This window comes from Megalops cyprinoides, chromosome 16 (assembly GCF_013368585.1).
Source record: "Megalops cyprinoides isolate fMegCyp1 chromosome 16, fMegCyp1.pri, whole genome shotgun sequence".
Lineage (NCBI taxonomy): Eukaryota > Metazoa > Chordata > Actinopteri > Elopiformes > Megalopidae > Megalops > Megalops cyprinoides.
Genome location: NC_050598.1, coordinates 31407505 through 31477674, shown reverse-complemented (window position 1 = coordinate 31477674; position 70170 = coordinate 31407505). Strand labels below are relative to the sequence as shown.

The window sequence follows — 70170 nt, the reverse complement described above, 5'->3', positions numbered from 1 at the left end:
CGTGTGTGTGTCTGTGCACGCATGTGCGTGTGTGGGTGTGCGTGTATGTGTGTGTCTGTGCACGCATGTGCGTGTGTGGGTGTGGGTGTGCATGGGTGGGTGGGTAGGTGCATATATACTCATATGAATCCATTTTGTCCAGTCTTTTATTAAACTGCAGCATATGAAGAAATGGACATTTTTTCCCTCAAAATGTCTCCATAAAGCATATACAGAGAGTCAAACAGAAGAATATTAATGGAAGGAGCACAGAACTACAGTAAATAACTGCTTTCAAACACCCCCCACACTCATCTATACCATCCTATGCAGGAGGAGTGTGGCATTAAATACTGCAAGGGAAGCTGGGTAATCTGTGGGCCGCTCAGAAGTACTTGGTGGGGTCCGATTTGTCGCACATCTGTACGTGGATGTGAGAGGTGATTCCTGGGTAGACCTTCTGCATGGGCAGCAGTGTCCCAATTTTCCCCCCCTTCTTTACTTTCCCTGTGACCTTATCCGGTTTCATGTAGAAGAGCTTAAAGCACAATCCTGCCAGAGAGACAGTCACTCTGTCAGTTAATCCATCTGTCTGTCCATACATCCACTGCTCCACAGATCAGTCAATCCAAATAATCAATCAGATTGATCTGATTCAATTTACCACATCCTACAATGTTTTTCCAACCAGCTTCTCACAGTCTAATAAACACATTTTAATTTACAGTAGATGGGACAAAGAAGGGTACTCCAAAGGCAAATATATCAGGAATGTTGTACTAATGTTGTGTTCAAATGAGAAAACAGAACAGTGTGATTTGGTTTGTTCAATCAATCATAGTAAAATCAATTAAGGTCCTGTCCCATTTTTTTTAGGTCCAGATTTTTCATTGATAACATACCATAAATACTTTATGTGATAGAAAATGAGAAATCTTACTTACATAATGAAGAACAATTTATAGGAAGGCCTAAGTCAAGCTTTGGTAGGTATTGCTTCATATTGTACATGGAACTGCCCTCAACACAGAAAGGACCAACATCACACAATGCTCTGGGAAGCCTCATTCATAATTCTCATCTTAAATTTGAGTTACACTGTATGTATTATAAGTTCAAGCGCAAGCAGACAGTTCAGTCAGCCATTCAGACATATTCCCCACACCACATGCAGGGTATGTAGGTATGTAGAAGTGATAGAGCTCAAAACTGCCTTTAACCCTGCGGTTATATAAACTGCTGTTGCTTCATTGGTAGATTAGTTATAAGGGTCAGAGATAACTGTAAAATCTCATTGCCAATCTCTGTGGTTTGCCTTGGCAACAAAAGAATCATTCCAATGTCCAATTTCATTCAGGTTTCAAAGTTTCCACACGGGTGAATTTTTAACAGGTGGGATATAAAAGAACAGAAAAGTTAGGCTATAAATCTCAGGCCTTAACTGGGATGAGAAATATGCGTAAGAGTGAGATGTAAGAGATACATATCAAGCAATAACAATATTCCACCATCACGATTAAATTACTGTGATATTTGCTCCTGCTCCCTGTAAGTGTTTATTTTTTTGCGTGTTTGAGTGGGAGGGACGGTGTTGATTGTGGATATTAAAGTGTGCCTCAGGCACTTGGCAGGCCTCACCTTCCCCTTTTAAGTTGAGTCCGTTGTTTATGGCGTTGTCTTTCTTGTAGGGAATGGCACGGCCGTTGAGTGTCACGTCAAAGGGGGCGTAGACCGTGGCCCCGTCGGAGCAGACAATGTCCAGGCCCATGTGTTTCCTTTTCCCCCCATCCCTGCCAGCAGAACCCCCCGCCCCAGCCCCCGCTTGTTAAAATCAGGCACCGTTTTGGGTACAGTTTCTAAACAGTAGCAATGACGTATGCTAGGTTTTCCTCGGTGTATTGTATCCAAGTGTTTCAGATAAGTTACAGTTACAGTTTTGTTAGTGTGTTTTCACAGCTCAGATTCCTTTATTAGACCACCCCATGAGTTCAAATCACTGATCATTAGTGTCCAGAGCAGTAATTAAAAGCCCACAGCCTCTCCCAAAGTAATGTTTTTCTCTCTGTGTGCTTGGAGAGTATTAGTGAAGAATATGGTGAGGGCTTTGTAGAGGATGTTGCCTCAACAGGGCATATATCACAGAAAGATGTTCCAAAAGGCACATATCTCACAGGAGGCTATCCCAAAAGGGATTATCTCACAGGAAGGTCTCTCAAACAGGGTTATTTCAATGGGTTTTTTCCTCAGGTGGGTTTTATCACAGGGAGTTTTCTCACAGGTAACTCGGCACTCTCTTACCGGCTGGCTCCATACTTCCCACAGCCGTACTTGTCGCAGCCACGCTTTGTATTGCTGGGGTTTCCACTGCAGAGGGCGCCAAACTTCACAAGCGCTGAGTCTGAGAATGCCAGCAGAACAACTCTCCTCAGTCTGTGTGTGTGTGTGTGTGCATGCGTGCGTGTGCATGGATGTGTGTGTGCGCGCATGTGCGTGTGTGTGCAGGGGCATGTGCATCTGTGTGTGTGTGTGTGTGTGTGCGTGTGCCTGCGTGCGTGCGTGTGTGCGTGTGTGTGCATGGATGTGTGTGTGCGCGCATGTGCGTGTGTGTGCAGGGGCATGTGCATCTGTGTGTGTGTGTGTGTGTGTGTGTGTGTGTGTGTGTGGTCATATGTAACCATGTGGTTTTGAATGCATTACCTGCATTGAATGGTTCCTCATGTCTGGAGAGCTGATCAGTACTCAGCACTGAGAGAAAAAGAGAGAGCTAATTATTTCAAACACAAGGATAAAAGTGTTTAAAAAGTTGCTGACCTGCTTATAATAATGTCCAAGGGTAAAAACAGAAGACACATAAATAAAACCAAACTAAGCTGGACTAGGCTAAACTGATAGCTAAGCATTATTTTATCATTTGACTTTTTGTTTTGCTTTCCAGATGCCACTGCCCCTGCTGTTTCCTGAAGAGTCACCCTGGTTCCATCATGACTCAAACTTCTGGAAGGCCTGCTCCATCCGCCCCTCTCTGCTGGCACGCATGCACACACTTAGACACAGGTAAAAAGTCCCCTATAGTATGGACTCCCTCACTGATATGTTTGACTTGTTTACTCTGGCTTTTTTTTTTCAGATATAAGGTCAATGTTTTGTACCAGCAACGCAAACCTAAATGTGTGAGACAATTTTCATCATCAGAATACCTGATCAGCTGAGCACATGGTTTAAAAATAATTTGTGTTTGATTTTTTGGCTCTCTCTGGTGCTAATTTGCCATTCCCTCTCTCTCCTGCTCCATTCTCCCCCATGCCCACCTGTAAATGCAAATTCCACCTGACCTTCATCAGACCTGGCTGGTCTGAGTACAGGATCTGTTTCAGAAAGGAGTCATTCACCCTCTCATTCCTAATTCAGTCGAGTTGTTCGTTTGCTTCCCGCACTGACCCCAGGTCAGTTATTCCATCCTGTAAAATATTACTCACGTGCAGGCTGCCTGTAAGATGTGTGAGGGTCCCTGCCCCGCCAGAACTGCAGTGTGTAACCTGTGGGTGCGTTTGGCTGAATTTTACCGTACTGTAGTGTGTAACCTGTGGGTGCGTTCGGCTGAATTTTACCGTACTGTAGTGTGTAACCTGTGGGTGCGTTCGGCCGAATCTTACCGTACTGTAGTGTGTAACCTGTGGGTGCGTTTGGCTGAATTTTACCGTACTGTAGTGTGTAACCTGTGGGTGCGTTCGGCCGAATCTTACCGTACTGTAGTGTGTAACCTGTGGGTGCGTTCGGCCGAATCTTACCAGCGGGGATCAGGGCGAGCAGAAGGATTGCAGTCTTCATGGTGAAGCCTCTGAGGTCCAGTGTGGCTCAGCTGCTTATATACAGAGGTGTGTGTGTGTGTGTGTGTGTGTGTGTGTGTGTGTGTGTGTGTGTGTGTGTGTGTGTGTGTGTGTGTGTGTGTGGTAAGGGAGGGAGAGGGAAGTTTGGAGCTTTAACCAGGACACTTCCTTTATTACACTGCTGAAAAGAGACAACCGCAGTACAGAGTGCCATCCACATTTCACACTACAGGAGAGATTTCTAATCCTGCCCCCAACTGTTAACATCTCCCAGACAAACCCCTAAGCAAGAGCAGCCTGTCCCAGCATAGCACTCCAACATCGGCCCTCATCAGTAAATCACAGCAGAGATTTTATTTCAAGGAGGCTGGTGTATTGATGCTTATGTGATGTTACAGGGTCACAAACAAACACATCCGCTTAGGAACGGCAGCTAGTTACTGTAACTATAAACAGAACCAAAGATCTGTTTTCCTCGAGAAGAGCCTGCTGGCAAACAGATTCCCTGTTTCGAAGAATGACTGAATGATTGCTGTACATGTTTGATTTTTCACTGTTTCGATGAATGAGTGAATGATTGCTGTACATGTTTGATTTTTCACTGTTTCGATGAATGAGTGAATGATTGCTGTACATGTTTGATTTTTCACTGTTGTGATGAATGAGTGAATGATTGCTGTACATGTTTGATTTTTCACTGTTTTGATGAATGAGTGAATGATTGCTGTACGTGTTTGATTTTTCACTGTTTCGATGAATGAGTGAATGATTGCTGTACGTGTTTGATTTTTCACTGTTTTGATGAATGAGTGAATGATTGCTGTACGTGTTTGATTTTTCACTGTTTTGATGAATGAGTGAATGATTGCTGTACGTGTTTGATTTTTCACTGTTTTGATGAATGAGTGAATGATTGCTGTACATGTTTGATTTTTCACTGATTTGATGAATGACTGAATGATTGCTGTACATGTTTGATTTTTCAACGGCTGCTGCAACTTTTTTACTAACATCCCAGAAAAGGATTTAGAATTTTTTTTTCCAAAAGAAAACAATCACTTACTTAAAAATGGTGGGATTTGTTTAACATCAAGAATGAAAGGAGACTCCAACAGTACGGATTTTTAAAAAATATTTTAAACCTATAACATCTGTTATTTGAATGAACCAACAAAATCAATGCAATGTACAACATAAATAAGGTGATTTATTTAAAGCACTGAATGATTACAATGATTGATGAATGCTGTTTTCACTCCATGTGTATTACAATCTCTTAATATACTTCTGTAAAACCATTCCCAAATTGCAACTGGGAAATTAAATACCTAACAAGTGGTAGTGTTGATAATTGCATAAATCAAAAACTAGTCACGATATGAATAACCCATTTTTCAAAGAAGTTAAAGACTGATACTGGGTGCTTATGCAGCTTTGTCATAGTCATTTTTTTTGGGAATGTGATATAATTGCATTCGTCTGAGAGAAAAATGTGACCAAGTACTGTATTGCAATTTGCGTTATTTATGTGTCTATTCTCATTTGAATGGAAATATGTAGCTGAGCCGATCTTCTCGAAAAGAAAAAGTCTTCACCCAACAGACATTTTTCAAAACATTTACAACACATCCTGTTTGACTCCTGAAATCAGTTTTGCTCAACACAGACAGTTACAAATTTAGTAATCACATATTTGGATTGATGATGTCTTTGTACTTATTGTTTTAAACCTAAAAACATGAAACAACAATTATCTTTAGAAGACAGAGGACAAAATTAAGTACAGGTGAGGAAATTTGAGTTTTACAACTGTGGTCAGAGGATCTATGCTGTCCACAAGTTATGGTCAACAGATCACAAACAAATTAAACCTTACTACAAATTAAACTGGGCAAATATGTGTGAACAGAGCATACATTTTCAGGTTTAAAGGTCTAAACCTCTAAAGGCTGGTAAAAAAAAAACAAGTAGAGGGCAGGAGCTGAATTCTAGAACACTGTTCATGATCTCATGTGTAGCATCTGTGGGAAACCTAAACTCAGTCACATACATATAATCTCACCTGCTAATTCATGTCAGGCCACTGTGAGTGACAGTCACTGGTTTTAAACAGAAGAGCTATGAATTAACCCTTGACATCTTTAACTACATTTATCCCTGCACATTTAGACCAATCACAGTGATGGAGGGACCCCTCTCTGCCGCTGTTTGGACCTGCTGAGGTGAACAGGGTGCGTTTCTGCTGTGTGAGTGTGTGTTGGTGTTTTGGTTGCTTTGCTTTGCTGCAGTTTAATGTTTGAGTAACTCGGTTTTTGTGGGAATTGCATGACACTCAGGCATCCACAGCCATTTCAGCCAAGAGTCAACCAACCGAACGAGTTGCTACACATCAACATTCTTTTGCAAGCACTTTTCTCCATATATGTGAAGGGTGTTGTTTATCTTCCAACTGCTGCTGGAGGTCAGAGAGGGATATCTCTGTAACGTTACCATTTTTGGATGTGATATTACAGAGAAATGCAAGGCCAGGGGTGGGGGTCACTCCTCAGGCTTGAGCAAAAGGTCATGTGACCAGAGGGGTGCTGTGCAATCCCATCAATCAGTGGTGCACTTCACAGATTGACTGAAGTCCCCGCGATGTCTTCTGATTGGAGGGAGACTGTGAGCTCCAGTGGCAGGTCCCCCAATCAGAAGACTAAAATTCAGAAAAGATCCCCTTTAAACAATTAATGATTCTGACCAAGCTCTTCATTATTATCTAGCTTGGCCATTTCTGTTAGCCACACCCATCGGCATCTGACTCCTTCCACTGATTTCTGACTTGTTAACCTGACATTGGAGCACTGCACATTGAATCACTGTGATTGCAACAGAGAGTCACAGTCCATCATTTTCATTGTACAAAAAAAGACTAAAGATGGATTTTAACTTAAATCAACTATCTTAGACATGTAACTAAAATCATTTTTGGATGGTTTATAAAGGCAGAGACCTGGTCTGTGATTGATCCACAGACACCAGCACACACCACAAGTACATATGTCTGTGGATCTACCACCAGGCAGAACATTAGCATCACTACACCCTTACCATAGTACTCCTCGATAAACACGATGCATACTGCCAGATTCCTTACTGTATGCTAATATTTCTATGAAGGACAGGCTATCCGTGAGTTTCTAAGCATGTGCTACTGTTTATAAACAAAGTAACTGCCGAATCAGGATAAAATTGTGTTTATGCTAATATTTTCCAGTAAAGGCTATTTTAAATTAAATGCATATTTTCTTAGATCATAGAAAACACTCTCTACCACAAGGTTAGATCGTATCTTCATCAACAACAAGCCAGACAAACCCTTTAGTCATTTCCAGTGATCAGGTAATTCAGTAATAAAAATACTGTAAACAAAAAACAAAAACAGCACCAATGAGTTAAAAAAAAACAGTTAAACCCATGACACCTGGTGAAACCTCGTGTCATGTGGTGACAAAGTTTGAGTTTTTTAACCAGTACTTTTTTCTTCCACATCCTCTTCCTCTTTCTCTTCTTCCTCTTTGGTATCTGCATCTCTCAGTGGCTGTGGGACAGGAAGAGGGAAAGACGAGTGTCTGTCAACATGAAGCAGAGACATTAAGGCACAGTCTGTGCTACTCTCAGAAACACATTGTAACTGATTAGTCCTTTAGGAAGTGCTCAGGGAGGTGCACTGTAATGTATACTGTGATAGAGTTGTCCTGTAGGACTTCATGGGAAGATGACTCAGAATCTTATTCTGCTGTTCCCTGGAACACACAGCACAGCTGGTGGCTGAACTTGCTGTTTACCGAGCGCCGGGGGTTCCTGGGGGAGGACTTTGGGGAGGGTTTGGGGGAGGACTTGTCATTTTTTGGTTCCTTGCCCTCATTGGGTCTCGTCGCATCTCCGGTCCCTCTCCTCCGCCGGCAGCACATCCACACGGTGGCGGCAAGCACGGCCAGAGAGGTGGCCACCACACCCACAATCACCGCCATCTCTGCGAGACAGGACCCAAATCAGCATCAGCATCATCCGCATCTGTCCTCTGACGTCACATCTGACGTCTCTGAAACCACATCCGCCTCTCTGATCTGTTATCTGTTTCAGACCTCCTCACAGTCTGACAGCAGCCCCAGACACAAAGGCCCACAGAGCTGGGGAACATAAGGGACGTGTCAGTTTCATTACATTTACATTTATTCATTTGGCAGACGCTTTTATCCAAAGCGACTTACATAGGTTATAGTTCTTTACAATGTTATCCATTTATACAGCTGGATATTTACTGAGGCAACTGCGGGTTAAGGACCTTGCCCAAGGGTACAGCAGCAGTGTCCCAGCGGGGATCGAACCGGCAACCTTTCAGTTACAAGTCCTGCTCCTTAACCACTATGCTACACTGCCCATATGAGGGGAGGCGATGTTGATGCTGCGTGGTGCAACACGTGCAGTATTAACATGAAGTAAAATACACCTGCCAATGGAACATTCCTTCCCTAAACATGAGTGAAAAACTTTGACTAACGCCACTTTAAAGCACGGGCTGCAGTCCCTTCTGCCTTTGAGGTCTACATCTTTCACAGGAGAGTGGGTGTTCCTGAAGTGTGTGGTGGAGAAGGGGTGACCCGGAAGGGCTTGCTGTTCTCTCACCGTCACTCGCGCTCGCTGTGTGGGCTTCCATGAGACCAGCAGTAGCAGAACAGGTGCGTTAGAGATCAGTGATGTCACACCGGATCAGTGATGTCACACCGGCACCTGCAAGCCAAGCCGCCCATTTCAAACATCACAGCACAACATTCAACATCATCGCTCATCGCTCCTGCCCCTGCTGATAGCAGGAAATGAAAGGTCAAATGGCAGATGTTTGGTGGAATTCCCAGATATCTGTGTTGAGGTAGCACTACTGTAAACCCAAATACAGTATGGTTGAGTTATATCGCTGCTCGATCTAGAATGATGTACGGGGGGGAGGGGGGGGGGGGGGGGTAACACCCAATTGACAATTAAACGTGTCTGTTCTGAGCTCTCTCGGAGGTGACAGAAACAAGAATACTTTCAGCATGAATTCTCCACCAGGTGGTAGTCGACACAAATACAACTTGAGAAGGGACAAGTCTTTTCTCGTTTCTAGTTCACTAATTTGACACACGTCTAGCGGCAAAGAAAACGAAAACACTTTTTGTCTCACTTTCTCGCCTCAAAACCTTTTTTTGTAAATTTATACAACGTTGTTGTGCGAAACATTACGTGCTTCTGGGGAAATACATACAATCACTTTGCCTTCGAACACTTAAATGTCTTTACAGTGAATTAAGGGAACCGACATTGATAAAGAATGACGTGTTATATTTGGGTGACTTTGGGAGGCCATACTCAATCAAATTTAGCGCCGCCAAATGGATATACAACCTTAAGATATTATCATGAATGAACTGCTGTATATTTGGCAAATTGCTTTATGATTTTAATCATTTGGAACCGTTTAGTGAAACGCTATTTCGTCGTCTGCTATTATTTGAATATTAGAATTGTTTTCTTTTTTCCTTTTTCTTTTAGTCTTCACCATACATGTTACAACGTAACTCCGTGGACAGATTGCGCCTTTGCTCAGAAACATGCAGAATTTCTCCACACAAAACACCAACAGAAGTCTCCTTTAAAGCCGAGTTTCCTCTTTCTGTGCAGTGTTTGGTGTCAGGCTGTAAGGTTAATTGCTCCTGCTTCCCATTTTTCAGACAAAAACATGTTTGTTTGATATCAATGGGGAAAATGTCTTTAAATGTCTGTCAAAGCCACAGCAGATGACATGGGCCATGAGACAGCACAGGGCGGTACCCATTAAGAAGAAAACCAATTTACAGCAATCCTTCCGTTTCACATTAACGGGCTGGGATAAACCGCGGCTAAAAGACTCAAGATCTATCGTACAAGCGCTGAGGACAAATCCATCGATCACTGCGGTTGGGTGTTTCTCTTTAGAATTCATTTGGAGTCTAGCTGGGACAATAAAAACACTTAATAGCGTTATGGCCATTAGTTGCTGGGAGCCTGTCAATTCAGGCTTTTAAAAATTGGAGCAAGTTCCTCTAATTAATGTGACTTGACTATGTATCCGCCCCACTCCAAAGCGATCAAACAGGAAAGGCTTCCAAATTACACGCCTGTCAAAAATCCATGAAATCGCGTGCGACAGATCACGTTTGAGTACTGTATCCTTCATAGTACAGCGTACAGTAATTACAGTTACAAAAAATTAAATTAAGGAACAGTAACCATTTCAATCGACTATTTAAATACAGTAATGAGTAATGAAAAACAGAACACCCAGAATAATACCCTGTTCTGTGGAATTGTAAGTTATTCAAAATGTGCTTAATTTTAAGATGCAAAATCCCATAACCTTTTAAGAATAACTTGATAACAGTGAACGTTTTGCTGCCTCTTAGACTTGCATGTATACTTACAAAAACTATAGATTTAACAAATATTTCAGCCCTTTAATTCCATGAAGTGGTGTCCAACCAGATCGGTTCCCCATTGCAAACACGTACAAACGTATGTGTCACCTACCTACGCAAAAAGTCCTTAGAAGGAGGTGTCCGTTACGATCCTGTCAGAGAGGCCCCGTGAATTTGACCCTGTACAAGCGCGAGCGACAATCAAGCAACCGCTCCGGGGCTGCTGTGTCATTGTCGCCCTTATCTAGACAGAAAACTGGGCGTAAAAGACGTTAGCGCCAGAGCTGGCAGAGGCTTGATTATTCTTACAGAGGCGCGCGTCCTCCAGCTCCCAGGAGTTTGTTTCTCTTGACATTTGTATTCGGAAATGCGTGGTATTGTGTTTTGTTGAATGTTTGTATCACTGTTTTGTCGTGTTTTATGCATTTATTCTTATCATATGTTTATTCTTGTTTATGTATTACTGTTCACCGCCTGCTTCCTGCTGCCCTTGCTGGTCATGCTGTTCTGTTACGGCTATGTTCTCTTTGCGCCTTCATAAGCGCAAAGAGTTCTCTTGCATTCACTGCTCGGGTTTATTACATAGGCTGGACTGAATAAAACTGAAAAAAGGACTGTTCCGTTATGTCCGTCAAATTCGCCGGTCTTCTCCCATCACATTATCCATCTTTTCCATCCGTTTGTTTTGGCACCTCCGGCAGCAGGGAAATTTCCGTTCCACAAGTCCGTTAAAACTGTCACCGCTAGATGCGTTAATTGGATTGGGTGTGCTGTTCGTCTGGCGCTCGGTTTGTGCTGGGCGTCTAGTTCAAATGAAGATGAAAAGTATTTTTCATCTATATTGCGGCTGGAGAAATTAATATATAAAATTTATATTAACAAACGTCTCGGGGCGGAAGCGCTGAACGATGGATGAATGTCGATTTTAGTAAGTCTTTGAGGCCAGTATGCTGCAGTAGTGGTTATCACATGCAGTGGATATTTTGCGGTATCTGGCTTCCTGGTTCATTGTTTCACGCCCTTTTGTCCTTTTCGTTCAAGCACACAGAAGTGTACTTTTGTCTGTCTACTGAGAAAAAAACTGGACGTTGGATGATTAAGATGTCGCTTTCTATTCGTACCAACTATTCTTAAAAACACTGACGATAACAGTTTACTTTTGTTTAATGTCACGAATGAATATATGGGTATATCTAGACAAGACGCGAACAGTTATGGGTGTGCTGTATACATCGCATACATTATGATGACTTAAATGTATTCTCTGTCCTGTTCCAGCTCTGTGTGCTGTCCAGACGAAAAAGAATGATATCCCAGTACTGTGGGCATTGTATTTTTATTTTATTTTTTAGTTTTGGTTGTGTTTTAACTAACATATAGCCTAGTTTTAACAGTGATATTTATTTAGCAATCCCTCCAATCTGAATATTTCTGTGTTGAACTAATTGTGTCCATGTAATCATGCAGTTGCACCTTTCTCCATAGTTTAGGACATTGTATTTTTACACTGCAATAAAAATTCAATCAAAAGTTATTTTAAAATAAAAAGTACAAGATACTTAAGCATTTCATCAAAACATACAGATCCCACTCTCATGGGACACAAGGATTTCCTTTCTATATCAAGGCATTATTTTATAAGGCTCTTCTTTTGAAAATAAAACAAGGTCTGGTGGAGGAAACAGTCAGACAACTGAAAATGTTTTGTAAAACATCACTGAGGAACCAGAGCTCAGTGTTGCCCCGACGTCCAGATTACTAAGTTTGCTGACTGCAAATGGGAATGTCCAAAAATCACATCTGAACATGTCAAGGACCACATGTCCGACCCAGTCAGAACTAGCAGGGATGGGGATGTGGGGACCGATGTGTGCGGCAGGAGACTGACTCTGAGCCCAGACCCAGCGATGGTGTTATAAAGCAGCACTCTGCTCCAGGGTGGTGTCAGACTTGGACAGCAGGGTGGTTTTGGACTTCCCAGACTTCCCTGACGATGAGTAGGACACCCGGTTGCCAGAGGAGGAGTCCCGATCTGCGATGAGCTGGCAGCACAAGGCCTTCCTGACCCTGGCTCTGAAGTCGTCAGAAACGTAGTAGAAGATGAAAGGGTCGATGCAGCTGTTGAAGGTGCTGACGGCCAGGCTGACCATGTAGGGCACGTACAGGTCCTGCTCGTCGGTGATCAGCTCCGAGTTAGTGTAGTGCAGGAGGAGGAGGATGTTGCTGGGGAGGAAGCACACGAGGAAGATCAGCAGCACCAGGACGGTGACGCGCACGGCGTGGGCGTAGCGCTGGCCCCCGGCCAGCAGAGTGCGCAGCACTGCGCCGTAGCAGAACACGATGACCAGCAGGGGGAGCAGGAAGCAGGCGGTGAACAGGGTGGCAAAGTAAGGCTGGAAGAAGGTCTCCTGGTCCACCTCTGGCAAGGCGTCGTGGCAGGTGGTGATGGGCGGGTCGCTGAGCGGGAAGGACTGGCGCGAGAGGAGGAGGGGCAGCATGGCCAGCAGAATGACCACCCAAACCACCGCGCTCATGCACAGGGAAGACCGCCAGCTGCGGAGGGTGCGGGCTCCGAAGGGGTGCACCAGGGCCACGTAGCGGTCCACGCTGACCAGCGTGAGGCACAGCACAGAGCCGTACATGTTCCCGTAGAAGAGGGCAGTGACCAGCCGGCACAGGGGCTCCCCGAACACCCAGTCATTCCCGTGGAAGTGGTAGGCGATGCGGAAGGGCAGCACGGCCAGGAGCATGAGGTCAGTGGCTGTCAGGTTGATCAGCAGCCAGGTGGCCGGTAACCTCTTGGTGCGGAACACCAGGACCCAGAGGGCGATGATGTTGGCGGGGAGTCCGATGAGGAAGGCCAGCAGGTAGAGGCAGGGGATTAGGAGCACGGTGGTCGAGGCCTGGATCTCCTGCTTCTGTTTTTCTGCCAGCACTGTGATGTTACATCTGGAGATCAGGTGGAATGACCGCAGCCCTATCAGGAGAGAAAACGCGTCTGTGAAACCACTCGCACTGACACAGATGCAATGCTGCTGTCCACAGAAGAAGCATAGAGTCTAATTTGTATTGCAAAGGGTTAGCAGAAAGTGTTAGCCTGAGTTAGCATAAAGAATCATCTTGGTTTATCACAAAGGGGTGGCATAAAGGGACAGTCTGGGGAATTCTTCCTTAATTTTTGAAGTGAAACCAGGATAGCAACAGCTGGGTGTTTTGATCTATTTTAAATCCATGTGAGAGGGTGACACTGGGTGGTGTTTAATTTTGGTTCCTGCAACTTCCTCTATGTCTAGTTCTGAGATGTGTAGTTTTAAGATACTCTGTTCCCCAGACACATATACGCATACACACACGCGCGCGTACACACACACATGTTTTCAGTTACACCAGGAATGTGTTTATTTCCACCCTCCTGCACTTAAAGAGCGAGCTAGTGTGAGATGCATAGTTTTTTGTTTTTTAAAAAAAATACTCATAATGAGCTACTGTGAGTGCTTAGTTTTCAAGTGAAAAGGCAAACAATCATTACTGCTAAGTTATTATTACATTGTTGGCATTTAGCAGATGCTCTTATATAGAGCGAATTATATAGGTTTCAATTTTTTTTTACATTACCCATTTATACAGCTGGAGGCAGTTCTGGGTTAATAGCAATGCCCCAGGGGGGAATCAAACTGGCCACTTTTTTGGTTACAAGTCCTGCTCCTTATCACTATGCACATCACTCCTTCAAACAGCACATGGAAGGCATACATGTCCACAAAAATGTAAACCATGAAAATGGTGTACAAATGCCATGGCAAAAAGCACCCAAACCCACTGTATCCACAAAAGACATACACATGTATGCACACATACCGTAAACATACATAAACTGTACATGTACACAACTAGACATGCATGTGCATATACGGAGACACATACAGACACATGTACACATGTAACTTTGCTTTCCATTTGATTCTGCCTTGCTGCCATCAATTAGTATATTACTGTAATAGTATAATACTGTAATACTATGTTGTGTACAACTATATTGTTTAATGTAACACCATATTGTGGTTTCCAATAACAGGAAAACATCTGAAACATTACTTTTTCATACACTGTGTAATTTAAAACAGACCCCTCTGCTATGCGGAGGAAAGGAGCATGAAAACGTTTGCCACTTACAACAGAAAGCACTGCGCAGCAAGCTCCACGCAACTCAGAGGGAGAAACGGCATCTTTTCAGCGCTAACGTTGTTAGCAGCGATATCCCTTTACATTACATTACCTTACATTACATCACAAAACACTGCGCAGCAAACACCATGCGAGTGTCTCTGATGTCGGTCTCGGCTGTAGCAGCTTATCAGCGCAACATCGTCAGCAGTGATTTCCCTGCACATTTCGGCTAATAGAGTGTCAATGTCTGCGTCGGCACTGTCCATGGTGTCCCATATGTAGTGCCGACCCCGCGTCCTGTAAGGCTGATCCGCTGGAGCAGACAGACAGGCGGCCCCGCAGCCCCCTCTCCCCGTCCCGGGGGGCGGGGGGGGGGGGGGGGGGGGGGCTTATCTGAGGAAAAGAAGAAGAGGTGGAAACTTACGGAAGCCCATCTGCGGACACTCCTCCGTGGGAGTGGGGGAACAGCCAGCCAGGAGGACAGCGAGGGGAAGCAGGAGCAGGACTGCCTGGGGGCAGGCTAGGAGAGCCATGGTGCTGCCGTCTGTCTCCCCCACAAGCCTCTCCTTTCCTCTCCGTCTCCTGCCCTCTGGAGTTTCTGCGTCTTTCCCCCTCTTTCTCACCCTGTCTTCTCTTTCTGTCTCTCTTTTGTTAGTCTCTCTCCGTCTCTCTCTTTTTCTCTGTGAAGTGAGCAGGCTGCTGTGTGAGTCTCCGTCTCTCTCTCTCTCTCTCTCTCTCTCTCTCTCTCTCTCTCTCCTTCTCTCTCTCTCCTTCTTTCTCTCTCTCTCTTTTTCTCTGTGAAGTGAGCAGGCTGCTGTGTGAGTCTCTCTCTCCGTCTCTCTCTCTCTCTCTCTCTCCCTCTCTCTCTCTCTCTCTCTCTCTCTCTCTCTCTCTCTCTCTCTCTCTCTCTCTCTCCCTCTCTCCCTCTCTCTCTCTCTCTCCCCCTCTCTCTCTCTCTCTCTCTCTCTCTCCCTCTCTCTCTCTCTCTCCCTCTCTCTCTCTCTCTCTCCCTCTCTCTCTCTCTGCACTGTATGTGAGGCAGATCGGAAGCGTGGCTGCACTTATCATTGTCGCTGTAGGAGAACAGGAAGAGAAGCCGTCTGACCTCCACCCTCCAGGGGTCACTTAGAAGTATGCATGAAACATCCGTTTGTCCCCAGCCTCTTTCCACCCAAGCCCTTCCCAGATTTCCACACAGAGGGCAGCTAGAGGAGACCGAGGCTTCACCATCCCCATAATGGATGGAGCTACCATGCGCTGTCAATCACTACCCAGTATGAACCAATCGAAGACTGCCATGGCAAAGCCACTGTGAGCCACCTTTTCTGAGGTTGTTGGTGCCTCGGTCTGCCAAGCCAGATGAGAAGCAGTGAGTGTGTAGAGTGCTCTCTGTGAGCTACAAGTTGGGCTTTTTACCTCCAGCAATCACGCGCTTCGCTGCTGTAGGACAACCTTCATTGCACTCTCTGCCATGAATGCAAACCTCATGTAGAGAGGAGAGGACTACATGGGTCTCATCTTTTTGCACTGAAACCACGGATTCTGCTAGCGCAGTTGTAGCTAAACTCTTTTGCTTTGCGCCTCCCCAGTTCTGTGTGCAGACGAACCACGTACTCAGTGCTTGTCCAATGTGAAAAGCATGCTCGGGAAGCAGTCAGATGCCATTCATAGCATAGGTGATGTAACATTTGTTTTTTGTTACCTGAACCAAATTGTTTTATTCTCTCTCACAGTCAGAGCCATTTCCTCTCGGAATGCTGGACACCCCAACCACATTTCCTGTACCAGGTTCCAACAACAAAGAGCCCCACCCCCGGTTCAGTTACCTTGGTTCCCTCCCCCTGCCAGACAGCCTGCAGACACAACTGCTGTGAAAGCAATCTAAGAGGAGATGTGCAAAGGTAGCGGGCAGAAGCAAGGCGCCACAAAAACCCTGTGACACCAGGCTTTAACCAGGTTTTGTGGTGAGATGCCTGACCATAACGGGGCATGCCAGGAACAGGACGGCTGCCAGGCATGAGGAGGTAAAAACAGGGGAGGACCCTGCACAATGCTATGCTCCTCACACCGAGCTCACACCCACACGCTTTCAACCACACCGCCTCCGTTTCACCTCGCCTCACTGAAATATCAAGCCTATTAACAACGGGCGGTGTGTAAAGTGGAAACTAAAAGTGTTTAAAACGAATACAGGGTGCATGTTAAGACCACCTCTGTGAATGACGAGAAACGACCGAATCCAGACGTGCACTGGGCTCTGTAAATGTTATTTCAAACTGAAACAAGGTCTGGTGCTGTGGAAAAATGGGAATCGTGCAAGGAGGTGTTGTTTTTTCTTCAAAATGAGGAAACATCTCATACAGCACAAGTGTTAGCCTGGGTCATTATAAAGGTGGTTAACCTGGGTTAGCATAAAGGGGGTTAACCGCGGTTATCATAAAGGGTTAGCATAAAGGGACAGTCTGGGGAATTTTTCCCTCTTTCCCTCTGGTTAGTTTTTGAAGTGTAACCAGAACAGCAACGCCAATGTGCTTTGATCTATTTTGTAACCATGTGAGAGGCAGATAGTAGGTGGTATTTAGGCTTGGTTCCTGCAATTTCCTCTGTGTCTGAGTTCTGAGATGTATTGTGTGATTTATTGATTTATTTGTTGTAAATGACATACTTCTTCTACTCACACATATGCGCACAGCCACACACATGTTTTCAGTTAGACCAGGAATGTTTCCCTCCATCCCTCTGTAGTCAAAGAGTGAGCTAATGTGAGGGCTTAGCTTCTCAGTGCAAAGGCACTCATTACTGCTGTGTATATTCAGAGCTTTTAAAAACAGCCTGAAAGTCTGATAACTACCCTGGGTCATTTTAATAGGCATTCCCTATTAAGGCGTGCCCTCTAGAGGTTGCGCATCTTTCTCCCCCTTCTTTTCTCGTTCACCGTCTCTGTTTTTCTGCCACTCTGACGCCGACCCTCCCTTTCTCACCCTGCCTTCTCTTTCGGCCTCTCTTTTGTCCGTTCTATCTCTCTCCCTCCCTGCTGGACACCCCAGCCACAATTCGTGTGCCAGGTTCTGACAGTAAAGGAGCCCCACTCCCAGTTCAGTCACCTTGGTTCCAGCGCTCTGTGACACCAATGTTCTGTGAGTCCAGGATCCGTATTCAGGTCGGCGCTGCTGCCTCTCTGCTCAACAAGGTAAAGTATGAAAAATAACATTTTCCCTCAATGGTATTACATTGCCTGTCAGGTGCCATTACCATATTTTCGGAGGAAAGCAAAGATTTTATCAAAAAAAAAAAAAAACATTGGAAAAGGGTAAACTGCCAATAAAGCCAAAGCTGTCTCTCCTCCAAAATGTAGCCCTATTCTTGGCATCGAGAGTGCTGCCTTTGTTGTGTTTAGTACACGGCACATCTTTCATCACCTCAAAAGTGAGGAAGCCGGGGTCAGCTGCAGCAGCAGTACTGGGGGATTATGCATTGAGTATAGACGATCAAAATATTTAAGGACGGGGAGAGTTTAGGATTAAAGCACCTCCCAAATGAATGAATGTGAGAGAGATTCAGAACAGCTGTTCCAGTTTAAGGTCAGAGGTGTAAATTAGCAGAAGTGGCGAGTTTTAAACCCTGCTATCCTCATAGCTCACAGAATGCCAGCCGGCTCGTGACGCCGATTGGGTTCTTCAAAACGGCCGCTTCTGGCGTGTTGCGGTTTGTACTGTGTGGGCCACAGGAAGAAGGAAGTGTGGGCCCCGCTGCGGGCGGTCACAGTTTCACCGGTGAGAGATACACTGTGCAGACACACCCGGCAAAAACTGCTAACAGCAATAACGGGAATCTTTACTGTTTTCCTTCCCTCGGCTGTTTTTTTTTTTTAATTCCAGTTATCATGCCATGTATACGTCATCTGCTGGCAAAGTATGAGGAAAATAATAAATCTCCAGTACGTTCGACTTTCGACAGAAGTTGAGGGTTTTTCCTTTGAATAATACAGTGCGGTTTTCCATGTTTATAACTTGCTGTTTTATTCAATGTCAGCGTAGATTAATCTCTCCTTTTACCTCCCCATACAATACACAATATGGTGCATACTGTTTTTAAGATTTACGGTTAGATGAACAAACCACATACAATGATCAAAAAGACCGGGACAGAATGATTCCAAATACTGCTTCACTAAATGTGTGTTAATGTCTCATGCACTTAGGTTGTACAGTATTTTGAGCAAAACGTTCTGCAATTTAGATAAGTGCCAAGCTTCCTGTGCACATAGCTAGAAGAAAGACTTTGTACAGATGAAAAACGCCACCTCCTTGACAGTTACGATAGACCCTTTGAGATGAAAGAGATGCAGCTGAGGAATTTTGCATTCCAGAGTCTGCACTGAGATTCTGCTAGACAGGGAGAGCATTGTGAAGCAGAGGAGACCAAAAAAAGCCACGATTCAGCAGGACGCATATGACTGAAGAGACACTTATCATACTGTGCAACATTCTCATCAGACAGTGACTGTGTCACACCAGTGTAGCCTACAGAGTGGCAATTATCATGGTCTCAATCAAAAATAGTTAACATGAATGATACTATTATTTTTCTTACACTTCTAAAAGCATTGTGTAAAAATACAGTGCATTCAAATACTCCTCAAACATGGAACAAAATGTAAGTAAGAACATTTCTACATTAAAGGAAAGAGAAATCTTTTAAGATATTAATGTCTTTTTTATACATTCATGTGTATTTCCATGTGAAAATCAATCCTCTTGGACAGATGGAGGTAAGGTGCACTGTTATGGTAACAATAACAATGCAGGTTTAACAGTTGGTTTGTGTAAAGAATGTCTACAAAACGTCACGTGTGCCTAAACAACGATCTGTCTTACCGGTCGCAGAATGAATCCCACATGGTTACACAATCCCCACCTGTCAAATACCCAGGGACTGTGAGAAACTCCAGGTCTTTCTGTGTAAATACTGACACACAAACAGATGTGTGCATTCATTCACACTCTTAGGCAGGAAAGAGAGAAGTATAAATGCATCATTTTACTTCAATTTTACATCAATAGTTCATATGCTCAGTTTAATGAAAATGATTTTCATAAAATCATTATTTAGCAAGGGGGTTCAATTGAGCACAAGTTAAGAAAGGTAAGGTAAAAAGAATAAAATAAGCTTTTCTTTTTTAAAAAAATTAACTAGTGTTCAGAAAAAGATCCAAGTAATGGATTATGTGGTAGAAGGACCCATTCTACAATCACAGTTGAACCATCTACACATGGTAAAATACTGCAATAATCATTGATTTGGTCTCCATAGTTACCAGCTGGCCTGCCTCCTGCTTCATTCCTTGATTGAGAAGCTGAAGAATATCCTCTTTGAGAAGTGTGTCCATACTCATCTTTAATTAGACAGGAGCGTGTTCATGACCTCACCTCCACTTTTCCTGAAAGTTGTTTTGCAACATGACACACAGCAACATTTCTGTAGATTTTATCATGGCTGTCTGATGCGGTTTCTTAGCCACCCGTTCTCCATGTTTTCAAATACTCAGTTTGGTCTAAAAGTACATCAGTAGATAAGGACTTTTTTGTCTCTGTTATCTTTCTTTCAACCAAGAAAAACACTTTCAGCCATTCTGCCTTAAAAAGAAAAAGATAGGGTATCTACACACTTTCAGTGCATAGATTTCTCTCGTGGACATTGTTTTACAGCTATGATTGCAGGACTGGTTACCCACTTTATAACTGTCTGGCAGACCAGGTGCTTGCATTTGATATGTTCTTGAAATCAGAAATAATTTTTGTAAATGGAGCAAAGCTGGTTCAGGTGGGGGTCTCCTTGGGGCAGGGCAGCAGCAGGCATCCTCTCTGTTATGTGACTTGCTTCTTCCGATCTTCTCCAGCTGCTGGGTACGTGAAATGCAGTGATGTGCAGAAATGGGTTATGCTTGCTGTATTTTCCCTCCACATATTTGTGGTGGTTCGCTCCACCGCCGCAGCCTGTGCCAGTTTGCCATGGGCCTGGCAGCCACTCCGCACGCTCTCTGTAGCTCACTGCTGGTCAGGCCTGCTGGCTGTCGGTATGTTTACGTCTGGGATACCAGTGAAAGTCGGCCTGTTTAATTGCGCATTCTCCTTCACATTGAAAAAGGTATTGGTGGCATTTTCTGGCAGGGCGGGAAAGCTCAGGCTTTTAATTTGACAGTGCCTCTGGTAGGCTAAAAGTGAGTTTGTTCAGTTGCTGTGCATCTACTCACATGCGCTGTGCCGTGCAGACAGCTAATTCAGCTAACAGGAAGGGCACGCCAAACCTAAATGCAGCCATTCTGTTAGAAGAGGAGAGGAAAGAGGCCTCGACAGCAGTTGAGAGGGGGTGAGTGAGGTGGGAGCTGGCACAACGCCAGTCGAGTGGTACTGTGCAGATTTTAACATTTGCCGAGGCGTTAATTTTGAAGCAAAGTGTCTGCCGTTAGTGTTTGTAATAGACCGGGCACACAGCTGCCGTGGTCCTGAGTGGACTCCCCATCCATTCCGCAGTAGAATTTTGGAACGTTTAAAGATAGTGCTGCAGACTGCAGAACTGTTCACATGTAAATATTATCTTAAAATCATGTTTATTTTTGTTTTAAGCGGTGTAATGTGGATTTGGTGTTTATTGCTGTCATGGGCGGAGTTTTGATCACAATCAGTAACGGTGCTCCATTTTCAACCACTTCCTGCAGTTTATCAGATGACATTACATTACATTATAGGCATTTAGCAGACGCTTTTATCCAGAGTGACTTACATCAGTTACAGGTTTTTACATTTATACAGCTGGATATTTACTGAGGCAATTGTGGGTTGAGTACCTTGCCCAAGGGTACAGCAGCAGCATCCCCGTGCCCCCAGCAACCTTTCAGTTACGAGTCCTGCTCCTTAACCACTATGCTACACTGCCGCCCCACGTATCAGATACATCCTAATTTGTCTATAAGAGGCAGATGTTTCTCTTTATGTATGCAAAGCCAATGTCACAATATTTGCTGTGAGAATTGAGAGCTGTTGCGTGAAACGACTGTGTGCTATGTACCTTAGCATTACTGCTCCCACACCATCTTTCCTCTGACAAACAGTAAGTTGAATTATCCTTCTGGCCAGTCCTGGTCCTGCCTGCCTTGTGTTTTGAGTTTATTTACCAATAAAAATTTTATGGTCTGTTGCAGCACTCCTGCCTCTGGGTTGCTTTATGACTACGTTCGTTGAAGAGCTCCACCAGGTGGTGAGTTAGTGTCACTGGTCCTGAAGGTGGTGCGGTGGCTACACTTTCTACACTAATTAGAATTATGTGTACAGTAACATTATGTTGAGCTCCCGAAGGAATAATAGACCAGTAATGGCTAATTCTCTCCATCAAGACAATTTCCTCAGTTCAAGGAGAACATGAACACTGTTAAACTCTGCAAAAGAACACTGATACCATCCCAGGGTGGGTTCTCTCCAGCCCCCAGCTCAGTGCTGGTGCTTCTGTGGTGTGAAAGAGAGCTTTCACCACCTCTCCCTTGAACCTAAATGTTAATTGTCAATCATTGTCAATTGTGTTCACCTGTGTTGATTTGTAAGGGAACTGGCCTATTGGCTAACGAGCCACACCTTACTAACCTGTAAGAAGCCTGATTAAACACAGGTGTGGCTGCAGAGCAGCAGGAAGGCTCAGTTGGGCTGTGTTCAACACTGCGTACCGTGCACCGCACAAGCATATACTGTATACTGCATGCTATTTTTCAGTGTAGTACCCAGTATGCGACCATTAATGATTATATTTGTAGCATGTTACATTGTCGCGTGAAATCATTGCGAATTTAGAAATGTCCAGATTTCCTCGTGGTATTTTCCAGTTAGACGCCACTAGCATTCTCACGAGTGAAAAGTATTGACAAGTTCATGAAAAGTATTCACAAATTGAAGTATTTTCAGGTTTTTTCTTTTCAATGTCTTACTGTCTTACCTTTCGGTGGTACGGGCACATAACGTGGCACGGAGGAGGAGAAGGGCTACTACAAAAAAAAAAAAACATTTTGGCCATGATATTTGAGTATGAATACAATGTAAGTAGCCTACGATGCTAGCTTGCAAGCTTAACTTTTTATGGTGTTACACCTGTTAGGCTACATAGATAAGTAATAAGGTAAAAATGATTATGAAAATTCACAAATAATTATAATTTTTTTAATAAGATTTTCTGTGAGAAACAATTGATAGTTTAATTACAGATATCATACAGTTTTAGATTTCATGTAATGGAATTACAAAGGATCATATTCAAGTCAATCAATTATAAGTGAATATATAAATTATGAATATGTTATAAATATATACAAATAAATATATGTTTATATAAATACAGTCGTCTCGTTGTCCGCCATGTTTTTCAGCTTTTTACCCTCAAAATTACGTGTGATGTCTACAACCGCACTTCCTTATGGGATATAGTAGGCGAGGTAGACTGGTCTGATGCATACAGGTGAGATTTTTCCAAATCGGTACATCCTCCAGGTATCTTTGGCGTACTGGAAATTTCATTTCATTCACATACTGTATACTACATACTACATTTGGTCAAAATCAGTACACACTGGTAGTATAGTATGCGGTTTCAGATACAGCCTTTGTCTCTGCTTTTGGTTTGGATAGGCTGGTTTCTTCACCTTTGGTTTGTCGTGTTTTAAAATGAATTATTGGTTTCTGTTAACCTTTTGTTATGACAGGCCTCAGTCTCCATCAGAGCAACCAATCATCTGCTGTGTTTTAAATCCAGAAAATGAGAGGGGGAGAGGTTAGGCAATTCTGCCCTAAAAGACAACTGCATCTGAATGCAGTGTAATGGTCAACCTGAGAATTACTGTAGATATGCTGCTTAATATTTCTGGTGGATGAGGCTTTCACTCGACAGTCAAACACAGAACTAAGGAAGTGCTTCATTTTAAATAGTTACAGTCTACCTAAGACCCATGGCATGAGAAGTATAGTTGACCCGTAAATCCATGTACCCTCATCAATCGTAAGAACATAAGAACATATCATGACAACAATAGGCCATTCGGCCCAACTAAGCTCGCCAGGGTTTTAGATACAATCCAAAGATTATAAAAACCTGTTCTGGATATCAGCACAGACACACACACGTGCTGTCAGGACTGGGGCACAGACACACACACACACACACACACACACACACACGCACGCTGTCAGGACTGGGGCACATGTACACACACACACACACGCTGTCAGGACTGGGGCACAGACACACACACACTGTGTTATGAATTGGAGGGGAAAAGTATGTGGGATTCTTTCAAATACAAAGATGCTTTGTTGGCCAATAGAAGAATCCAGTTTGCTTTGATGCACCCACTCTGTTGTACAGGCCACCAGCCAGGCTTTCTGGTTTCCCATTGAAAGGCTAAATATAGAGTTGATTTGTTGACTCTGTTTTTTCCCACTGTGCTTACTGCATTTTTGGGGTTTCCCATCCCCTGCATATTTATGTTTGTAAATTATCAAAATGAGGCGTGGTCAAATCTTGACCATGTCTCTGGTGGCTGTGGGGACCTGGAGGACAGTTCTGGCCAGAGACAACAAGCTGAGATTCGGAGAGCTGACCTGTGCTCCACCTGGCTGGGAGATCTGACCCCTGCTGGGTTTGGATCTCCCACACACCCAACACTCTCTGAGTTTAGGCAAAGGAGGCTCGTTTGGATCAGTTTTCCTTGTCATTCAACTAAATTTTTTATTTTGAGCCAAGGGGATAGCTCCAAACAGAATACATGACATCATTCATCACATTCAGAATACATGACATCATTCATCACATTCAGAATGCATGACATCATCCATCATATTCAGAATACATGACATCATTCATCACATTCAGAATGCATGACATCATCCATCACATTCAGAATACATGACATCATTCATCACACACTCAGGGTACATGAAAGTGATCAGAATTACTGTTTTCTCCTATGCGGCAAATATTACCACCACCAGACATCACATTTCCCCCATGGCAGCAGCATCCTGGACATATAGAATAACACTGTAATAGAGTTACAATTTTAATCACCATTAAGAATTATTTTTATGTTCTTTTTATGTCCTCTGTAATCGGAGGCAACAGGAAGGCTCACAGGCTGTGGAATAGTCATGTGATTGTCAGCGTGCTGTCCAATAAAAACACTTATATCTGCCAGATGGGCCTTCCACTCTCCAATAAGAGCACTTCCATGTCACATTTACATTTACATTTATTCATTTGGCAGACACTTTTATCCAAAGGGACTTACAAGTGAGGTACGATACAACACAAGCGAAAAACCATACAGAGTCAACAATATTAGAAGCACTGCACGACAAAGTTCCAAAGGTTGGCCAGGCAAGGTACAAACTAGCAGGTAAAGCTAATGTGTGTGTTAAACCATTAGATTTTTTAAAAATTTTATTTTATAGTTTAGTAGGAGATAGTTTTTAGTTCCACTGTCCAATAAGAATATTTCAGACTTCCTGTTGCATTTTGGGACCCCTATGAGTACATCCCAATCTCCATCTGAGAACACAACCATGTAGCCTTGTAATTTTCAGCAAAGTAGTTTTTAACCTGTCCTTAAACATTTAGTCCATTATTTTATACCACCACCAGTGGTCCCTCTAACCAATAAAATACAAAAAGAGGAAACTAACACCTGCACCCCGTCACCCAAGAAAAATCCAAGTACCATGTTTTTGAAATAATTTTTTTCAGTTTTTCTTACAAATGCATTCTTATTTTGACCTGATAAAAAATAGGTGTGTCCCCTCCATGTTGGCAGAGATAAGCCCTTGAACCCTCCCCAGAAATGCTCTCTGAATAGATGGTTCCACAGAGAGTTCTCACTCTGACAGCTTGAATCATACTGTGGACTGTGCTGCATAATGTCTCAGCCCTGAATGCAGCTCAGCCGCTCAGAGCAGATCCAATGAATGAACTTAAACAGCTCATTCAATAAGCAGAGTCCAGTTCCACCAAACAATGAAGTCAGACGGAGTGTGCTCCGTTTGCGCCAGAGCCGGCTCTTTTGTTACTTCTTCAGATGTCCACCAGAGGGCGAACTCTGACAATTAATCGGCTCGGCAGCGTCATGGCCGCGTCAGGAACAAAGCCTGTCACTGAGCCGCTGCTGTTGGTGGCTTTTTTGGATGGGATATTCTGCCTACAGAGCTGAGCACACTCCCTCGCCCGGCACGTGATGGCTGTGCCCTAGGGTACGCCCCTCCCCACCCCTCAGTCACGCCAGTGACAGCTGCAGTTTTATAAGGTAGGCATACACATTTACTGAGCAGGAATGCTTCATTAGGTGTATCCAGTTGCAAAGCATCGAATGGTACGGTATTCACTTGCACTCAGTCATCAGTCCTATGCCCAGTGGCGTCGTTAGGTCCGATCATTCGGGGCTATAGCCCCGTATATTTTAAGCCTAGCCCTGAATATTTTCACCCTGTAAAAGGAGGTGCTTATAGCAAAGCAACAGACAGCCTGTGTAACAGAGCAGAACTTGACTTGCAGCATCTGAAGGTGTGATAATATTTATTTATTATAAAGGTATAACCTCCCCAACCTACCAATGCCGATATCTCTTCAAAAAAAAAAAGACAAGCCCCAGACTTAGCCCTGGATCTTTTCAATAGCGAGAAACGTCCCTGCCTATGCCTTATCATAGGTTGTATTTGCAAAATCCTGTTTTAGGACCAAGGTGTACACTCACAGTCTCCAGTGACAATCAGCAGTTATTATTGGTAATTATTGACCATGCCCAAGTCTAGTTAGACCACAGCGTGGTGAAGTGGTGAGAAGCAGACTGGGTTGTCCAAAGGCTGTGTTGGTCTTGTGCGTCTCAGTAGTTTACCCACAGTGCATCAGTGAACATCCAGCTGCACAAACGGACAATATGTAAATAGTGTAAGTCAGTCTGGGTCTGAGCGTCTGCTAAGCGATGGATGCAGCGCAGTTAAAGGTGCTGTGTGAAGGCCGTTTGTCCTGGCATATCTCTGTTCCTTTAATCAGCGCTCAGCCGCCTGCTGCTTCCCCCGCATGACTCTGCTGGCCTGTCGCTTTCTCCCAGGCCGGCTCGGAGCGACAGTAACAGCCACAGCTTACACATATCAATTAGCCTTTCTCCACGCTGTGTAATTCTCCCTGCCAGCGCTAAGCTAGATGATTCCTCCATTTGAGTACCTGCATATCTCTGTGGAGCCAATTCACAGTCTCCACCCCCCGTACACACACACACACACACACCCCCCACCACCACCTTCCACCCACATCCTCTAAACAGCCAAACAACAGCTGCAGTGCCCTGCATACTGAGAGAGTTCACCCACCACAACCCCAGCACAATAATCTACAATCCCAGAATTCCTGCTACTGCAGCAACAATCCCAGAAGTCCTGCCACTGCCACAACAATCCCAGAATTCCTGCTACTGCCAGAGCCATCCAAGTGCCCCTTTGAGCAGATTAACTTAGAGACATCCCATTCTGTTATTCTTTGCACCTGTGGTAAGTAGTGTGTCTTCAAACTAACATAAATTTTTATCACAAAAGGAACCATTGGAAATATCGAACACATAAAACCTACATTTTTAGTACACTGTCATTGGCAAATAAATGACTGGCTTCCTGACTCCTGTGCAGTTAACTCAACACACACAATGCAGCGTGACCTGTGAGGGACAGGCCTCTCCCAGATAAGGCTAGTCTAAAAAGGTCAGACATATTTTGCTCTTTGGCATGAATCCTAGAACAGTGTTTGCCTTGTGTACTTTATAATTCAGATGACTGAATTACCAGCAACTGATTATCATCTCTGGTTCCAGGTGTTGTTGAGCTCTGTGTTTGGTGCATCACCTATCAGGGGAAACCCCTCATCCTCTTTTGCATGCATTTTGCAGGGACACCTTGGGAGCCTGGTTGCCAGCAACACCCTAGTCTGCACAGGTGTTCCTGTGATCTAAGGCCACCTCTCACCCATCTAAAACATTCAGTCTACCCATTGCAAATACCCGTTCAGCAAATACACTCACAGTGACGGTGTTTACTTTATTGCATTATTCAGTGGAGATCATGCAGGGCCTTATTGTGATTTCTCTTCGAACAGCACCATTCAGGCATTTTATTTTAATAATTTAGGTTATTTCGGGGGCGCGCTGCATTAGATGTCGATGTCGCTAGAGGATGATGAATATGTGGAACAGCGCCATCATTTCCTCAGGTCGCCTGGGCGCAAGTTTCGGCGTGATTGTACACGCGCCAGTGTCGCCCCCCGTCTCCCTCACCCATGTGCGCGAGCCCTGCCTCTCCCGTCGCGCGTGCGCACAGCGCTGCACTGAAAGAAAAAGACAGGAACGGATTCATAATATCGGATTGTTTCCGACAAAAGGCGTCGTTGCACGCCAGGAAAAAAATAAGCAGAACGGTACAATTTTAAGGTAACGTTGTTCGAGGGCAGTTAATGGACAAGGTGGGTAGCGTGTTCGGGAACCGTAACAGCAGATCAACGCAAAAATTAGTAAATTAGCTGATAGCTCGGTGGCAAGCTAGCTGGATGTTAGAGCGAGGATAGCTAATTATGATCATAAAGCAGAAATGACAGCTTTTCATTTTTTTAATGAAATATATCTGTTGAAACGTCGAGCGACGACGAGAATCACTTTCTGATTGAATCATATTTGAATGATTAAATAATACAATTCGATTGTGCATATTTGGGCCAGCAGAGTGGTTACCATGGTTAAAGGTGAAAAATGCACGTTTATGCTGCTAGCAAACGGCTGTAGTGATACTGATCTTTGTCCTTGATTTGGTAAAGTCTTTGTTTTTGTATTAGAAATGATTTTCTTACAAATAACAAAATGATGCACTGGGGCATTAATATTTAATAACTGGCTTTCTTGGTCACGAGAAAAATATGAAATCCGCAAAGAATATACTGTAGGTGGTCACATTTTTTATTATTAATTTATGCTGTCAGCCTGCCTGAATGTAATGTCCGTTTTTTTTTCGTCCAAAGACAGCGTAGGCGACGCGTACACTGGAATAGGGAAATGCTGTGAAGAGGACAGCATGTTTTTGTTGCGGAGCCCCGCATCGACGCTGTGAAATAAGACTGCGCTTCACTCGTCTTTGCTTTTTGGATAGTGTCGCGGTTCAAGCCCTGAGAACGGATTGGCTTCAGAAAGGGAATACAACGATAAGACAATCCAAAGATGCCGAAAAAGTGGAGCGCATTGACGCCGCGCCGATGTCTCCCCGCATTCGTGCTCGTCCTGGCGTTCCCCAGGTGTGTGCTGTCAATATCGGCCGACAAATCCATCGGCAGCAAGGACGACTATTTCAGCGCCACGGTCAACGCCACGGTCCTGGATTCCAAGGGCAACCCTAAGCAGATTCTGACCAAAAATGACGGGAGGTACGGACAGAATTCACCGAAAACCGACGCCAAAGGAATCGTGATAGCTCCTGCGCCCATTTTCGGAGGTAAGTGACCCTCCACAAGTGGCTGTGGTTTGGTCCAAATGGCGAAATACCCGTAAACATCGCGGGTAAACAGGATGCACATTTCCAAGTGCATTTTGAGTAGGTGATGGTGACTGCAGTGTCGGGTGCATTCATAGTCAGTAAATGTTTTTGGATGTTGTGGGACATTATTAGATAGGACATAACGTGGTCCGCACTTGAACATTTATATGCAGCGGTGTTTTAAACCCTCGTTAAAAGTGTTGTTGATGCGTACTTTGGAGCGTCAGCGAAGGGGAAAGTCCATGTGCTTCATCAGCGCGGCGCTGGCGTCGCTCCGCCTGGGGCGGGTGAAATCCGAGTGTTCCCTGATAATAATTAACACTGCTCTTCCCAAATTCGCAGTGCTGGGACTTCTATCCCTTCCCAGACAACGACGTTCAAAGCCCTTCGGATGCCAGCCTATGGCTGGGGCGTCTGAAGAGGCGTTTGGCTGTGTGTCGGAGAAAGGTGTAAACGCCAGAGGCCTTGGCCTTGACACTGATCAGGGCTCGGTGTGTCCCGTAAACGGTGCTGGGCGCAGTACGGGCCAATAAGTTGCTTTGCTTCATGTGAATCTCTGGCTTCAAAATTAACAACGTAAAAACAAACGTTTTCGGACTTTTGAAAAGAATGACACAACAATCAGCTTCAGTTGAAATATTGATGTTTGGGTCGCAGCCGACTGCTGCCAAAATCACAGTCGTAACTGTAATGTATTTGTTTTTTTATCTCAATGTTCTGCAGTACTTTTGCGGCACGCTTCAATGTAGTAGTGAACATTTCCCAGCTCATTTGAATTTTACGTTTTGTAAGACTGGTGTGTTTTCGGCGAGGTAAGGACAAAGTGAGATTTACAGGCAGTTTTTCCATCTGGGGATGGAAAAAAGTCCAAGTCCTCGAGAGAAATTATGGCTTGCCCGCGTGCACCTACAGCAGAGCGCACGTGGCGCAAAAATATTTACACTTCGTTTTATTTGATTAGAAAATGGCGACGTTGATGACACCTCTGACTGCCTAACTACCCACAGCTTTTTTTTGTTTAAAAAAAAAAAAAATCGAACTGCACAAAAATATGTACTTTGAATTACAACATCAAGATGGAGTAAGATGTCTCTTTAATGAACCACAGTCAGTGCGGTCACTCCAGGAGGTTGGAATCATTTTGTTGTTGACAGAGAGAATAAGGCAGCCCCTTGTCCCAGAGTACCACGTTAGAGCACCAGGCCTTGTCTGACACGCTGCTTCTCACACTCTTGTGTTCTGTATTAGATTCGCATCTCGGCGACAGCGGAAACCTCGTCTATTTCCTCTGTCTTCATCTGCAACACATTTTGTGTGTTGCATTCTTTTCTTTTTTTGCAAGCTCTGGCACACTCACATTTTGAATGTAGACTCCTCTCAGTAATCTGGGCCTGCCTCTGTACTCAAAACAAGACCCCATCATGATTTTTGGTTCACTGCTGTTTGCAGGTAGTACTTGGTAGCGTTGCAGAGCTCTGATCTGTTTAATCTAAGCTTGTGCTGGGGTGTAGATATCGGCAGTGCCAAATGTTCCCAAGGGCTTATGAGCCTCGGCAGAAGCTTATCAGCTCTTGAGGAGGAGAGGTTTGTCCCGGAGCGTGACCGTGCGGGCTGTTTCTGAGGGGAGTCTGTGACGTTCCTGAGCACAGGCTGATAATTAAACCTTCACACGCCCCAGTACCTGTCTGTCTGCCCGAGTCCCCACACGCCTGTGCGTAAAGTCAGCTGCTCGTTCTGTTTATCTCTCGTACTTTCAGAACCACCAGCGGGCCCCATAAGCAGCCAGGGCTGTCTGGTGCGTTTTACACGGTTAGGTTTAGTCGTTCACTAGGTGCTGTTTACACAGTGCATATGAGGTAGATGAAAAGTAGTTTAGGCTGGAGCATCATTCATAACACAACTGAAAGTGTCACTGTATAGCACAGTGGGGGGTTTTGGGTGGGGGTGGGGGGGTGTTCGGTAGTCAGAGGTTACTAAATGGAGAACCCTGGCAGGTTTGCCCAACATCCAGGAAATGCTGTCTTTGGGCTTAATGGTCAAAAGAAGACCTTTGATTTTTTTTGCACGTAGACGGACAGGCTCATTCTTGTGTTTTAATGGTGCTGGAGTGGCCCTGTCCTTGGGCCATGTTGGAAGGACACAGGCACATCAGTGTATTGATGAGCTGGTGTCGTATTAGCTTCCCAGCGGTGGAGGCCGTGCTCCAAATCCCATGGCAGCTGGGCCTAATCCATACTGCAGTTACAGGGTATGCAAAAAGCCTGGGAGCTCTGAAAATGGACAAGCTTCCAGGGTTATGACAGGGCCAAGACCGATGCCCCCATTTCGCTGCTGTCAGCTGCATTTCGTAAAGTGGCTGAGGGGGGAAAAAAAGCTGCAGACAGGGAATTTAAACAGGCGTTTTTATGTTTTAATCGGCCTGTTTTGATTGTCCTGAATCGTGGTCGAAATGATCCAGGTCTGGAAGGAGCTGCTTTCTTTTTATGTTGTTGTTGTGTGCAAATGTTTGCGGCTGTGTGGATGGCAGGTTTTAGCAGAACGGGAGGAGGGTGGTGGTGGCTGGCAGGTGCTGGTACTGTTTGCTGCCCGCTTGTTGTGAGTGCAGCGAAGCGTTTCCTCTGGTCACTCCGGCCGAAGGGTTTGGGTTGACATACGGCGCTGCGTGCACATGTCACTTCCTGCTTTGCGTGTTTACTGTGAGATCACAAAGAGGGAAGTAAAACGTTGCACAACCACAGCGTTAACAAGCCTTTCAGAAGCAGAGCCCTGTTAGCAAGGCTGGCAGATACCTGCTCTCAGCTGGAGTAACCTGGCCCAGGCCTGACTGGGAACTCTGCTGTATTAAAAGGTCGTGAGGCTTGTGAGATACCTAACAGCAGCTACTGTTCGATCCTGTGGCCATCTCTGCCCCTTTCACATGGGACCCCAGAGCGCTGGCAGTCATGCTGATGTGCTCTGGGTCTGACCTCCCCGGACATGGCCCTGGCGGAGGGGGGTCACGCTGTCGGGCCAAAAATGGGTCAGGGCCGGCGGCGCGATCGACCGCACATCTGCAGCTCTGCTGAAGCTCAGCCCACCAATGAGGCGCGAACAGCGGCCACGATGCGCGTTCAGGGACGCGCTTTTTCAGGCGTGTGAGTTCTGCTTCTGATGACGAGCTTGCTGTGCGTCTTGCGTCTGCTCAGAAGGGGAACGGGAGCGTTTGCCCCGTGCGCTCGGCCTTCTGTTTGCCCAGGTTCCTCTTCAGCTGCTTGCCTTGTTTGTGGCCGTCGTTGGGGGCCCAGCTGGAGAGAGCGCTTTGGAGGAACTGCGAAGGATCGACGAGGCTGATTTAACAATGGTGTTGTTATTCTTCAAAGGGTAACTGTGGAGCTTCCAAAGGCGCAAGCTACATTTCGTTATTTCAGTGAAGCCTGGCTGTTACTTTATAAGGGAAAATTTCTCATTCAGGGGGCTGCAGGCTGACTTAGTTCAGCGTAAATATTACCACTACTTCACTGGATTTAACATTTTGTTCTCCATGCAGAGTACTACAGTAAATCCCCAGTTTCTGAGGCGCATTGTGTGTGTGTGTGTGTGTGTGTGTGTGTGTGTGTGTGTGTGTGTGTGTGTGTGTGTGTGTGTGTGTGTATTTGTGTATATCCTTTACATCTTTGCCATTTTCTGACCAGGTTGCAGTATCAGTTCAGGGGTTCATGGTTGTCTTTGGCCGCTCGGAGGGTCAGAGCCATAGCAGGAAGGACCTTCTCTTCTAATGGGTTGTCGAATAGTCTATAAAGACACTTAGATGAAATGGTATGAATTTAAGATGCTGATAGATAAGATCAGATCTTAATGGGGGGAGGCTCAGGTACATTTAATCTGCCTCCACTTCTTGCTAATGTAGCAGGCTGTGCTTTCTGCTTAGCAGAAAGCAGAGATGTAGATACTGTCTCTATCACACAGACTGCAGTGTACCTGTGTACTAGTGTACAATGTGGGCTGCTTCATCCACAGTGCAATAGCTATTTTTTTGCTACAGGTTGCAGTGTATATCTGATGCCATCCCCAATACAGAGGCAAAGAATTTGATATTCAAATGTTCTCTGGCCCCCACGATGGAACATTCAAATAATCACAGCCTGTCTTTGTCTTCGAGCACTCGGTCGGTGCAGAAACCTGTTCCCCTCTGTATGAGTGCTGACTGCAGAGAGATCTGTGCTCGTACACATTCAGACAGGAAAATGAATAATGTCAATTCATTACTGAATTATGTGAATTTCATGCCGGGGTCTGATGCTCTGTGCTTCGCAGATATTGATGAGAAAAATGAATCCATAACAAACCTCATTTAATAATTGGCAGTCATTTGAATACTCCTCCGAGTAATGGATTAGTGACCTGGTGATTGAATTTGTTCCTATCTGCAGTGAATGTCTGAGTAAATGGAGTGAAGTATGTATCTGTGCTCTGTGGAAGGCAAAGGGGTTTGTGTGTCTTTGCAAATTTTACTGTTCAACCTGTGGGCCAGCAAAGGGTGTCTGCCGTCTATTTTTACCTGTGCTGACTGTTGTGTTTTCACTGCCTGTGTGAATGTACTGTGCTCCAGTGTCCCAAATATCACCTGTCAGGGGAAAGATCTGCGTATGAAAGGACAGCATTTTTTTTTTACAGAGGAGTAAGCTGGCCGTAAAATATTGTGAAAGTCACCATTTTCTTTGATAAATAATACCACATGGAGGGTAGTGTATGCTATGTATGTGGCCCTGTGCTTGGAGGGAAATGAATACGCAGTCTGGTGATTGAGTGCGGTGCGTTTCCTGTTTGGGCCGGTGTTTTGCAATGCGCTTCCTGTTTGAGTGCGTGCCTGCAGGACAGCACAGAGGGGAGACTTGCTGCAGGCGTCCGGTCAGAGCTGCTCGGTCAGCGATGAGGCGTGGCGCTCTGAGAAGCGAACGAGGCCTGTTCCTGGATCAGTTTGGCCGTCTCCGCCGCCTCCTATCAGTTAACCCTGTGGAGATCTCTTACCAGGTGGCACAGGCCAGACCAGCACAGGGAACATGCTGCAAACAGCAACGAAGGCAGCCAATAGGAGGTCAAACAGAGGGCACACAGCCAATAGGAAACTAGACAGGGAACAGGCACCCAATAGGATGTCAATGATTACAGAAGTGAAATGATGTCACCTTGTTCAGTGTGTTGACTGTGTGGATGGGGCAGCTGGAGTGAGCTCAGGCCTTGGAGGAGGGTTACTCGGTCCGCTGGGGTGTTGATGCCCAAGATGGAGGGCCGGAGAGCCTACAGGCTGCTCTCAGTGTTAGCCCTCTGTCACACTGGCAGTGCTGTGCAATGCTTACAGCTCTCATAGCCGCGTCAGGCTAACATTCTCAGCAGCAAAGCGCATGTTCAAGTTTTCAGTTCAGTTCTCAGCATGTCCCACACCAAGCAATCCGATCAGGTTTTAACGTATCTGATTAAACGTAATTTAGCTCTTACAGGTTGTTGTTAGTAATGTCTAAGCATATTAGAACGATGCAAGATACACTAATAGTTCTGGTATGGACCATGGGAACCCCATGACATAATTTTGCTGTTTTTCATCAGTGTTGGGCTCTTCATGTTGGTAAGAAGTGGATATGTTGTGTTTAATGATAATTGAGGTTAAGCAGTATAAATTACTGAAAGTTTGAGTTTAAAACAGGCTGCCTGGATGCGTGGAGTGCTGTTTTTCAGTCTGATGCATGCTGGCTGTGGGCCTGGTAGCTGTTTATGGTTCTCTCTGGGATGTGCATCCGATGTGTGTTGCCCTGACGGCCTTTGGGAGTGGCTCTGAATAAGAGCGTCTGCAGGGGGAAATGAATTAGTTATGAGGCTAGCGAGGGGCGGAGGGGGCGTGGCCTGGTGCTGCCGTGGTGATGGGGGGGAGAGGCTGCATTTCAGACATGGAGATGATTCCCTGCCCCCCCTCTCTGCTGTGGCGGCACCCAGGTCCTGCTGCGGGCCTCTCCCCACGCAGCTGAGGTTGCTCCCCTGAGTTCGCTCTGAGACAGTATTTGCATGGCGTTTGGTCTGGCCGTTTGGTCTGGCCGTGTTGCCTGGCCGTGTTGCCTGGCCGTGTTGCCTGCTTGTTTCCCGGCTTGAGAGCGGCCACGCAGGTGAGATGTTGTTGTAAGTGGGCTGCGCAGCTGAGGTTGGGTGCGGACGCTATGGAAACGCTCAGCACGCAGCGGTGTTCAGTGCCGTGTTCAGGGCTCTGTGCAGGTGTGCTGGACGTCTGCAGGGTGATTGACAGCTGCCGGTGGCTCGGCCTGGCATCAGACATTTCACAGCCCCAGCAGGAGAGAGAGAGAGAGAGAGACAGAGAGAGAGAGGGAGAGAGACAGAGAGAGAGAGGGAGGGAGAGACAGACAGAGAGAGGGAGGGAGAGACAGACAGAGAGAGGGAGGGAGGGACAGACAGACAGAGAGAGAGAGAGAGAGAGAGAGAGAGGCAGAGAGAGAGAGAGAGGCAGAGAGAGAGAGAGAGGCAGAGAGAGAGAGAGGGAGAGGCAGAGAGAGAGAGAGGGAGAGAGAGACAGAGAGGGAGAGGGAGGGAGAGACAGAGAGAGAGAGGGAGAGGGAGGGAGGGCTGTGTGCTGCTCAGTCCTGTCCTTTATCACACACCTCGATCACGTCCCTTACCCCACATGCCTGAGGCTTCAAGAAAACAGGGCTTTACTGCTGGTAGCTTTTATTCCCACAGCCTAGCTGTGCGTGCGTGCGTGCGTGCGTGCGTGTATATGAACACAGCAGCAGGGTCTAGTCGGTACAGTACTTGTACCAATCCTAGAGTTAGTATAAATTGAACTGGAGTGAACCACCTTGACTCCAAAGTCACTTCAGTGTGGAAAGCTATCCCCCAAAACCTGGCCCGCTACACCACAGGTTTGAGCCAGTTTTTATATCTCAGAGGAAGAAGTCGGCTGTAAGTAGTGACCATGACCTCGCCCTGATCACTGCTTCCTCTTCCCCTAATTGGTATTGATGGAAGAAAGTGCTGCTGGGATACAGCAGGCCCTGATGCATTCTGGGTAATCAAGAGGAATCCATTATGTGTTACTTTATGGAACATGTGGCCATTTTGTTTTTCATTACTTGTTTCTCCTGTTTTTCGTTTGTGAAGCGCTGTTAAGTGGGCACCCCCTTTACCTCCATACACAGTCAGGTGCTGAACTGTGAAGCTGGATCACTGTCTGCTGCCAGTGCCCTTAGAAATCACTTTCCCTTCATGACAGTCAGGCCGTGACAAAATCAGTATTCACTGTCTTCTGTGTGAGACCCAATGATTTGCCCATCGAGTAATGTTCGGTAATAAACGAGTCAGTTTCAAAAGTTGAGATTTCACAGTGATGACAAAATAGCTCAGTGCTGATGGTGGTGTTTCGGGTCGGATGCTGTTTACCTTCGGAGACTCATTGTGTGTGGTGACATTAGGAATGGTGAGTCAGACAGGGTCTGCCTCGGAGATCTGAAAATGATCCTGTTAGTGCCCACAGATGGCCTCCAGAAGCTAATATTAGGATGTTTACCCCAGAGGTGATAAGCTGTACTCCCCCTCAGCTGTGTGCTGGAGACCATGCTGTTTCTGTGTGAGGGGACGGACTGACGGCCACGCTGTTTCTGTGTGACGGGATGGACTGACGGCTGTTTCTGTGTGACGGGATGGACTGACGGCCACGCTGTTTCTGTGTGAGGGGACGGACTCGCGGCCGCGCTGTTACTGTGTGAGGGGACGGACTGACGGCCGCGCTGTTTCTGTGTGAGGGGATGGACTGACGGCCGCGCTGTTTCTGTGTGAGGGGACGGACTGACGGCCACGCTGTTACTGTGTGAGGGGACGGACTCGCGGCCGCGCTGTTTCTGTGTGAGGGGACGGACTGACGGCCACGCTGTTACTGTGTGAGGGGACGGACTCGCGGCCGCGCTGTTTCTGTGTGAGGGGACGGACTGATGGCTGTTTCTGTGTGAGGGGACGGACTCGCGGCCACGCTGTTTCTGTGTGAGGGGACGGACTCGCGGCCACGCTGTTTCTGTGTGAGGGGACAGACTGATGGCTGTTTCTGTGTGAGGGGACGGATTCGCGGCCACGCTGTTTCTGTGTGAGGGGACAGACTGACGGCTGTTTCTGTGTGAGGGGACGGATTCGCGGCCGCGCTGTTTCTGTGTGAGGGGACAGACTGACGGCTGTTTCTGTGTGAGGGGACGGACTGGCGGCCACGCCATTTCTGTCTGAGGGGACAGACTGACGGCTGTTTCTGTGTGAGGGGATGGACTGATGGCCACGCCGTTTGTGTGTGAGGGGACGGATTCGCGGCCGCGCTGTTTCTGTGTGAGGGGACAGACTGACGGCTGTTTCTGTGTGAGGGGACGGACTGACGGCCACGCTGTTTCTGTGTGAGGGGACGGATTCGCGGCCGCGCTGTTTCTGTGTGAGGGGACAGACTGACGGCTGTTTCTGTGTGAGGGGACGGATTCGCCGCCGCGCTGTTTCTGTGTGAGGGGACGGACTGACGGCCACGCGGTTTCTGTGTGAGGGGACGGACTGACGGCCACGCGGTTTCTGTGTGAGGGGACGGACTCGCGGCCACGCCATTTCTGTGTGAGGGGACAGACTGACGGCTGTTTCTGTGTGAGGGGACGGATTCGCCACCGCGCTGTTACTCTGTGAGGGGACGGACTGACGGCTGTTTCTGTGTGAGGGGACGGACTGATGGCCACGCTGTTACTCTGTGAGGGGACGGACTGACGGCCGCGCTGTTTCTGTGTGAGGGGACGGACTGACAGCTGTTTCTGTGTGAGGGGACGGACTCGCGGGCGCGCTGTTTCTGTGTGAGGGGACGGACTGACGGCTGTTTCTGTGTGAGGGGACGGACTGACGGCCACGCCATTTCTGTGTGAGGGGGTGGACTGACGGCCACGCTGTTTCTGTGTGAGGGGGTGGACTGACGGCCATGCTGTTTCTGTGTGAGGGGACGGACTGACAGCTGTTTCTGTGTGAGGGGACGGACTGACAGCCATTTCTGTGTGAGGGGACGGACTGACAGCTGTTTCTGTGTGAGGGGACGGACTCGCGGGCGCGCTGTTTCTGTGTGAGGGGACGGACTGACGGCTGTTTCTGTGTGAGGGGACGGACTGATGGCTGTTTCTGTGTGAGGGGACGGACTGACAGCCATTTCTGTGTGAGGGGACGGACTGACGGCTGTTTCTGTGTGAGGGGACGGACTGACGGCCACGCTGTTTCTGTGTGAGGGGGTGGACTGACGGCCACGCTGTTTCTGTGTGAGGGGGTGGACTGACGGCCACGCTGTTTCTGTGTGAGGGGGTGGACTGACGGCCACGCTGTTTTTGTGTGAGGGGACGGACTGACAGCTGTTTCTGTGTGAGGGGACGGACTGACAGCCATTTCTGTGTGAGGGGACGGACTGACGGCTGTTTCTGTGTGAGGGGACGGACTGACGGCTGTTTCTGTGTGAGGGGACGGACTGACAGCCATTTCTGTGTGAGGGGACGGACTGACGGCTGTTTCTGTGTGAGGGGACGGACTGACGGCTGTTTCTGTGTGAGGGGACGGACTGACGGCCACGCTGTTTCTGTGTGAGGGGACGGACTGACGGCTGTTTCTGTGTGAGGGGACGGACTGACAGCCATTTCTGTGTGAGGGGACGGACTGACGGCTGTTTCTGTGTGAGGGGACGGACTGACAGCCATTTCTGTGTGAGGGGACGGACTGACGGCTGTTTCTGTGTGAGGGGACGGACTGACAGCCATTTCTGTGTGAGGGGACGGACTGACGGCTGTTTCTGTGTGAGGGGACGGACTGACGGCCACGCTGTTTCTGTGTGAGGGGACGGACTGACGGCTGTTTCTGTGTGAGGGGACGGACTGACGGCTGTTTCTGTGTGAGGGGACGGACTGACGGCTGTTTCTGTGTGAGGGGACGGACTCGCCGGCTCTCTGTGACACACAGGGGTCTGACGGACACTGCACACGGAGTGACACCCTGGGCTTTTGGTTGTGTTGATGAAACAAGTCTTTGTGGGAACAAACTGGGCCTTCCGCTGCCTTCCAGTGGGTACATTCCCCTCTCCTCAGCTCTGCAAATGGTGTGTCCATGTGTGAGACATTCCCTCTGCGCAGATCTGTAAAACAGCGTGCACATGTGTGAGATATTCCCTCTGCGCAGATCTGTAAAACAACGTGCGCATGCGTGAGACATTCCCTCTGCGCAGATCTGTAAAACAACGTGCACATGCGTGAGATATTCCCTCTGCGCAGATCTGTAACAGGCTACAGTGTATGTATGTTTCAGACATTTCCCTTCAATAAGAGCTGTTTTGAGCAGCTCAATGAATGGACATATTTTGCTCCTTAATTTCCAGTTTTTCAGAGGCTAACATAAAATTCTGCATTGAAAGCACTGACGTGACATCGTGCCTGGAGTCGCATGCAGTGCCCTGCGCACATATGCATATGTGTGTGTGTGTGTGTGTTTGACAGTTTAGGTGAATACATTTATATTATTGCATAAATATGTGACTGATGTTCTATTGTACATATGGAATTGATAATGGCATCACACAGTACTTAGTCTTGAAGGTGTGTTATATAATTTGGTTGTTATTAATCTGGCCATTTAATTATCGGCAGAATGGTCCAGACGTTGGTTTGTGGCTCACATGGGCACGTTCACAGGCTGAAAAAATGTGGGTTTGGCCAGAAAGAGCTGGTCTGTAAAAACACCTGTATTTCCCCGTACAGCTGTGGGAATGTAAGCCCATATTTGGTATACCAGCCTGAACCTTCATGAGTGTCACATGGTTTCCTAGCAATCACATAAAGCTCACCCAGTCTTAAGAGTTACAGCTGCTCACATCTGTATTTAAAATTACTCAGGCCTGTTATGAATGCATTTCTGCATGCAGATTTTATGTATGTTTTTTTTTTCCTTGAATTAACTCCATTCTTAAGAAAGCTCTTAGTCCCCTTATGAATGAGGGCCTTGATCTTTTTAAAGACTACTTTTTCTTTGCTCGCTGTAAAAAAAAAATTAAATAATATAATGATATTGAATTTTTATCTGGGCTGAATTCCAGGAGTGGTGTAGCTTTTATTTGCCTTTGAGGATGTTTGACCTCCAGGTATTAAAAGAATGTGAAATGAGAGGAGAAAAAAGCAGGAGTGTGTTAGCAGAGCAGTGAGGCACTCGGGTTCCTGTGGACTGTACCCCGCCGTCTGTACCCCGCCGTCTGTAACCTGCCGTCTGTACCCTGCAGACTGTACCCCTCCGTTTGTACCCCTCCATCTGTACCCTGCTACCTGTACCCCGCAGACTGTACCCCTCCATCTGTACCCTGCGCACTGTACTGCGCCGTCTTTACCCTATGGACTGTACCGCGCGGTCTGTACCCTGCGAGCTATACCGTGCCGTTTGTACCCTGCGGACTGTACCCCGCCGTCTGTACCTTGCAAGCTGTATAGTGCAGTCTCTAACCCGCAGTCTGCCTCAGACAGTGATGTGTGCCTGTATGTAGCAGTCAGTTTACTTTAACACATAGTGAAAGCTGTGAGATCCAGAGCATCTGCTCCTCCCTGTGCAAATATTTCAGTGTGTAACGTAGTGAGTATCCTCAGAAGGTGAGAGAGAACCCGGCGTGGGCATGGGACCAGACTGCACCAGAGGATCTCTCTCTCTCTCTCTCTCTGTCCCTCTCTCTCTCTCTCTCTCTCTCTCTCTCTCTCTGTCTCTCTCCCTCTCTCCCTCTCTCTGCCTCTCTGTCCCTCTCTCTCTGTCTCTCTGCCTCTCTCTGTCTCTCTCCCTCTCTCCCTCTCTCTGCCTCTCTGTCCCTCTCTCTCTGTCTCTCTGCCTCTCTGTCCCTCTCTCTCTGCCTCTCTCCCTCTCTCTCTGTCCCTCTCTCTCTGCCTCTCTCCCTCTCTCTCTCTCTCTCTGCCTCTCTCTCTCTCTCTCGCTCTCTCTCTCTCTCTCTGCCTCTCTCTCTCTCTCTCTCTGCCTCTCTCCCTCTCTCTCTCTCTCTCTCTGCCTCTCTCCCTCCCTCTCTCTCTCTGTCACCCTCTCCCTCTCTCTCCTGATCTCTCTCTGTCTGTTCTGCACACACTGGCAGACTCATGTTTGTATATGTATGGGACCTGTGTCCTGTACACACAGTACTTTCTGTGTGCAGAGTAGGTTAGCCTGGTCCACTGCAGAGAGGAAGTCATTCCTGTTTTGGGAGCTGAGGGTGAAGGAGGGTCTGTCTCTCTTCCAGAGACCGTGACCTTGGGCAGAGAGTGCCAGCTCTCCCTGTAAAGCAAGCTTATCCTGTGCGATTAAAAGTCAAAAGCAATCTCTCTGGCTTTCTCTCACTGTGTGACTCACACTCTCAACCTTCTCACACTTCAGCTTTCCCCTCCTCCCTCCGTCTCATCATGAAACCATTATGACCCGACAAACAGCACAGCGGCGTCTGACTCTGTGGAAAATCCCGGGCAAAAGCCGTTTTTCCCGGAGCCCCAGCGGGCCGCTCCCCTGGCCCCCTCGTGTGACCCCCCCCGTGACCGTGTGCACTGTGACGGTGACAGTGATAGAGTGACGGGCCGGGGGGGGGGGTTTCCCCGGGTGCAGGCCCAGGCTGCGGTGGCGATGGGTTCTGTTCCGGTCCGCCTCCGTGTCTCTGTGGAGAGGTAGGAGGACAGCACAGACCTGAGGATGACGAGGGGGTGGGGGGGGGCAGCAGAGAAGGCTGGGGTTGGAGTTTGTTGTCATTGTGTTGACCCTCTCCAAGCTCTGCAACAGCAGACCACACCACCTGTGCATAACTATACAGGACAAACAGGTGCTGGTAGCCGTGTTTAGGTGCTGGTAGCCGTGTTTAGGTGCTGGTAGCCGAGTTTAGGTGCTGGTAACCGTGTTTAGGTGCTGGTAACCGTGTTTAGGTGCAGGTAACCGTGTTTAGGTGCAGGTAACCGTGTTTAGGGGCAGGTAGCCGTGTTTAGGGGCAGGTAGCCGTGTTTAGGGGCAGGTAGCCGTGTTTGGGTAGTGCTGAGGGAACTGCCATTGCAGGGCAGAGAGAGACACACACACAGTGAAGGTGAGAGGGAGCGTATTGCAGGCTTGAGTTTCCCAACGTCAGCTCTTTGTGCTGTTCTGTTGGGTGACTGCTCCGAAACCGCAGGAGATGACATAACTCTCCTGCTTCCTCATCTGGCTCTTCTTTGTGTGTGTGTGTGTGTGTGTGTGTGCGCGTGCGTGTGTGTGTGCGCGTGCGTATGTGCGCGTGTGTGTGTGCGTGCATATGTGTGTGTGTGTGTGTGTGTGTGTGTGTGTGTGTGTGCGTGTGTGTGTGCGTATGTGTGTTTGAGCGTGTGTGTGAGAGAAATCAGGTTTGGGAGCACGCATGTGGCGTTTACAGCAGTAGTCCTCAGGTGATTGCTTCACTTGGCGCGCCCCGCCTCTATCCTTCACTGTCCTTCCTGAGAGTGCAGCTTGGCCACAGCTCCGCCCACAGCCCTGTGTCAGGTGCTCCCAGGGTTCCTTATGACATCATACGCTCCACCGCGGGTCAGGGAGAGAGAGGTGCTGTGTTCTGGCTAAAGCCTCCGCTGGCCCATTCGGGGAGCGGTCTGTCTGCTCCACCTTCCTGCCGGTCATCCACCCGTTTCTCTGCCCTCACCACTCACCTGTGTGTCATCCTCAGGTGTGCTGTGAGAGGCACACCCTCACCCTAAATGGCCCCGCTGGGACGGGGCATGACTAACTGCATTTTCTCTGTCGTACCAAAAAATTTTATTGCGAACTTTCTTTTTTAAACCTTCTAGAAGCATACAGTGGAGATGTTAGGTTGGTCCAGAAACCCACAGTTGTCCAAGTAAAACATTTTCACATCAATAAAAGAAGGAATATGCTTCCATATTCTAACTGAAATTTCACTGTAGCAAAACATGCCACAGCAAACACAATGAGGTTCACATTTTCTGTTCCTGCCATAATTAGCTATGCAGTTGCTTGTCAGAAGTTTGCTGTTGAATGGAAGGGGAAGCTCACTGCCTCACTGAGGTGCTGGATGTGGTACCATCCCTTCTGCATGCTGTTGACTCATGGTTTCAGCGAGTTCCTGCCCCAGTGCATGCTGGGAGTGTGATGTTCCTGTGAGAGTGCGAGGTGGCCGTGGTGGCAAAGCCTGCCCCTGGGGACTTGGCCCCTCCCCCCCACCAGCCCGTGATCTGTGAGGTGCCCCTCACCCCCCCCTCTCTCTCTCTGTTCCCGCAGTGGTGGACCGCAAGGGCTGCGACCCCCACACGCACTTCATCGTTCCTCCCAAGACGGCCCACTGGGTGGCGCTGCTGCAGCGGGGTGTCTGCACCTTCAAGGAGAAGATCCTGAAAGCCGCCGCCTTCAACGCCTCCGCCGTGCTCATCTACAACAACTCCTCCAAGGAGAGCACAGGCACTGTCACCATGGCGCACGAAGGTGAGGCCACGCCCGTCACTGCCACACACGCTGCCTGAGGCCCGTCGCTCACCTGAGCTCCTCAGGTAACCCGGGCAGGTGCTCACTGCTAAAGTGAGCCGTTCAGTAGCACAGAAATGGCAGGAGGGAGAAATGGAGTGCTTCTGGTTCCTCTGACCGAGGAGGGGGCGAGGGGAGGATGAGTCATTAGGAACGACATCGGCGTGTCCCGGCGATCGATGAGCTTTTATAAATATAGAACAGCCATGAGTAATTCATGAGGTCATTTTGGCGGCTGAAGCCCCCGGGGGCGCTGCCGTGTGCCCCGGCTCCTGCCTCGTCCCCCTCCCCACATCCCGCTCGCGGGAGAAACGCCACGTCGCTGATCTCACCGTCGGCCTGAGAGCCAGCATGATTTCATACCCCACGCAGCTGGGTTTGGGTTTGCGCAGAGATGTCGCCGGTCTGCTTCACCTCCGCCTCACAGGCTTCTGTCACACAGCAGAAGTCCGGAGCGCTTGCGCTGCTGTGAGGCGGACATGCAGCTGCGCAGGCAGCTCCACTTTCCCTGTGTGTTCCTACCGACTGCTCACACTCCAGAAACACCTCCCTCTGCGCCGAGGCGTTTGATCACAGGGCCTCGGTCCTGCTTTACTCTCTCTTACCCTGTTAAACATGGCGCTTGTTGCTACACATGTCCCTGGCAGTCAGGTGCTCCGCTGTGCCAATTCTTCCGCATGGAAACACAGGGATAAAGTGTAGGGTCAGATAGGGTGAGATAAGGTAAGTAAGATATACATTAGGAAGTAGATAAGATACACATCAGAAGGTCAGTAAGGTATACGTCGGGAGGCATGAACGTGGAGTGAGAATTACAGATGTGAAAGAGCTCTGAGAGTCTCTTCTGTTTTAGGGCATTTTTAGACGCTGCAAAGCTCTGTCTAAACCGTGATGCAACACAGGAAGTTCTCTTTTTGGTTTCCTCTTGTCTTTATGACGTGCGTGCGTGTGGGACTGTTTCAGTTCCTGTGTGCAGCCATTTCTGCATACGTGTGTGCCTGTGTGTACATCTGCGTGCATGGAGGATGCGTACTGTCCGCGTAGCGAATGCGTGCGCGTGTGAATGTGTTTGTGCATGTGCATGCGTGTTATGTGAGCTCCGAAAGCAATAGCGAATTCTGAATCATATCAGGTACTGAACAGGGTGTGGGAGAGACGCAGCACTAGCCTCTGAGTCACAGATCAGGCGTGGCGCGGTCATGGGGACAGGCAGCTCACTGAGCACGCTGGGAATATTGCTCTGTTACTGGTGTGAAACGGGGAGAGAGACAGAGGAAGAAGAGGAGGAGGAGGACGGAGAGAACGGGTTTCATTTGGCTTTTTCTGTTTCTGTGCTGAAACCACGCTGCCACTGCTGCAGCAGGAACCCTGCCTCCTGCTTCCTGTCGTCAGTCTGCTGCTTCCTGTTGTGCGTGTCTCCGTGTCTGTGTCTCTGTGTCTCTGTGTCTCTGCGTCTCTGCGTCTCCGCATCTCCGTGTCTCTGCTCTCCGTCTCTGTGTCTCTGTGTCTCTGTGTCTCTGTGTCTCTGCGTCTCTGCGTCTCTGTGTCTCTGTGTCTCTGTGTCTCCGCGTCTCCGCGTCTCCGCGTCTCCGTGTCTCCGTGTCTCCGTGTCTCTGTGTCTCCGTGTCTCCGTGTCTCCGTGTCTCCGTGTCTCCGCGTCTCCGTGTCTCTGCGTCTCCGTGTCTCTGCTCTCCATGTCTGTGTCTCCGTGTCTGTGTCTCTGTGTCTCTGCGTCTCCGTGTCTCTGCTCTCCATGTCTGTGTCTCCGTGTCTGTGTCTCTGCGTCTCCGCGTCTCCGCGTCTCTGCGTCTCTGCTCTCTGTCTCTGTGTCTCCGTGTCTCCGTGTCTCTACTCTCCGTCTCTGTGTCTCTGCGTCTCTGCGTCTCCGCATCTCCGCGTCTCTGCTCTCCGTCTCTGTGTCTCTGCGTCTCCGTGTCTCTGCTCTCCGTCTCTGTGTCTCTGCATCTCCGCGTCTCCGTGTCTCTGCTCTCCGTCTCCGTGTCTCTGCTCTCCGTCTCTGTGTCTCCGTGTCTCCGTGTCTCTGCGTCTCTGTGTCTCTGTGTCTCTGCGTCTCTGCGTCTCTGTGTCTCCGTGTCTCTGCTCTCCGTCTCTGTGTCTCAGCGTCTCCGCGCCTCTGCGTCTCCGCGTCTGTGTCTCTGCGTCTCTGTGTCTCTGTGTCTCTGTGTCTCTGTGTCTCTCTGTCTCCGCGTCTCTGTGTCTCTCCGTCTCTGCGTCTCCGCGTCTCCGCGTCTCTGCTCTGTGAGCTGCAAGGACGCGCAGGCTGTGCACTCTGTGTCATTGCTCTGCCAGGGGCACGGCGGGTTTGCTGGTAGGTTGCAGAGGTACAGTTGTGCCCTTCCTCTCTTGGAAGGACGGTGATGCCAGATTTCGGTGTTTGCCTGTCTGGGTTTGTTTCTCTTCCTGATGAGTCACCACCTGAAGGATGAATGCCAGCTAAGCCTCCCCCCACACACACACACACACACGAGAGCTCTGCACCTTTAACCCTCCTACAGCCAGTGCTTAAGGCCACTCTTCTCAGATTTAGGGAAAGTTTATCTGCTAATTTTCTATAACTTTCCATGTGTGGCAGGGCTTTGGCTGTGTGAGCAGGGAGGTCTGCTCTCCTCACAGCTCCTTAGCGGTGCACACTGTCAGGGTCACGCAGGTCTGAGGCGGGGTGTTGAGATCCGGTCACATACTGGTCAGGGAAACAGGCTCATGTGACCAGAAAGTTGCCAGTTTGACTCCCGTTTGAAAACGTGTTGTGTTAGCTGCACTGGGAGAGTGAATGAGCAGATATGTGGAAATGGACAGTAGTGAGTATCAGATTAACTGACAGGCTCAGATACTGCTCACTCAGGTAGGACAGGTAAGCAGGTGTGTGAGAGACTGTGTGGACAGGCTCACCTCTATGCAGGTCATAAATATCATTATTTATGGAATCCAAGTTGAAGGAGAGGATTGAGTGACAATTGAAAAATGTTTATCTACCAACAACTGCAGTAAAACTGCAGTGCAATAACCTGGATGTCTTTCTGTGTGTGCCTGTGTGCCTGTGTGCCTGTGTGTCTGTGTGTTTGTGTGTGTGTGTGTGTGTGTGTGTGTGTGTGTGTGTGTGTGTGTTTGTGTGTCTGTGTGTGGGCGTGTGTGTGCGCACGTGTGAGTGGGAGTGTTTACGTGTGTGTGTGAGAGCATGTGAGTGTGGGAGTGTTTATGTCTACACGTGTGCGTGTGTGTGAGACTGCGTGTTTCTGTTGAGCACATGCAGGTGCACATGCAGTTTTCTCTGCTGTGGTGATCAGCGGGGTCACAGATGTGTTGACTTTAACCGCGGTGGGGGAGGAAGCGAGGTCCGCTGGTGGAGTTTAACCCCAGCAGGTGGGTCTGTGAGGTGTGGAGTTTAACCCCAGCAGGTGGGTCTGTGAGGTGTGGAGTTTAACCGCACGCTGCAACAGTGTTCAGCTCCAGCAACGCTCAGCGCTGGCGGCTGGGTTTAGTCTCAGTCCGTCAATTCAGGAAATGAATTGAAAATCTTCTTAGAATATGAAGGGCAGTTTTCAGTTTGTGAATTGAAATTCCATCCCTGAATTGGATCTGGTGCTGTATTAGCGTGGGTTGTCCTGTTGAGCTCATGTGCGTGCATGTGTGTGCATGCAGGATGTGTGTGTGTCCGCGTGTGTGGATAGTTGTGCGTGTGTATGGATGGTTGTGTGTGTGTGTGTGTGAGAGATACTTTTTCAGGATTCAGCAGTAGAGTGAAAGCAGAGGGGCTGTTGGCTGGTGTAGCCTGTGAGTCTACACCCCCGTCAGCTGAAACAGTGAGTAAGTTTTGCTGCTGGATCTTTGGGGACTGGTTGTGTCTGAATGTAGAAAAATGATGGCCGTGGTGCATGTGAGCCCTGCAGTGTCTCAGTAGGCCATCCATCTTCAGCAGAACTCCTGCAGCATGGCTCTCTCTCCCTCACACTGAACTCCCAAAACCACAGTGTCACGCTCCTCTCAGAGGAGCATTCTACATGCCAGGTGCACCTGTGGGACATGAGCTCCAGGGAAACGGGGGGGAAACTGATGCTTCTCTGCCTCTCGGCCTGCTCTCGCCCCTCTGTGGCACAGGCGAGGCCCAGGTCTCGGCCTGCTCTCTCTGATGTGTGTGTGTGTGTGTGTGTGTGTGTGTGTGTGTGTGTGTGTGTCTCAGGTAAAGGTGATGTGGTGTATGTGTGTGTGTGTGTTTCAGGTACATGTGACTTGTGCATGTGTGTTTCAGGTACATGAGACGTGGTATGTGCACACACAGGTGATGGGTGTGTTTGTTCAAATACAGGTGATGTGTGTGTGCAGGTACCGGTGACGTGTGTGTGTGTTTATCTTTCAGGTACAGGTGATGTGTGTGTGCAGGTACAGGTGACGTGTGTGTGTGTGTTTATGCTTCAGGTACAGGTGATGTGGTGGCAGTGATGATCACAGAGTCATATGGGAAGGAGATTCTCAGTCTGCTGGAGAAGAACCTGACCGTGCTGGTCAGCATCATGGTTGGACCGCGCGGTCCACCCAAGAACGACCGCGGCTCGCTGGTCTTCGTCTCCATCTCCTTTATCGTCCTGATGATAATCTCATCCGCCTGGCTCATCTTTTACTTCATCCAGAAGATCCGCTACACCAATGCACGCGACCGCAGTCAGGTAGGCCAGGCCCCAAAACTGCCTGCTTGACCTTCGTAGAGCTTCCTTTTCCAACCCAAACCCCAGTGACCTGTTTCAAAATCACACAGCATCCTGTTCCACCAGCTAGCAACATCCTGTTTCACTTTCACCTGTTTCAGAGCTTTCACTTCCACCTTACAAATGACTTCCTGTTCCTGATAGGCTGTGTGTTGGGAAGAGGAGGGAATGCGTGTGTAAATCTCAGGTCATAAAGCTTTAACACTCTGGCCTCTCGCCCGCTGCCCGTGGCCACACCTCTTCAGTCTGTCTGTCCTGTAAACGACACCCAAAGCAGCCGTGTGTGTAAGCCTCATCCAGGTCATTTTCAAGCTCCTGTAAGCCCCGCCCCTAACCATCATGCTCCTGCAGGCTTCAGTCTCAGAACCACGGTCCCAGAGCCACAGTCTCAGTGCTGCGGTCTCAGTGCTGCGGTCTCAGTGCTGCGGTCCCAGAGCCACAGTCTCAGCGCTGCGGTCTCAGCGCTACGGTCTCAGCGCTGCGGTCTCAGCGCTGCGGTCTCAGTGCTGCGGTCTCAGTGCTACAGTCTCAGTGCTGCGGTCTCAGTGCTGCGGTCTCAGTGCTGTAGCACTGTAGCACTTCCCTCCCAGTTTGGAGAGCTACACTCTGTTAACAGGAGATGGGCATATCACTGCCTCCCACTCTCCTCCCACTCAGGCTGGTTTTCGTTCTGTGGTTTTGATGCTGTGTAAAGGGGCTGGTTTTGGGCCTGGTAGGGTCCAGCCTGGGAGGATGAGTTCCAGCTGCATTGTGGGGGTCACCCCCACCCCGCAGGGCTCCCCTAACCTTCTGTACCCCCTGTGGAGGGCGGTCTCTCACCCCCACCTCCCCCACCATCTGTCCACCTCTCCTGCCAAAAATCTCCCCCTCTCACGCTGGAGCTTTCCTCCGCCCGCACCTGTACAGCGCCGGTTACAGGTTGGTAGGAGAGCAGCAGCTGTCTCCCGGTGCTGTTCCAGAGCAATCTCTCATCGACAGGTGGAATCCATGCCATCTGCCTCATGCCCAAGTGAAAGCTGCTGCCTATAGCCTGATGTGAACCTTCTAACAGCAGGGTGAAGAGGCTTTGATTGCAATTTACAATTTACAGTTATTCAATTGGCACATGCTTGTATCCAAAGCGACTTACAAGAGAGGCAGAATATAGGCGAAAAGCTTGTGATTGCTCTGAGAACCACCATGTCTGCACCATGCAGGGGGGGCTGCCCTCTTAGGGCTCTTATGCACGATGGGAACCCCCCCCCCCATCTTCTTCCTGTGTTTTTCTTCCTCGTTCTCAGGCTATATAGTGACTGTGATTGACACTTGCTGCTCCATCACAGATCACAGCCCTGTCCTCTTCTCTGATGGCAGTTAGGTGAAAGGGACACACCTCTGTCCCTTACTTGTCCCTCACACCTGCATTCAGGTGGTTTTTGCTGGAATGTGTTCACATCTTTATAGAGTGACCAGGGCAGCACCATCGGTGGGGGCTGGAAGGCCACTGATCCAAAGCTGTGAACCGCAGGCGATCACTGCTTATCGCCTGGCACTCTAGCAGTTTCAGTACTCCTGGCACAGGGGCTGTGTCTGTTTTAGCACTCCGGGTGCTAAATTAGCCAGCCGTTTAAACACAGTGAGAGGCTGAAGAGAAAGGCCCAGGTCTGCAGTGACAGTCAGGGAGAGGAAACCATCCCCACATGGGCCCACTCATTCCGCCTTACTCCGCCCCACATAGCACCGCCCTGACAGCCCACATAGCCTCACCCTGCCACACACAGCCCCGCCCTGTTGGTTCTGTGTTGTAAATCAATGTACTAACAGTACACGCAGTCTGGTGGCCTGTGAGGCCGAGACCTTCTCTTTTCCCCTACCTTCACCCTCCTCCTCCTCCCTGAGGTTCAGCCTTAATCACAGGAATGAACATTAAAAGAAAGTCACATGGTGTAGTCTTTGTCCTTCTGCCCTGCTGTGCAACCCTGCTGGCCCCGCCCACAGTGCAGCTCCTTCCCAACAGGAAGTGCCCCTGTCTTAATGTGTCTCTGTTTCCTGTCACCATAGCGACGACTCGGGGATGCTGCAAAGAAAGCCATCGGGAAGCTGACCACTCGGACAGTGAAGAAAGGAGACAAGGTAAGCACCTGTCACCTCTCACCTTTCACCTCATTCACTCCAGGGCATGCCGTCTCACACAGGGAGTTTAGGTTAGATGCAGATAAAGGCAGTGTTGAAGCAGGGAGTTGGGCTCAGACTACTGCAAGTCTTGAGTCTCAATGCCTGTCTGTCAGCAGTCAGTTAAATATAGAGCATGGGGCTGCTCAGGGTCCTGTGCAATGAAGAACTGATGCTCGAGGTCTTGTTCAATGAGGAGCTGATGCTCGTGGTCCTGTCCAATGAAGAACTGCAACTCCAGATTCTGTTCAATGATGCACTGTGGCTTGTGGTCCTGTCCAATGAAGAAGGAGCGTGGGGGGGTGACCCTCTCTGGCCCTCTCTCAGACGGTGCATTTGCACACTGTGTTTAACGCCACAGTGCACAGTGAGATGAAGCAGACAGAAAGAAGCTGTTTGTTTGCACAAGAAGAGTAGAGGAGCGTTCTCCTGCCATCTGTCCCACAGAGCAAGCAGCTGGCGGGGGGTGGGGGGGTGGGGGGGGGGGTGGGGGGGGCGTGGCCACGGACCCCAGGGGCGGGGCATTCTTCCGCGGCAGGCAGGCGGCTGCCCCAGGTCAGCCTCGTTAGTGTAATTAGCGTCTTGGTCACAGCCACTGCCCTGTGCCAAACCCCGTCGCCTGCTGCTGCTTCGCTGCAGTGTGGGGAGGAGGGTGTAGCAGCTGAATGTGCCTGTGGTTAACGTCCACGTCTGCATCCCGTGCAAACCAAACATCAGGAGAATGTTCCGGATGGCTGCAGGAGACTGTGTAATTATGGGGGTTTTGCCATCGGGATGAATTCTCTGTTTAAAGTAACAAGCAGCTCACTTGTAGAAGAATGTATTTGTGTACCTGAATGATTTGTGAGTGCAGTGTCAGTGTGTGTGTTTGTGATGTGCATGGATTGGGAGACCTGTTGAAAGGCCAGAGTTACCGGACACTCCTCTAGCAGGCCAATGGTCACACCAAGCTGTGGCGTGAACAGCGAGAAATCTGTTGGCAGAGGAGTATTTCTTTCCTGTTCTTCTTAAGCCAAATTGCGAGTGTACATTAGTGAGTCTTTATGAGGGTGATGGCATTTTCTCCAGGAAAATGAGGTCCAACACAGCTACACCCCACGGGTGCCAACGGAAGCAGTCAAAACTGTACCGGTGCCTTTCTTTACCCTCAGCACTTCATGCAGCCGACAGTAATATGTCATATGAATATAGTCATTCATATATCAATAATCTCAGCCTTTGATAGTAACAGTGTGGAGTCAATAACAGTAATAACAAAACAATAATTCATTAGAAGGATCCACACCTGAAATTGTGCTGTATAGATTAAAGCATGTGAGATTACTAGAGTTTATAGAAATACAAGTGGTTAATAGAAAATACATAATTCATAAATAATATCTCCTCTGTACCTGAGGCTAGCATGGCTATCTGCCTGAGTAATAGCAATGATAATTTCTCCTCTGTCCCTTGTTCTTGTGGAGAATCGTGGTGCCAGGCAGTGCAGGTGTTTGCCAAGGTCGGGTGGGGTCTGGCCATGGTTCCTCAGTGTGGTAATGAATAATACATCAACATTTGAAATCTCCACTGAAATGGAATCCCTGAATCTCAGCTCTCCGCAGTGGGAAAGATTTACTGTGAACTGGATGTCTGGACGGAGGCAGCCGGGTGCGTGGTCCGGCTGATGGTGCATCCCCTCCCTCCCCCTAAAAGGGACAGGAAGTGACCTCGTTCTCTCCCCTTTTCTCTCCCACTTCAGTTCCAACTCCCTTCCCCTGCCCTCCCCCCAAGTCAAAATCAGTACACACAGTGTAGTGTGATGTCACCACCAGTGGTGCTGTCCATTGTGATGTCATCGCAGACCGCAGTCGTGCGTGGTGATTGGTCAGTGAGCAGTGGAGGTGTGACGGCATTGGCCCGTGACGTGGTGCGGGTGCGGAGCGGGGAAGGAGCCTCTTGGCGGGAGGCTGAGGGGGCGGGGCTGCTGTCTGAGGGGTGTCGGATGACAGTCGATGCATTGATCGCTCTGGAGGATGAAAGAGATAGGCACACGGTCACCTTGGCTCTGCTGAGCACACGAAACAACCCCCTCTGTGAGGAGACTCTGGAGAGTTCCCGAACGACCTTTAGACCCCGAGCAAACTGAGACGGTGAGGGATCGCACAGCCAGGAGCACCTGCAGGCCTGGGCGGTGTGACACCGCGAGCATCCCTCTCCCTGAAGCTGATTCTGAACGCAGCATTGGACCCAGACCCAGCAGGCTCTGTGTCGGCCTGGCTTGACCCATCGTCTGCCCCCAGAAGCCAGGCAGGCCCAACCTGGACCAACAGAATCACCCCTGTCCGAGTCTGGGACATAAACCCAGGCTGAGATTCAACATGGAGTCCCCCCACACCCCACAGCCTGCCTGAATCTTTAACTCCTGAATGGATGGTTCCAGGCAGATTGTGTGTGCTGGGGGAGGGGTGGCTGAGTGACACCCCTGAGCCGGTGTTTATACCAGCAGTGTCAGCCAGCAAAACATCTCCAGTTACCCAGTGCAGTGAGCGTTACCCAGTGCAGTGAGCGTTACCCAGTGGTTACCCAGTGCAGTGAGCACCAACCAGCACCAGCGGTGACATGTCTGTTGGTCTGAGCCGTTGGACTCTCGACTTGAGGTGCCATCCCTGCTGTTACCAGGGGGAGCCACCCCCCCCTCCCTCCCTGTGGTAGATCGATCCCGCCCCCCCCAACAGGAGCGGAGTGCTAATTCTGGCGTCCTCGAGGCCGGGACGATGTCCTTGACTTTGTGGCCGGCCGGATACTCGCGCTCCGTAAATACCGAGCATTGATTCCCGCTCCCCCCAGGGTGCACACACGTCGCACGCTCGCCGCCGTGACTGACGGCCCCACCGCCGTCGCCATGGAGACCGCTGACTCAGCTGGGGCTGGCTTAACCCCGTGCTGCCTCCCCTGCGCACCTGCACTGTCCCGTTCAGATCCCGTGCGCCTGACGGCTCTCTCTTCCTGTTCCAGGAGACGCACCCCGATTTCAACCACTGTGCAGTGTGCATTGAGGGGTACCAGCTCAACGACGTGGTGCGGATTCTGCCCTGCAAGTGAGTGGCTGTACCGTGGACACACACACTCACACACACTCTCCCACACGCACACACGCATTCATACACACACACACACACACACACACACACATACACTCACCCACCCACACACACACACACACACACACACACACGCACACGCACAGAATGACTGATCTTGATGTCATCTGTATGCCTTGGTCATGGTCTCCAGTATGTTAGCTGATCCTCCTGCAGTGCAGAGCAGTGAATCTGATCCCTTCTGCCCTGCCTGTGCTGGGAAGCCTTCCTCCATGAAGCATCAGTCGTCAGGGAGTGAGACAGGGGGGCTGGTGCGGGGGGTCAGCGTGCCGAGCTCCACGTCCAGATGCTCACAACACTCTTCACTCTGTAGCAACACAGCATCCAGCACAGTGTCGGCCCGGCAAACACTCCCACATGGGACACGCCCTGCCCCCTGTACAGCTCAGAAAGATAATGTACAGCCCATAGTAAGCATTGAATGAGGTGTAAGGTATAGCAGATGTGAAGTGACTATACTCTATAGAAATGATAGAAAGAGAAACATGAGGAGTCGGTAGCGCTCTTTCTGCCTTGCGTTTTCCATGTTTCCAACTCCATTGAAACGTTGGACCCGTGAAACGTGAAACGGGTAATGTTACGGTTTTGCCTTTTGTGTACAGAAGAGTGCATTGTGGGTAATGCTGCTGCATGTTGCTTTGTTGTTTGCAGACACACCCACACACACACGCACACACACACGCGCACGCACACGCGCACGCACACGCGCACACACACACACACGCGCACGCACACGCGCACGCACACGCGCACACACACACACATGCGCACGCACACACGCACACACACACACACGCGCACACACACGCGCACACACACACATGCGCACGCACACGCACTACACACACATGCGCACGCACACACGCACACACACACACACGCGCACACACACGCGCACACACACACACACGTGCACACGCACGCGCACACACACACATGCGCGCACACACACACACGCACACACACACACACAAGCACACACACACACAGCTGGAGATACCAGAGTATGATACAGCTACCTCAGCAGCACACAAACACACACAGAGGGAGAGACTGCTCCTGTGGGTCAGAGCCAGCAACTAGATGTGTGAGAGAGGGAAACTGACCGCACTGACCGTACTGACCATACTGACCGTTATTTCAGACCAGTGCATCACGGTCACTGAGGGAAATACTGACCATATTGACCGTTATTTCAGACCAGTGCACCACGGTCACTGAGGGAAATACTGACCGTACAGACCGTTATTTCAGACCAGCGCACCACGGTCACTGAGGGAAATGCTGACCGTACTGACCGTTATTTCAGACCAGCGCACCACAGTCACTGAGGGAAATACTGACCGTACTGACCGTTATTTCAGACCAGTGCACCACGGTCACTGAGGGAAATACTGACCGTACAGACCTTTACTTTAAAGCAGTGCAGCACGGTCACTGAGGGAAATACTGACCGTACAGACCTTTACTTTAAAGCAGTGCAGCACGGTCACGGTCAGTGCGTATTTGGCAGGCTGTGAGTCAGGGCCTTGTGAGGGTTAGGTAGTGAGCGGAGCTGACCTCTGAGCTGTTGGCAGCATTCGCTGCACAGCTGTCGTCTGACCCATTAACTTTGACCCCGCAGCTGGCAGGGGGCCCAGACACGGGCTGATCATTACTGAGCTTACTCAACACGGCCGTCACCTCAACACCGCCTCTCTCCCACTCCGCTGAACGGCCCTACGGCGCAGGAGTCAGAGGTCACCGCTCGCCCCTCTCTCCTCTCTCCCTCTCTCTCTCCCTCTCTCTCTCCCTCTCTCTCTCTCCCCTCTCTCTCCTCCCTCTCCCTCCCTCTCTCCTCTCTCCTCTCTCCCTCTCTCTCTCCCTCTCTCTCTCCCCTCCCTCTCTCCTCTCTCCCCTCCCTCTCTCCTCTCTCCCTCTCTCTCTCCCTCTCTCTCTCTCTCTCTCTCTCCCTCTCTCTCCCCCTCTCCCTCACTCTCCCCCCCTCACACTCCCTCACACTCTCCTCTCTCTCTCTCTCTCTCTCTCTCCCCTCTCTCCCCGGGCTGCATGGGTTGGCCCTGCACTCGTATTTCGGCGGTGCTCCACAGAGTGCTGGCTCTCTAATTGCATTGCTGTGGGCTGGACGGCCAGCGGCCTGCTCCCGCTGCACAGGAATCAGATACCAGGCCGTGTGCTGCAGGCCTCTCCCTCTAATGCGTCCTGCCTGCTGCATGGATCTGAGGGCGGGAGAATAACGCTGAGGTGAGGAGCCACTCGAGGAGGTGCAGGAACTGCGTCTTCCCCCTGAGGGCGGGAGAATAACGCTGAGGTGAGGAGCCACTCGAGGAGGTGCAGGAACTGCGTCTTCCCCCTGAGGTCGGGAAAATAACGCGGAGGTGAGGAGCCACTCGAGGAGGTGCAGGAACTGCGTCTTCCCTGCGTGGGGTGCTCGCCCGCGGGTGTGAGCCAGCCCGGTCACACCGCCCCCGCCGCCCTCCTTACCCCCGCCCCGGAAGGCCGTGTGGCTGAAACGCAGGCCCCCGTCCCTCCCGCACGCACACACCTGGCGGCAGGCCCTCGTGCGCGTGCCGCTCTCTCTCTCTCTGCCGCCAGCGTCTTGCAGAAGTGCCTCATCTCACAGATCAATAACAGAGGAATAACTAATAGGACGACTCTCCAGCCTGCCAAGCCAATTCGCTCTGCCTCTCTGTCTCCACCTCGCCTCCTCTTCAGGGAGAGCGTCAGTTAAACTGCCTCTCTTCTCTCATTCAAACAGACACAAGACGCAATCATGCACCCAAACACCCCACAAACACACACACACACACACAGGGGTGGGTGGGGGGTGTTAAGTGGGTGCTTCCTTTTGAAGGAGCTGAAGGGTCCTTTAATAAAAATGAGTAGGGTTGTGTGTTGAGTGGGGAAGTCTCTGCTGCTCTAGACAGAGGAGGCAGTGTCTGTGAGGCAGTGTCTGTGAGGCAGTGTCTGTGCCTCACCCCGTCTGTGAGGCAGTGTCTGTGCCTCACCCCCCCCTGTTTGTGAGGCAGTGTCTGTGCCTCACCCCCCTGTTTGTGAGGCAGTGTCTGTGAGGCAGTGTCTGTGCCTCACCCCCCTGTGTGTGAGGCAGTGTCTGTGCCTCACCCCCCTGTGTGTGAGGCAGTGTCTGTGAGGCAGTGTCTGTGCCTCACCCCCCTGTGTGTGAGGCAGTGTCTGTGCCTCACCCCGTCTGTGAGGCAGTGTCTGTGCCTCACCCCCCCTGTTTGTGAGGCAGTGTCTGTGCCTCACCCCCCTGTGTGTGAGGCAGTGTCTGTGAGGCAGTGTCTGTGCCTCACCCCGTCTGTGAGGCAGTGTCTGTCTCTGCTTCTCTGTCATATCGTCTGTCCTGTCTGCTGTCTGTCCTGTCTGCTGTCTGTCCTGTCTGTCCTGTCTGCTGTCTGTCCTGTCTGCTGTCTGTCCTGTCAGCTGTCTGTCCTGTCAGCTGTCTGTCCTGTCAGCTGTCTGTCCTGTCTGCTGTCTGTCCTGTCTGCTGTCTGTCCTGTCTGCTGTCAGCTGTCTGTCCTGTCAGCTGTCTGTCCTGTCAGCTGTCTGCTGTCTGTCCTGTCTGCTGTCTGCTGTCTGTCCTGTCTGCTGTCTGCTGTCTGTCCTGTCTGCTGTCTGTCCTGTCTGCTGTCTGTCCTGTCTGTCCTGTCTGCTGTCTGTCCTGTCTGCTGTCTGTCCTGTCTGCTTTTAGTCCCCAGGCAGAGAGGAACTCAGCACATTCATACGTGCAGTTTGGTTTCCTGTTTTTTTGGGGGGTTTTTTCGTTTTCTATATCTAATCACTGTTTGAATGCAGCAGTCTGCAACCAGCCTCCGAGTGAAAAGGAAGTGTTGTCAGTTTTTGAGTCACAATGGCAGCTTTGTTTCAGAGCTGAGCTCCAATGACTGCCTGTTGTCTGTGACTGCTTGTAGAGACATGCAGGCGATGAAGAGACGAAGATTAGATACAGTGAGCTGGAGCATTATGGCAGACATACAAGTGCATCAGTGTTTTAACCACAGTGTGCAGGTATCTGAGTGCTGCTGTTGTCTGATTGGTCACACACATGTTCACACCAGGGAATATGGATAGCCTTCACTCATTGGCTCACCTCAGTAACAAGGCACCTATGATAACTCTCAATGTTTATGAATGTCTGTCTTCGTAGGGAAGAGGAAATAGTGGTTTCATCTGGCTATTAAGATAACCGCTACTTTTCTGTGATAGCTGTTTTTATCTGTGATAGCTGTGTGTTTTTCTGTGATAGCTGTTTTTTTTCTGTGATAGCTGTTTTTTTTCTGTGATAGCTGTTTTTTTCTGTGATAGCTGTTTTTTTTCTGTGAAAGCTGTGTGTTTTTCTGTGATAGCTGTGTTTTTCTGTGATAGCTGTGTTTTTCTGTGATAGCTGTGTGTTTTTCTGTGAAAGCTGTGTGTTTTTCTGTGAAAGCTGTGTGTTTTTCTGTGATAGCTGTGTTTTTCTGTGATAGCTGTTCTTTGATGGCTAACTTGGATAAACACGCTTCTTGTTGGTTGTTTCCTGTTCAGTTTGGGTTATGTCCTGTGGTCTGCATCAAGCCAAGCAGCTGTTGATTGGCTGATTGGAAGTGAGGTCACACGAGCAGATGACTGGGATCTTTCGCTGCTGTGTCGCTGCTGTGCTTGTGTGGGCAGCAGGCGAGGGTTTTGCAGCATTGGGGAGTCTGTGCTGGATGACGGCGGTCGCTCTGTGGTCGATGTGGTCGCTGCTCCTCTGACCTTGCGTTTGTGATTTCTGCAGACATGTGTTCCATAAGGTGTGCGTGGATCCCTGGCTGAACGAGCACTGCACCTGCCCCATGTGCAAACTCAACATCCTCAAAGCTCTGGGCATCATGGTGAGTACTGAACACGCAGAACCGTCTCAGTGCTGCCCTGAACACACAGAACCGTCTCAGCGCTGCCCTGAACCCGCAGAACCGTCTCAGCGCTGCCCTGAACACACAGAACCGTCTCAGCGCTGCCCTGAACCCGCAGAACCGTCTCAGCGCTGCCCTGAACCCGCAGAACCGTCTCAGCGCTGCCCTGAACCCGCAGAACCGTCTCAGCGCTGCACTGAACCCGCAGAACCGTCTCAGTGCTGCCCTGAACCTGCAGAACCGTCTCAGTGCTGCCCTGAACACACAGACCCGTCTCAGCGCTGCCCTGAACACGCAGAACCGTCTCAGCGCTGCCCTGAACCCGCAGAACCGTCTCAGCGCTGCCCTGAACCCGCAGAACCGTCTCAGCGCTGCCCTGAACCCGCAGAACCGTCTCAGCGCTGCCCTGAACCCGCAGAACCATCTCAGTGCTGCCCTGAACCCGCAGAACCATCTCAGCGCTGCCCTGAACACACAGAACCGTCTCAGCGCTGCCCTGAACCCGCAGAACCGTCTCAGCGCTGCCCTGAACCCGCAGAACCGTCTCAGCGCTGCCCTGAACACACAGAACCGTCTCAGTGCTACACTGGAGTTGCAGAACCGTCTCAGTGCTACACTGGGTTGTCATGGATCCGCCCCACCATTGAAAACAGCTCTATTGTGGTCATGGTTAGCACTCTGATGTTATGTAACCCCTTTGCTCATGTCGTCAAGAGGGAATGTTTCAGTTTGGGGTTGTGCTGCCACCTGCTGGAACATCCTGAAAGAGCACACAATGTTTTGCTTATGCGCTGGGTAGCTGTACACAGGGTTATATTTCATGCAACCTTCATTTATATAACTACACATTTTACTGAAGCCCTGCAAGTTAAGTAGCTTTTCTCCTGCAGCATTGAGTATTCTTAGAACCCCAAACTACTCAATCATTAGGGAAATTGCAGCAGTACATGACATACATAAATGCTTAAATATCACCATCAGATAAAACCAGGATCACACCAAATTCTTACAGCAGCGTGTCATAATTATCCATATTGTGATAAATATATTGACTCGTTGGAAAAATTGAAGACCACTCAATATGAGTTACGTAAGGTCAGAGTGTCACCCCTTTATGTTTTTGGTTATGGTAATAGGACACGAGTTGTGACTGGCAGGATGTTTTATAATGCCTGGATCCCTGTGTTCCCACAGCCCAACCTGCCGTGTGTGGATAACGTGGCCTTCGACATGGACAGACTATCCCGCAGCGCGACAGCCAGTCAGAGGACGGCGCTGGTCGACCTGTCCAATGAGAACTCCATCGGCCTGGAGCCACTGAGGCATTCTGGGACATCCCAGATCCTGTCTGAAGGGGACCTGACCCCACGCACCGGAGAGATCAACATCGCTGTCACCAGTAAGACCCTGCCCACTCTGCATTTCTCCACCCCTCTTTCTGGCAGGCTCCACCCCCTGCTGTCACACTCAGGTCATTGCCTCATTGGCCGTTTCAGCTGCCTGTCACTCTGTCAGCTGCCCCTCCCAGTGCTGCTGCTGTGTCTGCCTGTCATAGGCCTGTCATAGCCCTGTCGTAGCCCTGTCTCTCCCCGCTGTCCTCTGCCTCGCAGGAATGCCCCTCAGTGATATTTGGTACAGGCTGTAAGTCCCAGTGCATTGTGGGAGTAGCATGACACTGTTTTTCCAGCAGACCAGCCTCACCCTGTGTGCAGGTTCAGGATTGGACAGGCTTCCTTTGTGGCGGCTCATTTTTAGGGTTCAAAGTGTAGAAGCCGGACAACTGTGTTGGGGTACGGTGTGTGTGGAGGCGTGGGGTGTAAAGGGGGGGGTGTGGGGGTGAGGATTTTGGGTGCAGAGTAAGGTGTTGTAAAGGGAGTCTGGCTCTCTCCTTCTCAGCTATCCTCTTCCTCTGCAGTCAACTTTACAGCCTGGTAACACTACTCTGACAATACTACCTCTCCTCTCTCTCTGTGTCTCTCCCTCTCTCGCTCTCTGTCTCCCTCTTTTCCTGCCTCTCTCTCTCTCCGAGTATATTCTGTGTCTGGTAAAGGATATCTGCAGTAAATGGTGCATATGTGTGTGCGTGTGTGAACATGGGCATGTGTGTGGGTGTCCATACTTGAAGGTGTCTTTCTCTGCTCCTGTCTGATGTTGACAGTCTGACTCTGTATCTGTATACCTGTCAGACGCTGAGATGTTGGCCAGGGTGTTTCTGCTGACATTTAACTGAGTAATGTAGTTTGTTTAATCCCATAATCCTCTGGGCTCCACATCAAAATTTCACCTAAAAGCAAGTCAGCCCTGTTGTGGAACTGCGCTGAAGCCAGTGGAGATGTTCGGCAGTCCTCTGAGGTGTCAGATTACCTGCTCAAAATTTGTGTCACACCACTGTCCTGCAAACCTGCTTCTCCAGATCTGAGTCAGACTTACAGGGCGTGCACAACTGTGTAAAAACAGCAGAAACATCCATCTCAGGATTTGTTGAAGAAAATGCACGGGTCACTGCTTCATGCTCTCCCGGGCACACAGTGTGCTGGGGGTGTGGTGGCAGAGAGGTTTAGCCAGGATTAAAGCAGACAGCAGAAGAGACCATACTGTGCACACGGTTTCTACACGGTTTCCACAGTCCTTTAAAATCCTGGAGAATATTTTCACCTGGAAAAGTGAAGCGGTGAAATATCCTACTGCCCTTAGAAAAGTCATCTGATGATTCCCCAAAGTCACGGGCAGGAGTCGGCGTCAGAGCTGCACCCCGGAGCTCAGCTCGCTCCGGGGCCAGCTGGACTCCCGGCACTCGATGCAGCCAGGGCGTGGCTACGCTACGTACAGCAGAAGTGGGCGTGTTTACGGGGTCAGTGAAGGAGGAAGTAGCTTGGCACAATGCCAAGCAAACAGTGCGGTTTCCCACCATTAGAAATGGTTTTAAAGCAAACATGACATGAGACGTGAACTGCTGCTTTTCATTTAGTCACATTGGGGCCTTTTCTGCACTTGCTACCTAACACTACCCGTATATGAAACTGGCAAAGCTGGCAAAGAGAATCACTGATTTTCGCTTCCTGACCAAACCATTATGGAGAATATTAAAATGAGTCAAGTGTGAACACACACACACACATACACACACTCTCTCTCTTCCTCTCTCTCTCACACACATACACAAACACACACATTTCTGTCTCCTGTGAGCTATCCATCACCTTATTTTTCTAGACAGGCAGGAAATATTTTGTCTTCCTTCACTGCTGCTCCGGTCCCTCTAGGGGGAGCTATTGTGTAATATTTTTAGTGCACTGCATTGAAACAGGAGAAACCAGGCTTTGCATTCCAGCTTTGTCACTCCATTTGCATCCTTTAACTTCTAACCGCTGTGGTCATGTGGAGGTATGCTGTGCAGGTGTGTACAGGTGTATCTGTCCTCTACAGGAGTGTGCCGATATACCTGTCCTCTGTGCAGGTGTACTTGTTCTCTCTACTTGTGTGTGCAGATATACCTGTCCCCAGTACAGGTGTGTACAGGTGTACTTGTCCTCTGTACAGGTGTCTACAGGTGTACCTGTCCTCTATACAGGTGTGTGCAGGTGTGTCTGTCCTCTGTACAGGTGTGTGCAGGTGTACCTGTCCTCTATACAGGTGTGTGCAGGTGTACCTGTCCTCTATACAGGTGTGTGCAGGTGTACCTGTCCTCTATACAGGTGTGTACAGGTGTACTTGTCCTCTGTACAGGTGTCTACAGGTGTACCTGTCCTCTATACAGGTGTGTACAGGTGTACCTGTCCTCTATACAGGTGTGTGCAGGTGTACCTGTCCTCTGTACAGGTGTGTGCAGGTGTACCTGTCCTCTATACAGGTGTGTGCAGGTGTACCTGTCCTCTATACAGGTGTGTGCAGGTGTACCTGCCCTCTGTACAGGTGTGTGCAGGTGTACCTGTCCTCTGTACAGGTGTGTGCAGGTGTACCTGTCCTCTATACAGGTGTGTGCAGTTGTACCTGTCCTCTGTACAGGTGTGTGCAGGTATAGCTGTTCTCTGTACAGGTGTGTGCCCAGCTCTCTGTGTGCCCGCCTCTCTCTGGGTGGTTCTGCGTGCCGTGTCTGTGACTCTGAAGGGGAGGTAGCGTTCGGCCTTTCTGCAGCTGCTGTCTCCTCCCTCCTGCTCTGCGCTCAGCTGCTCTCTGTGTGAGGATTTCGGGGGCCCCCTCGCCCTGTCCCGCCGCGGACCTGCCCAGTGACTACCCTCCTTTGCTTTGTTGACAGAGGAGTGGTTTATTATCGCCAGCTTTGGCCTGCTCAGTGCCATCACCCTCTGCTACATGATCATCAAAGCCACTGTCAGCTTCACCAGCAGCGAGTGAGTACCCAGCATGGATTCCCTAATCCGTCCCAGGCTTTCCCTCAGACCCTGACCCCAATCCCAATCCAAACGCCGGTCCAGGTTTTCTCTCAGACCCTGATCCTCAGCTCAGTAATGCATGCTTCAGTGTAGATACGGCGTATGCCACCACGCTGACATTAATGCCCAGAGCTGTGTCTGTACTCTGATCACAGCGCTGTTATACGCATTTAACAGACATGCTGGAGTCAGAGGTCCCATCTCAGATCTCCTCCACATAAGTAAATGGAAAATTTGGACAGGAATGATGACACTGAATGTTATTCCCACATCGTTTCACGTGGCTGGGAGAGCGTGTGTCACTTTCAATGGGATTTAATTAAATTAGACATGCATTTATGATTGAAACAATCTGATTCTCAGTGACGTGCAGTGTTATTTACTGTGTGCTTTCTTTTGAGTGTTCCAGGGAGAGGGCTTGATGCCTGTGTTTTGCCCCCTGTCCTTGTTATTAGTGAGTCTTGCTTCCCCTCACTGAGAGGATGGGTCTGAAACATGTCTCCTGTTTTCTTTTGCAGTGTGGAGCTGGAGTGAAGATCCTGCCTTCTCCTGTGAACCTTCTCCTGTTTTGAACGCATTCCCTTAATTGCTTTTTACATTCTTTGCCTTTTTTTTAGAGAAATAGGATAAGCTGCTTTGAGGAATTAAAGACCTTGAACCCACTCTGATGCATCTGTCAGTTATTTCATTTGGCTTTCTCTGTGAATCTGTCAGAGAAAAATGTCCCTCCATTGATCACGGTTGTGAGAGGTTGTTATTCTCAATTAAACATCTTAGCTACGAATTGTCACAGCACTTGTCTCTCAGTGCATTGTAAAAGAGAGCAGGTGAGTGTTTTTAGGTTGAAGGGTAAATCAACAGAGGATGTTTCTGTGGAAGTACTGTAAATGCTTGTTTCCTCTGAAGTGACTAGCTGCTGTAATGTGACTGGTTGGCCACTAGGTGGCACCTTTTTCCAAAATCCTACTGGAAACTTAAATGTAGGATAAGATCAGGAAGAAATGGCTTCTCTGCCTCACAGATAACAGCAGGAATAGTGTGTTTTATTATAGATTACTATCAATACTTTGAGGTGTATTACCCAGACTGCAATGTGAATAAAAATATATGTAAGGCTAACAGTTTGTGTTTATTCTGGAGTCTTAGCAGTGGCATGGTAGCAGATTGTGAGCAGAGAGGATGTTTCATGAAGAATGCTGTTGGCAGAGTTCTGTAGCTGCTCAGATGGCGTGAGTGCTGCTGCCCCCATAGGTTACTCCCTGTAACTGCACTCTGCACTAGCCCTGTCCTTACAGACCCACAACTGTACGTCAGCTACTTTGCCTAACTAACTTGAAAGTGTCACTAAAGAGAAACATCACTCTGTGTTTACCATGTGACATTGCCTATAGGGGTAACTCATTCAAAGAAATGATGGAATTTATTCCCAGGACTCCAGGGCTGGTCTTTCTTTTCACAAACACAAACACTGCCTCCCTCTCCCTGAAGAGCGTGTCTATCATTCTCTCTCTGCATGGAAAGTATGGGCTGCCAGATAGGACAAAAAGGCTTTCCAGAGCATGGGAGTGCAGTGTGCTGGGAGCTCAGGGTGGGAGGGGTGTGTTACTGCTATGCATTCACGCTCAGCTCTGACGCTGGGAGAGGCTCCTGCCATGATGACTATTGTGCTCAGCTCTGGGGGTGGGGAGGGTGTCGCCATGACAGCCAGCTGTGATTTTAGCATCTTCTGTGTGAAGTGCTTTCCCTCAGAAACTACACAGTGTTGCTGCACACCTGCGCCTCTGTTGGGACAAAACTCTTTCCACTGTGCTGATTGGAGATTTATCTGGCAGTGATGGACACAGAAGCTTCATGACCCCCAGAGTGGGTTGGACTGTTGTGTGTTGAACCAATCAAAAAGTTTGACCAGAGACAGCAGTCTCTTGATTGGTGAGAGCTGGTGATTTACACTGTTTGCTAGTCCAGTGAATCCTTTGTGTCCCATCCCTACTGTGACTTCTGTGTGGGTTTTCTGTTTTCACAGTTTAGTGAGACTGTGGGTGCTGCTGTCTCACTGGTGAGTGTTATTCAAAAGCTTGAAGGGCAAATGTGTGTTTTAGCAAGTCAAGAAAACAACTGGGGTTTGTATGTCACAAATCAGTCAAAACAGAGGCGTGAAGAAATCGGGGGAGCCGGGGGGGGGGCAGGAGTGCGTGGCTACGATAGTGTCAGTAAAATGGTTTGGCAGTTTAAGGTGTAACAGTCGAAGTGGCGTTTCTATAGTTAACACAAGATCTAAGATCTCGTCCACGTCACCGGTCGGAAAGCTGCTCTCTCAGGAGGAGAGGCCGCTGCAGCTCAGTGTGTGTCAGCCATCTTTGTGATCACGGCTCTTCACTGCGAGAGTGAGATTGCTGTGCAGCCGTTTTGCATGAGTTTGCTGCCTGTTTATGCGGAGTGATTTTCAGAGACTCCTGATCACCCCTGGTCTGAGTGTTGCTAAAACTCATGGTTACAGTCAGTTGTATCTGCTGGTCGTGCACCCATCCCTGACCATTCTCTGAGCCACATTAGTACTAATTCACTACAACTTTTCCACTTCCTGGTGCAACCCACAGACCCATCCCCACCTCGTGGTATAACTCCACAGCATTAGAAAAAAACCTGAAAGTTTGACTTGGCTACAGTAAATATCACTCCCATTTGAAATGTTGACTGATCTACAGGAAATATCTCTCCCATTTTGAAATGTTAAGTGGGCTACAGGAAATATCTCTCCCATTTTGAAATGTTGAGTGGGCTACAGGAAATGTCTCATGAAACGGGCTGTAAGATCAGGAGGCTGTAGGTCTCTCTGTCCCCTCAGCAGCTGCACATCAGCACACTCAATCAACTCTGTGTAACATTCCTAAATGACATGGAAATGTCAGAGAATCTGAGGAAAATGTTTGTAATGTTTGTAAAATGTATGTTTTGTGCGTGCGTGCATGCGTGTGTGTGTGTGCGTGTGTGTATGTTTGTGTGTGTGCGTGCGTGCGTGCGTGCGTGTGTGTGTGTGTGTATGTGTGTGCGTATGTTTGTGTGTGTGTGTGCGTGCGTGCGTGTGTGTGTGTGTGTGTATGTGCGTCCTTGCGCATATGTGTGTGCATGCTTGCATGTGTGTGTGTGTTTCTTTGCTCCCTTGCTGATTTGTGGCTTCCTCTTGCAGGCGGCCATTTCTTCAGCCGCAGCTCTCTGTCCCCACGCAGTGTGGTGTGTGAGATGGAGCTCCCGGACATCCAGGCCTCTCTCGACCTGTACGACGAAAACAAGTCCTGAGGGCTCCTCCCTGTCCGTCCCAGGCCCCGCCCCTGTCTGTGTGATGGGGGCGAAGCTAACGGCAACAACAGACAACAACGACATGCTACAGCTGCAGAATGTACGATTACCCATGAACAAACAGAGAGAAGCATCCCACTCCTCACCCACACTCACCGTCTGCCCGCCAGGACACCACCTCCAGCTTTCTCTCTTACTTTGCTCAAAACTCTTCAAGAATTTTCACAATTCTGTTTCACAAAGGGATTACGGAGAAAATTACCTTCTCAAGTTTTAGATTTCTTTTCTCTTTTTATTTTTTAATTCCAAAAAAGTGTCATCCATCTGGCCTGGAATTGTAAAACAATAAGTAGCTAACAAATGCCCATGTGTTCCAGTGTATTTAGAGAATCCAACATCTGTCAATGTTAGGTCATCTTTTTTCTTTCTTCTTTTTTTGTTTTTTGCTCTCTTAAGACAGAAAGCTCTGTTTATTGACAGCTGCATTGACTGAAATGAGAGAGACAGCTCTTACAGACACAGCCCACAGCCGTGCACTCACGCTGGCTGCCCCCTCTCCCTCATCCCACCATCCAGCCTGTTTTCTGGGATGAACCTGCCTGAAAACTGGGACTGAGGCACGTTTGTACTGGGAGAGACTTCGCTGGTCCCGAGTACTTACATAGCTGTGTTACATAGCAGCATTACTCTTGTGTAGCGGTTCAGTGTTTCTCTGCATAATACATTTTAATGTGTATTTAAAAAAGCCTACGAAATACCCAGAGCGTGTACTAATCAGCCCTAAACGTAGGGCATCATATATATATATAATATATATATATACATATATATCTCTCTCAAGTGGCCTCAAAGCACAGTTTGGTTGTTTGTTTCTCATACTTGTACAAGCAAATTGTGTGGAAGGATGTGTTCTGTGTTAGAATTTTTTTTGTGTGTCTCGGTGTCTTTGTACCTGAATTTGAATGAAGCTGTGAGAGTCTGACCTGTGACCTTTTCTTTGATTGGTTGAGGAGGAGGTATGCCACCCCGTTGCCTCCACCCCCTCCATGGTACTCTGCGTACTGCCACAGCATTAAACGTGTCATCTCCCGCACCCCCTCAGCGGAGTTACTTACACCCCTGCAGGGGCTTTCAGTTCCTGAGAGCAAGTGTTTGAGGAATTCATCAGAGCCAGCCTGAAGCCTGGTCACAAGGGCTGCAAGCAAGAACAGATCTGTACAGCCAGGGGTCACACCCAGCACAAATGTCCGGTTGAGTCTAGACACTTGTGCTGGCTGTGGTATGGTCCATTCACCCCCTCCCACCCTGCGCACTGTGGTAGATTCTAGTCACCCCCTTCTCCTGCAGGTTGTTGTAGAGTCCATTCCCCCCTGTCATCCTGCAGGCTTTGGTACTGTCCATGCAGCCCCCTCTCATCCTGCAGGTTGTGTCTGCCCCCCCCCCCCCTGCAGATTATGGTAGAGTCCATTTACCCGCTTCTTTTGCAGCTGTGGTAGACCCTTCTAGTCATGATTCACAAAATGGAAGAGTTCTGACTCAAATGTTTCTTTCTCCTCTATGTATTGAATGAAGTACACACTTAAACTGGATTATCATCAGTTCTGTCTTAATCAGCCAGTGTTTCCTGCCTTGTCTCTCAATGCTGCTCTCAACATAAGACTTGTAGGTATGTCGCCCCCTGTTGCTGTGGAGGCCTTTCGATCATGCTCCAAACCACTCCTTTTTTCTGTCAGAGAAAGACCTCTGATCAGTGTGTGGTTAACCAGTACATGATGTCTAGAGCTTACACATGCTAGGCAACAACATCTGGGATCAGTGTTGCTGAGCAGAGTAAGGAGCGAGGAAGTGGTTTGAGAGGCAGCTCGAGTGTGTAAGCAGGAAGAAGCTAAGCATTGTGGGAAGGGTGTTAAAATAAACATTGTCCTCAAAATTGCTCTATTCTTCATTGTATGACCTTTAAGGGACTGTCAGTTCTTCATCACAGCCAGGTAGGTTGAAAAAAAAAAATTCACTTGTCATTCGCAGATGTCATGCATGCAAGTTGCTGTTACATTACAACTAATGCAGGAAATGTTGGATTGAAATTAAGTGTCAGTGTTTTGGAGTGATGCCTGAGTGTAGGGCTTTGAGAGTAGTGCTAGGAGGGAGCGAGACTCCTGGCATGTGGTAATGCCACATACTGTATGCTCTACATTCTGTGAGCATCCCAGGGTGCTTTGCAGAGGGATTCAGCCTGGAAGGGTCACCCACAGGAAGTGGCTGAACAGTGGGGCGTGTAGCACATGCATAAACGGAACTCGGTGAAGACCCTGTTCCTTACAGTGCATTCCACCAATGAAGTGTGTGCCGCTGATACTTAAACAGAACCTGCTGCACAAAAAGACGTGAACGTGGAAAAAGCCCCCGTCTGTTTGCAAACACGAAACTGCAGTCTTCGAGCAAGTGGTTACCAAGATACCAGGTTTTTTTTGTGGGGGGGAAAGGGAAATGATGCATTATTTATAATACTTACATTATTAATGTGCGCAACCTGCAGCAGCTGTCTCTGGGACATTCAGACTGACGTCAGAAACGAAACATGCGCCATCGTGATCTTTTCGTCCTGTTCCATTCAAATACAATCTAGGCGTATGCGCAACAGGAGAAGGCAGTGTAAATTATAAGAGTCCAACTCAACGGTCACCAGCCTTTCCGGTAGAAAAAGGCAGGTGAGGAAGAACAGACCCAGAACTGTCATTTCTGTCTCAGGAACGCCCTCTATTTGCTTCAGTGGAACCAGAAACTTGATTGTTGTGCACAGCAAGAACAGTAAGCCTGTGGTTGTGCATACGGGAGACCATCACAGCAGCTAAGACAGCCTGATTCACAGACTGGCCAGAAGGAGTAGGAATAGGGGCTGGGAGGGGGTATGGGGCAGGGCCTGGGGGGGTGTCTGTTCGGGCAGGGTGGAGATGCAGGGGTCAGATTTGGCAGGGTTGAATAGCGTTATACTCATGCTTGCTGGTCTGGGGGCGTTGTTAGCCTGGTCTGACACTGTAGATTGTTTAAGTTGAATGGATACACTTCTGTTCTCTTGTGCTGGAAAAGAGCATCTGTTAAATGTACCGTGTAATGGGTGAGTAGTTGTCAGGGAGCGTGTTGATTCGGTAGCATCAGTGTTAAAGGCCCAGGGCCCCAGGGGCGGAGGCTGGGAAGGCAGCGGACAGCAGGGTGACATCACTGAGCCGGAGTGAACCCCAGGGTCAATTCACTCAGACATGGTGCTGCACTGGTCACGCCCCATCTGAGAACAGCTAGGCTCAACCTTGAAACCTAAGGAAAGGAGAATCAGGGGTGCCACGCCCTCACTACCTGCAGGAGTCTAAAGTATGGGGTCCAGAGGGGTGTTGATACAGGCAGAGGGGTGGAGGTAGGTGAGGAGGTTCTGTACTCCCAGCTCACTGAAGACCCCGAAGCTTCGCCCCTGGACCAGAAACATCAGGGAAGTGCTTCCCTGGGGTTGCAGATCGAGCACAGCAGCACACCTGTGCCCCAGCTCCTGGGGCCTGCTGTCCCACTCCCTCTGTTTGGTGGGAATCCCTGTGCCCATAGCAGCAGCTCTCTGCCCCCGTGCTGCAAATGTCCTTTGCATGGAGGCAGTACCAGGCCAACAGGTTCTCATAGCAATAACAGGTTAAGGGTTTGTCACAGGGCTGAATGGGTAGACTCTTCAGGTGCCCCACAGTCCTTACCCCACAGGTCTTCATGAAGGCATGGTACCAGTCTTTTCCTGCCTGCTGCTGTAGGTCTCGGGACACGGACGCAATCTCAGCTGAGGACGGAGGCTCTTTCTGCTACAACCGCATCTGGGGAACAGCTGGAGCAGGTAAGAGTCGCCCGCGCGCAGTGCTGTCTCACACCGTTTCACGAGCGGACCTATACTTTGCACCGTGCCAATTGCACGAAGCCATTGTAGAGACATTTATATCTCCATGCCTGACTGCGAGACAGACGTTTTATGCAGACCAAAGGTTGC

General features: G+C 48.8%; 3 protein-coding genes across 4 annotated transcripts; 1 reads left to right on the top strand and 2 right to left on the bottom strand.

Annotated features, from left to right (window-relative positions):
- Positions 1–146: 146 nt before the first annotated feature.
- On the bottom strand, positions 147–3807 carry lect2l (leukocyte cell-derived chemotaxin 2 like). Its single transcript, XM_036547685.1, has 5 exons — positions 3768–3807; positions 2677–2724; positions 2278–2377; positions 1618–1769; positions 147–531 (listed from the first exon to the last, which is right to left on the bottom strand). The coding sequence occupies exons 1-5, from the start codon at positions 3805–3807 to the stop codon at positions 365–367; spliced, it is 507 nt and encodes a 168-aa protein (XP_036403578.1). The 3' UTR covers positions 147–364.
- An 8124-nt stretch (positions 3808–11931) lies between these two features.
- Positions 11932–15072, bottom strand: si:ch211-132p1.2 (proteinase-activated receptor 4). The gene is made up of 2 exons (XM_036548794.1): positions 14874–15072; positions 11932–13259 (listed from the first exon to the last, which is right to left on the bottom strand). Exons 1-2 carry the CDS (start codon positions 14980–14982, stop codon positions 12196–12198), a joined length of 1173 nt encoding a protein of 390 aa, XP_036404687.1. The 5' UTR covers positions 14983–15072; the 3' UTR covers positions 11932–12195.
- A 12769-nt stretch (positions 15073–27841) lies between these two features.
- Positions 27842–67618, top strand: rnf130 (ring finger protein 130). Of its 2 annotated transcripts, XM_036547871.1 has the most exons (10): positions 27842–27982; positions 28532–28998; positions 43321–43521; positions 47995–48242; positions 50322–50393; positions 53427–53509; positions 58350–58446; positions 59662–59866; positions 62723–62816; positions 63377–63593. In XM_036547871.1, exons 2-10 carry the CDS (start codon positions 28728–28730, stop codon positions 63390–63392), a joined length of 1287 nt encoding a protein of 428 aa, XP_036403764.1. In that variant the 5' UTR covers positions 27842–27982; positions 28532–28727; the 3' UTR covers positions 63393–63593. The 2 variants fall into 2 exon arrangements, with proteins under 2 accessions (XP_036403764.1, XP_036403765.1); XM_036547872.1 differs by lacking the exons at positions 62723–62816; positions 63377–63593 and adding an exon at positions 66046–67618.
- The last annotated feature ends 2552 nt before the right edge of the window (positions 67619–70170 follow it).

What these genes read in the sequence shown, in the direction of transcription:
- lect2l (XM_036547685.1), bottom strand. Translation starts at nt 3,807, where the DNA reads ATGAAGACTGCAATCCTTCTGCTCGCCCTGATCCCCGCTG. An exon ending in TGAGGAACCATTCAATGCAG is followed by an intron (nt 2,378 to 2,676) that starts GTAATGCATTCA and finishes TGGCATTCTCAG; the next exon opens with ACTCAGCGCTTGTGAAGTTT. An exon ending in GGGAAGTATGGAGCCAGCCG is followed by an intron (nt 1,770 to 2,277) that starts GTAAGAGAGTGC and finishes TTCTGCTGGCAG; the next exon opens with GGATGGGGGGAAAAGGAAAC.
- si:ch211-132p1.2 (XM_036548794.1), bottom strand. Translation starts at nt 14,982, where the DNA reads ATGGCTCTCCTAGCCTGCCCCCAGGCAGTCCTGCTCCTGCTTCCCCTC. An exon ending in GTGTCCGCAGATGGGCTTCC is followed by an intron (nt 13,260 to 14,873) that starts GTAAGTTTCCAC and finishes CTCTCCTGATAG; the next exon opens with GGCTGCGGTCATTCCACCTG.
- rnf130 (XM_036547872.1), top strand. Translation starts at nt 28,728, where the DNA reads ATGCCGAAAAAGTGGAGCGCATTGACGCCGCGCCGATGTCTCCCCGCA. An exon ending in TGTCACCATGGCGCACGAAG is followed by an intron (nt 43,522 to 47,994) that starts GTGAGGCCACGC and finishes TTTATGCTTCAG; the next exon opens with GTACAGGTGATGTGGTGGCA. An exon ending in GATCAACATCGCTGTCACCA is followed by an intron (nt 59,867 to 66,045) that starts GTAAGACCCTGC and finishes TTCCTCTTGCAG; the next exon opens with GCGGCCATTTCTTCAGCCGC.